This window comes from Phaenicophaeus curvirostris, chromosome 1 (assembly GCF_032191515.1).
Source record: "Phaenicophaeus curvirostris isolate KB17595 chromosome 1, BPBGC_Pcur_1.0, whole genome shotgun sequence".
Lineage (NCBI taxonomy): Eukaryota > Metazoa > Chordata > Aves > Cuculiformes > Cuculidae > Phaenicophaeus > Phaenicophaeus curvirostris.
Window position 1 is genome coordinate 60,427,604 of NC_091392.1, and position 66,329 is coordinate 60,493,932.

Here is a 66,329-nt window from a genome sequence, read left to right on the forward strand (position 1 = left end):
ATACTGACACAGAATCACTAGGCTGGAAAAGACCTCCAGGATCACTTGGGTCCAACCATTCCTAACAACCACTAAACCATGCCCCTCAGCACCTCATCCACCTGTCTTTCAAACACCTCCAGGGATGGTGACTCAACCACCTCCCTGGGTAGCCTGTTCCAGTGCCCAATGACCCCTTCTGGGGAAAATTTGTTCCTGATGTCCGGCCTGAACCTCTCCTGGCGCAGCTTGAGGCCATTCCCTCTCTGTCCTGTCCCCTGACACTTGGGAGAAGAGGCCAGCACCCTCCTCTCTACAACCTCCCTTCAGATAGTTGTAGAGAGCAATAACACACACACACATATAGACACCCTCCCACCCCAGATACAGACAGACACACAGACCGTGCCACAGTCACACAGCCAGCCAGCCACCCACCCAGAGAAGACACAAACACACACACAGGACCCATCCACTCATCCTGACACACACACACACACAGAAAACCACCCCCCCAGATACACACACCCACAGCCCCCCGATACACCTGGACACATAAGAACACACTCCCATCTCCCCCTCGACATCTCCCCCTCCCTCCCCTCCAGACAGACCCACCAAAACACCCCCCCCCCCCCCCCAGGGTCCCAAACAGAGACACCCCTCCCTCGTCCCTCTCCCTCCCCCAGCACCCTCCCACACTTCCCACCCCCATCCCTCCCCCTTCACCCCCCGCCACTCCATTCCTCCCCCACCACTTCCCTTCCGCATCCCCCACCCCTCTCCCCGGCACCCACCACCCTCCCCCACTGCATCCCTTCCCCCCCGCACCCCCATTTTCCCCCCCGCGCTCACCCCCCCCCCCTCCCCGCACACCTCCACGCCGCCTCCACCGCCCGGGACCCGCCCCCCCCGGTACTTCCGGGCCGGCGGGTCCCGCTCCGCCATTGGACGCAGCCGCGGGGCGGGCTCCGTTCAAACCCAGACCGCGCGGCGCTGCTTCCTCACGGCGGCGGCGGCGCCTCTGGGAAAGCAGGTTGGGCTGCGGCTCCGCCTCTGGGAGCCTCCCCCGGCGTGCGGAAGGCGCCCGGGGGTCTCGGAGCGGAGCGGGTGGGAGCAATGCCGGCTTTTACGGGTTGAGGGGCTGGGGGCTCGTTTTGCGCGGTTTTTGGCTTATTTGGGCTTTTGCGCTGGGCATTAACGCCGAGCAGCGAGTCTGGGCCCTTAGAAACCTCGCACGATGGAGTGGGGGAGAGAGGAATCCCTCCGGAGAGATTTCTGCCTGCCTCACAATGACTTACACCAGCCCGCCTGTGTCGTTCTAGGAATGGTTGGAGTCGAGGATCCAAGCCTGTGCCGTTCTAGGAATGGTTAGAGTCGAGGATCCAAGCCTGTGCCGTTCTAGGAATGGTTAGAGTCGAGGATCCAAGCCTGTGCCGTTCTAGGAATGGTTAGAGTCGAGGATCCAAGCCTGTGCCGTTCTAGGAATGGTTAGAGTCGAGGATCCAAGCCTGTGCCGTTCTAGGAAGGGTTGGAGTCGAGGATCCAAGCCTGTGTCGTTCTAGGAAGGGTTGGAGTCGAGGATCCAAGCCTGTGTCGTTCTAGGAATGGTTAGAGTCGAGGATCCAAGCCTGTGTCGTTCTAGGAAGGGTTGGAGTCGAGGATCCAAGCCTGTGTCGTTCTAGGAATGGTTAGAGTCGAGGATCCAAGCCTGTGTCGTTCTAGGAAGGGTTGGAGTCGAGGATCCAAGCCTGTGCCGTTCTAGGAATGGTTAGAGTCGAGGATCCAAGTCTGTGTCCTTCTAGGAATGGTTAGAGTCGAGGATCCAAGCCTGTGCCGTTCTAGGAATGGTTAGAGTCGAGGATCCAAGCCTGTGCCGTTCTAGGAATGGTTAGAGTCGAGGATCCAAGCCTGTGCCGTTCTAGGAATGGTTAGAGTCGAGGATCCAAGCCTGTGCCGTTCTAGGAATGGTTAGAGTCGAGGATCCAAGCCTGTGCCATTCTAGGAATGGTTGGGTGCGAGGATCCAAGCCTGTGCCGTTCTAGGAAGGGTTGGAGTCGATGCCCCGAGCCTTTGTCGTTCTAGGAACGGTTGGCGTTCATGCTCCAAGCCTGTGTCCTTCTACTAATGGTTGGAGTCGAGGATCCAAGCCTGTATCATTCTAGGAATGGTTGGAGTCGATGCCTCGAGCCTGTGTCGTTCTAGGAATGGTTGGAGTCGATGCTTCAAGCCTGTGTTGTTCTAGCAATGGTTGGAGTCAAGGATCCAAGCCTGTGTTATTCTAGGAATGGTTGGAGTTGATGCTTAGAGCTTGTGTCGTTTTAGGAATGGTTGGAGTCGATGCTCTAATAGGTCTTCTCCAATCTGGTGATTCTATGATTTTCTATGGCTTTTTCATTTATGTCTGCATAAATAAAACAGATTGGTCCTTGCGAGCGTTTGGGAGACCAAGTAATTGCAGTTCTTGTTACAGTCGGGCTTGTTACCTAATGTCAACTGTTTTTCCTGTTCCTCTCCCGTGCTCCATCGTTTTTCCTGGTTGTACCTGTCATCAAGAAAATCTGCAGTGGACTGTGACTTCCCTGGATGAAATAAGGGCAAAGGTGCGTACTGTGCACTGAAAGTCAATGGTGTGAGTATTGCTGCTGTTCTGTGTGCAGTGTTAGGGAGCAGCACTTCAGGGGAAAAAAAGCAGATTTTAAAGAAAGTAAGCTTAAAAAAGAAAGCCTTGTGTACCTGTGTCTGGACAAATGTAAGAAAGTGAAAAGGACCCAAGCATGAAGCAGGCAGCTTAAAAACTTATAGTAAAACTCATTGGTGAAGGAAATACGGAAAATGATGACTTACAGAATGAAAAAAAGGAGATCCCCCCCCCTTATTTAGGTTGAAAAGCATTTAGAGCTGTCTTTGTTAGTCAGACTTAGGAATATTAAATTTATTGTTTCAAGGTTTGAAGCATTCTGATAGGATCACAGAATCACACAGAATCACAAGGTTGGAAAAGACCCACCGGATAATGGAGTCCAACCATTCCTATCAATCACTAAACCATGGCCCTCAGCGCCCCGTCCACCCGTGCCTTAAACACCTCCAGGGAAGGTGACTCAACCACCTTCCTGGGCAGCCTGTTCCAGTGCCCAATGACCCTTTCTGTGAAAAATTTTTTCCTAATGTCCAGCCTGGTGGAGCTTGAGGCCATTCCCCCTTGTCCTGTCACTTGGGAGAAGAGGCCAGCTCCTTCCTCTCCACAACCTCCTTTCAGGTAGTTGTAGAGAGCAATAAGGTCTCCCATCAGCCTTCTCTAGACTAAACAACCTCAATTCCCTCAGCCACTCCTCGTAAGACTTGTTCTCCAGCCCCTTCACCAGCTTTGTTGCTCAGTAGACATTGATCCGAATGTACAGTGAATGTAGATGGTACAGAAGGCACTCTCTTGGTCATTCAGACTGTCTGCTTTCAGAGACACAAGTCTGTCATATTTGCGATAATGCTTATTCTTTTATGCTAGCATATTGTATAAGGAAACTATGACATCTTTGTGAAGACATATCATACATACATAGCGAGGTAAGTCACACGACTTTTAGTTCAGAGGGAAGAGTTTATTCTAGAAACTTGATCTGCAAGAAGATACAACAGATTTGTACAGCTTATTGGAAGGTGAAGATGTGTATAAGGAGGGATTTCCTTATGGTGAGAGTGGTAAGGCAGTGGAAGAGGTTGCCCAGGGAAGCTGTGGCTGCCCCATCCCTGGAGGTGTTCAAGGCCAGGTTGGATGGGGCCTTGGGCAGCCTAATCTAGTGCAATGTGTCCCTGTCCATCACAGGGGTGTTGGAACTGGATTGAACTTTAAGGTCAATTCCAACCCAAACTGTTCTATGTATAGGCCTCTTGCTTAGTTATATTAATTTTGTTTTCTCTTAATTATTTCTGTCTTCTATGCAGGACAATGGTGGATTTCCAGGAAAAAATTTTGAACTTAATCAAGTGTTTCAGAAGACAATGGCCTTTGTTTTCAAACTCTGACAGGACTACTGTATGTGGAGCAGACTGCATGCTGCTGGCTTTACAACTGTCAATGGCTGAAGTCAATAAACAGGTTAGCTTCATTTCACTATGGTTTTTTTTTGTTTAGAACACCTCAAACTTCGTTCAATCCCTGGAGTTCATGCATAGGTACCTACTTGAAATGTCCATTTTGGTCCCTAGATAAAGAACCACAAGGATTTTGTCTCAAAACAAAGTGAGAAAACATTTTTTTTTTTCTCCAACCTCACTGGAGTTTTTTTAAATTTTTTCTTTAATTGTTAAATTGGGCCGTTATATGATTGTATATCTAGTTTTTCAAGGGGCTGAAACAGAAAATAAATGCTTTAAGGAAAACATATGCTACTTCAATATTCTGCTAATCTGGAACAGCATGCCAGTTCATAGTGCTGAATTGTAGCTTGTACTCAAGTTGGAAGGCAAAAAAGTGTTGCAAAAAAAAGATGCATGCATACATTTTAATTTTCGATCCTAGGTCCTTGTCTAGGCAATATCAAATTAGTTGATTTTCAGGACTTTGGAATCGTGTATTTAACCAGGCCTTTTGGGAAAGTTTGTCCAAGTTATGAACCCTAAAGAGAGATCATTTTCAATGGAGCTACTTAAGTTACTAGAATTGCTCCTGGCCTGTTTCTGTATTTAGTTTTGTGTTCAGTCATTAATGGTGTTCGTAGGTAATTGTTTTACTCAGTTAAAAGTTGCTTCATGTGAAAATGTCATGAAATGAAAGAAAGCCTTTGCACTAGACAGGAGTTATCTGCTGATATTGATGCAGAATCACAGAATAACCTGAGTTGGAAGGGACCCACAAGGAACAGGGAATCTAACTCCTATCTCTGCAAAGGACAACTTGAAAGTTTACACCATGCGTCTGAGTACATTGTCCAAATGCTTCTTGAATGTGGTCAGGCTTGGCTCTGTAACTGCTTCCCTGGGGAGCCTGTTTCAGTGCTCCACCACCCTCTGAGTGAAGAACCTTTTCCTAATATCCAGCCTAAGCCTCCCCAGCACATCTTCCTGCCATTCCCTTAGGTCCTTTTGTTGGTCACCAGAGAGAAGACATCAGCACCTACTCCTCCTTCCCTTGTGAGGAAGCAGTGAACTGCTATGAGGTCCCCCCTCACTGTCCTCTTCTCCAGGCTGAACAGACCAAAGGACTTCAGCTGCTCCTCATATAACTTCCCCTTTAGACCGTCCACCAACTTTGTGGCCCTCCTCTGGACACTCTCAAGTAGCTTGATATTCTTTTTCTACTGCGGCATCTAAAACTGCACACAATACTCGAGGTGGAGCCACACCAATGTGGAGTAGAGCAGGACAATTGCCTCACTCAACTGGTTAGCAATGCCGTGCTTGATGCACCCCAGGACATAGTTGGCCCTCTTGGCTGCCAGGGCACACCGCTGGCTCATGTTCAACTTGCTGCCAACCAGAAGCCCCAGACCCCTTACCGCAGGGCTGTTCTTCAGCCTCTCCCTCCCCAGTCTGTAGGTATATCCAAGGTTTCTGTGTCCCAGGTGCAAAACCTGGCACTTGCCCTTGTTCAACTTCATGTGGCTGGCAATTGTCCAGCTCTCCAATTTGTGCAGATCCCTCTGCAGGGCCTTTTTGCCCTCAAGAGTGTCAACAGCTGCCCTCAGTTTTGTATCATGAAGGAACTTGGTTAGCAATCCTTCAAGTCCTGCATCCAGGTCATTTATGAAGATATTAAAGAGTACTGGTTCTCAGATGGATCTCTGTGGAATCCTGCTAGTGACTGGTTGCCAGTTTGATGTAACCCCATTACTTATTGATGTATTCTGCGTCCTAACTCAAATAGAAGGACCTCAGCTGAAGAGATTTAGCAGAGTGAAGTTTGGAGTGATATATTGCTCAAAGAGCAGGTTGTGGACAAAAATGAGGAGTCTGGTTGTGAAAGAGGAGAGAAGAGCAAGAATGGAAGACTTTCAGGAGAAAGACAAAGTGGTGATGGGGAAGTTGGCATTGAGAAGGTGTAGAGCATAGTAGTATGGCAAGGTCTACAGTAAACATGGCTATAAGAAAGCAGAGATTGTGAGGGATGTTGAATGAGGCACCAAGATTTGGGAGCAGAATGAAAATGGGCAGAGAATATGATGAGTTATGGGTATGTAAGGAGATAGCAACTCCTAGCTAGGATTTTGGAAAGGCAAAGAACAGGGTCAGTAGTCAGGAGATGAAAAACAGGCTAACAAGTAGTTAGTGAATAAAGGACCAAATTCTGAATTACAGAGGCCAGAATTATAAATGTAATCCTGCATCCCTGTTCCTGTGTTTTGTCTCTGTTACCTGTAGCTCAATAAAATTAGTAGCAGAATTCTCTGCTCCTGTGTATTTTCACTTAACATAAGTAGCCTCTTAATGCTAATCTTTGTGTGCATGTCTCCGTTTACAGGGATTGCAAGTGATTTTCAGTCTTCTCAGTGTTGCCATCTTTAACCATTGACAATATGCTAATTTCCTTTTTGGCAGCCACAAGAGCAAGACTCACATTTCTTTCAGTTCCTTGTACCCCAACACTCAGCTGGAAAACTTAATTAAAATGTCTCATGCTCAGTGAGCTGATTTTTTTCCCTCTCACACTCACAACTGCAAACCACTTGGTTTAAAAAACAGTAAAAGACAAAATGACAGGAATGAAACGAATAGGATTATGTACTAATTATTTCTTTCTCGGAGTGCCGCCATAACTGCTTCCTTCTCTTGCTTTTTACTGATAAAGCTGTGGGTAGTGGGCTTGCATCCTGCTTCCTTCAGTAACACATTACTCAGTTTGTGACTCAGCAGGGCTTTGTCACTTGTTCAGCTTGCTTTAAGTTTGTGAATTCCAGATTCACTATCTGGTCCTATCTATTGTGGCACTTTCAACTTTTTGTTTGCCATTTATGCCCTGCTGCCATACTTGTAATCTCCAGCCACGCCAGGTTTGCCAACAACTTTGGTCCTTTAGTTACTTCTGCTTAATAAATGAGATTACACATAACATTTTGGACTATACACAGTCTCTCATTCTTAGTCGCTTCTGTTCTCCCGTGTGGAGAACTTTTTGAGAAGAGTTTATTCTGTTTTTTCCTCTTGGTTTAGAACTGCACAATTAAACTGCAAGGTTATTGCCTTACAATTAAGTGTTCAATTATCTAAGAAGTGCTTAGGCATGATTACTTAAGGCAACTCTACATATAAATATAGTAATAGCAGATGCCCCCACTCAGTTGCTAATACAAACCTGTTAGTTATTTTGCTATCCACGTATTTGTTGTCTTTTTACCCACCTTATCTGCTCTTTTAAATTAACTCTGTCAATGTCTAATTCTGTTAATTTTCTGACAAGCTGTAATTGTTTTTTCAGTTTTAGAGGTTGGGCAGAAGGCAGAGGGGCACATGGAATGTAATCTGATAATTTTAACAGGGAGAGTGGGCCAGAAGCCAGGTATAAGATTGTAGCCTATATTGTATGACTAATATTAGTCACAGTGCTAGTAATGGATAGGTGTAGGTTGCTTTAATGTATTTGTTAGAACTATGTAGCAACACTGTTGATGTTGTATTAAATTATAACTGTACTAACGCAGGACATGATGTATGTTTTCCCAGATTACTGCTTGAAGCAAAGTAGTAGAGCTATATTTACTGCTTTTGGGATGCAAATGCCTGCAATGCTGAAAATAGTTTCTGCAAATAAATAACTTTAACCAATAGTCTAGTGGAAGTCAATATATTTTTTTTTTTTTATGAGTAGAGTACAATATAAGTACCTGGTATTTTAAGGATCAGGAACAAATGCTGTATGTAACAAAACTCAACTGTAAAACCAAACCACTGGAAGAGCTTCAGCTATAAGTCTTTTGTTTATTATAAACTTAAATATTTAGATTATATTAGTTTTTAAAAATATACCTATGTGCAGCTTCTTTTGAAGTTATTTTTAAAGCTATGCTGAATACAAGCCATAATGTTTTGTTTTTTCTGTTATATTAGCACCATGGAGATTTCACAGTATCACTTAGTGATGTGCTGGAAACTTGGAAATATTTGTTACATGACAAACTGGAATTATCACATGAAAACATGACAGAACCTGAAAATTATGCCGACCTAAAAAAAGCCTATGATGCCTTCTTAGCAAGAAGCAATATGTTAGATCTAATAGATGTACGTCAGAAGTGTTATGGTCTTGGACGTGTAGACGAAGATGATCATGTAGCCCCTGTAAGTATTTTGTTTGTTTTATCTCTGATATTTTTTGACTTTTTTTTTATCCCAGTTATGGATTTATGGCTTGTTATAGTTTGAGTTAAAGTAGGATCAGCTTCTGACTCTTAACTCAGTCACTCGAAGTAACTTAATTTCTCTGAAAACTAACTGCATATTTTTGAGACAGTGTTCTTCTCAATAGTGATAACACAGGAAATAAGCACTGGCATTTTTGCATACCTATACTTAACCAAGACCATCCTCAAGCTGGCAGAAAAGGAGCTGTGCCTGTGGTGAGGGGTGAATAGGGCAGGTGACCCTAAACTGACCAACAGTATTCCATCCCATATATGTCATACTTGCTAAAAACTGAGAGATCACGAGGGTCTCGCTCTCTTCTGTGATGGCTGATGTTCAGTGAGGACTTCATTTGTCTAGTTGCTCCTGATCCTACATCTCTGTGTTCCTGAGTCCAGTTCCTGAGTCCTGGTCCCTCCAAGCTCTGGACCTATCCCCTCATGTCTGCTCTGCAGCATGCGTGGTGGTGTATAGTCATTTAGCGGGAGGGTAGGGGTGCGATCTCATATATTTGTATATAATTTATTACTTTCTAATTATTTTCATTGTTAATATCATTTCATTAGAGCTGTAGTTCTAGTTTCCAACCAGTATGTCTTTTCCTCTCATTGCCCTCTTCTTCCCCTGTGGCATATGGGGGGTAAGGGATTTTAGAGGCTTGACTGCATGGATTTAGCTGCTGACTTTGGGTGGAGCTAAACCATGACATGACCCTTCTAAATTATTCACAAGTTACTTTACTCTTCATTTGGGGAAGCAGATGAGTTTAAATTACTAAATCTTCTAAAGAATTCTTGAGAATCACTCAAAAATGATTTCTTTATCTTGTCCTGCTGGGTAGGTAGGTCATATAGCTCTTCTATGAGTATATCGCTCTTTGCCAGAAATGGAACTGAAAAATGAACTGTAAAGATTTGATAAGACTAGAACAAAATTAAGTGATTAACATGTCATGGAGTTTTGGTATATGTTGATATACAGTCAAAATATTTCAAGGTTATTGTACCGCGCTCTTAAAAACCAAAAAATTCCCTATACTACATGTTGTTAGATTTTGTTTTTTCACTGAAACCAGAATAGTTCCACTTCAGCCATTCAGTCAAGCAGCTCAGGTATTATGACACTGCATGTGAGGCCATGCTCTAGACTTGAAAAAGTTCTAGTGTGTATTCCACTCTTAGACTGTGAAACCTATGAAAAATGTATTTGACTAATATCTATGTCACTGTGTAAGTAGCTGAGACGAATTTGAAACACAAGCATCCTATGTGACTTTATTTGATTTTGTGTTCTGTAGAGTATGTAAAGGACAAAAGGCAACAGGTATTGATAATGAAAAAAATATTGAATGTTGGATTTAGATGCATTTATTTCCAGCTTGTAATTAAAACTTAGAAAGGAGTTGATCAACTGCTTTTACTGCCAACTGTCTCAGCATTGCTGACTTAAACAGATCAGTGTTCATCTCGTCTTCTGAATTTGATCTGTATTTAGCTAGCTGATTGCTTTAATGTGAGGGAAGCTATATTGGTAACGGAACATTAATTAAACTAATGTACGTTATGAACATAGTATGAATTACTAGTTACAGCATGATTAAAACTATTTACTGTAGAATAGAATTATCAGATCATTCAGGTAGAAAAAGACCTTTAAGATCATCAAATCCAACAGTATACCTGACATTGTCATGCATAGTAAACCATATCCAAAATGCCATATCTACATGTTTTTTGAATGCCTTCAGAGAAGGTGACTCCACCACTTTGCTGGGCAGCCGGATCGAATGCTTCACCACTCTTTCAGTAAAGAATTTTTTCCTAGTATCAAGTCTAAACCTTCTGTGTCGCAACTTGAGGCTGTTTCCTCTTGTCCTATCACCTGTCACTTAAGAGAAGAGACCAACACCCATCTCATTACAACCTCTGTTCAGGTAGTTGTAGAGGGTGATAAGGTCTCCCTCCCCTCAATCTCCATTTCTTCGGACTAAACAAGCCCTGTTCTCTAAGCGGCTCCTTGCAAGACTTGTGTTCCAGACTCTTCACCAGTTTCATTGCCCCTCTCTGGACATGCTTCAGCAACTCACTGTCCTCCTTGAACTAAGAGGCCTCAAACCTGCTGCATTAGAGGTGTGGCCTTGCCAATGCCAAGTACAGAGGCATGATCACTTCCCTGCCTTCGTAAGAACAAAAAGCTTTCTCCATGAAAAAGTGATCAAATATTGAAATGGGTTGCCCAGCAAGGATGTGAAATCTCACCTTTAGTGGTATTAAAAACTTGGCTGAGCATGTCAATGAGCAGCCTGGTCAAACTGGTCCAGCTTCAAGCATGGGTTTGTACTAGATGAACTTTATAGGTCTCTTTTAACCTAAATTATTGTATGATTCTATGATGAGTATGCTTATAACCAGCTTGCCTACTTCCTTAATGGGTCAGAGAACCTGCACTAGAACACTTATGTGATTATTAGATGCAAAAGAGATTATAAGTAAAACTGAAGTTCAGGAAAAGCATGGAAACTGCAACTTTGTTAATTTTGTTTTTTCTTCCTGTTTTAATGGGGAAGATGGAGAACTCAGGTGGGTTAATGAGCTCTTCCTAAACATGGTATAACACGTTAAATATTCTCTAAAATGCAATCCCTGCCTCTTAATGTAAATGTATTACATAACTGATTGAGATATCTTTTCTAAGTTAATTTGAGTCTTAAATGTCATTTCTCCACTGAAACAGTTGTACTTGAGGCCTGCTCTAACCTCGAAACACTAGCAAACTAGCAGAGGTGTAGTTTCACCAGGTTTTAATACTGCTTTTGCTTTTTAGTAGTTTTCATATTTAAGTTTAATCTTTTTAATAAAGGTTCAGCTGTTGGAATTTATTTCTGGCATAATGAATGTTGAAAAAACTAGTGGTTCTGTTCTTTCTACTCCTACACGTGTCAACAAACAAGGCCAGGAGACCATGAAGGTAAATGTTTGTCTCACTTATAATATTCTGAGTATATTGAAAACTGAAGATAAAATATAACATAGTTTCTTTTTCCTGTTACTGGTACTAAAACATTGCTGGTTTAAAAAAATGGAATGTGTGTGTTGAGCACTGGATCACTGGAGTATATTGTAGGCATACGTGTGGGAGTAAGTGCAGAAACTTATATTCTGAAAGACAGTCCTTTTACGGCAGGCACGTGATGTAGACTTAATCTGAAGCACTAGGGAATAAATTTTTCTCCCAGTACACCCACACTCAAACACGGTCTTGACTAAGAGTTAAATGATTTGGGCCAGTGCTGCAAAGTGGTAGGTGAAGTAAACTTTGATTTTATTATTAGCTCATACTCCCTTAATATATGGGAGAAATCTGAGCAGTCACTGTAGTGGTGGCTGTAGCAAAGCAAACAAGGTCTTTATCCCAGCAGAGGACTTGATTACTTTATGGGAATACTGGATTCTTTCTTTGTACCCTTTCAACACCCAAACCAAGAATTTGAATACTATGTGTAGCAACACTTGAAATCCTGAAGCTTTAGTAATTTCCAGGCTTGCTTTTCTCATGATAAGTGGCAATTTCAATTCAATATTTGGGTATAACTCAAAATATTTCTGACCAAGAAAATCTTTTCTGAGCTAAGATTTTCCCCTAGGTAGCACTTCTACCATTGACATAATGGCTTTCTTACTGCATTGACTTGTGTGGGATAAATATTCATTGCTTTTTTAACTTCTCTTAAATCTATCTTTTCAGACTGTTGTATGTACGTGTTTGGTTTTTTTCCTGCCTGTTGGACACATCCTATTGAATATGAAGAATTTCCATAGCAAATATAGGTTTTATCATTATATTTCCTTTTGTTAATGACCATTTTTCATTTTGTTTTTCATTCCTTAAGAAAAAAACTGTAGATTCTTGAGTTCATGGACTCTTATTCTTACAGAGTCCAGAACAGTGCTGTGGTATAAGTAATTACAAGACTATGTTTTAATAATGTGTGTGGAGCTGGGTCACAATTTATGTCCAATTTTACTCAATGGAGTTTCAGTGATTGAAATCCCCTGAGAGCTAAGGGACTGCTGAATCTGATGTGGAGCTAGCAAGTTGTTGAAAATCTTAGCCTATTTGAAGTTAATGACAAATCCTTGGATGGTTTAATAGTGCCAGTCTTTTGCCATGGGATAGAAAATAAATGTCTGTGAAGAGGTATCTAAGTAGAAAGAAATCAATAGCAGATTTAAATAGCTAGAGATCTAACCCTCAAATATTTTGTGGCTATTCAAGTACAGTACATGTAATTTTAGCACATTAATCACACTTGCTTTTGTCAATACTTCCAGAATTCCCTTACATAAAGTAGCATTTTGAAATTATGCAAGGTGAAATTCTTGCTCTTCCAAAAATTCTATTAGTACGTATCAGACGAGCTTTAAAAAAAAGAACGTAATTTAGCAGCAGGGTAACCAATTTGTGTGATGCTTTCTTATGCAGGTGACAATCCTAGCAAAGAAGTGTGTGTGTTCATATTTAAGCCTGTTGGTGAATTCTAAGGATGATCTGGCATTGGCTCATATTCTGAATGTTCCTGACAGAGGACTTGGTAGAGAAGCCTTCACAAACCTAAAACATGTCTCACAGAAGAGAAAAATGTCCATTTTCCTGGTATGTGTGTCAAATGAAACTTGCTATAGATCAGTGGCAATTAAATAGATGTATAATCATTAAGTGTTGCTTAGATCTTGTAAGCAAGACTAACATTTGCAAGCCAGGTTGAATACCACCATAAACATGGTTTCTAGGTTAAAAGGACACAACAGAGATTCTCTGTGAAGAAATGGGTACTTGCTTGATCGTGAAATGTAAACTTGTGCAGAAAAATAATTTTGTACACCTCTAGAACTCTGAAATGTTATCACCCATCGTAAAAACAGGCATAGAGACTGTTCATCCTGAACACTGACTGAACTCCTGAAAAATTTTAGTATCTTAAACACAAATTTAAGAATATGCTTTTTATTATTACTTTTAAGATTTTGAAATCTTGGTAAATATTATGAAGTGAGATCATGGGTATTTACATTGAAGAAAAAAGACAAAGGAAGAAAATATTACATTAGACTAGAGGTTTCTGCTTACCAAATACCTCTAAAAGCAATGAAATTGAGTCCAATATCATGAAACAGTATTAACAAAACCAAGCCACTAACAATGCATTACAATACTTACCAGTTTTGAAGTGCACAAAGTATGTATTTTGGTTAGATAGTAAAGCAACATTTTTCTGTGCATTTGTTAAGCCTGAGACATCTGGAACCTAGAGTATTTCTGTGTCCAATTTACTTCTCTTAGAGTGACTTAGTGACAAAACCTTGCCTTTGACGTGTCCATTAGAATAGAAGCTGAAATTGAGAAGGGTAGCATTGTATTTTTTTCAGCTTAACTCAGAATCTGGGGAAAGTAGTGCTTTCCAGTCACTTGCATCTTGATCAGTCTTGAAATAGTCATCAGGTTGTGGTCAATATGGCAAATTCCTGCTCATCATAGCCTCAAAGACACAAAGCTGGGAAAAAGTCTTGACACAGTGTCAATGGCCTTGTAATGGAATATAGAAAAACTACATTATCAGTGTGCAGGGCTCATAGAGGCTTGTTGCTGAAGAATCTAGTTTGGTATGTGAGGTGCATTTATACTTACAGTAGTTATAGCCAGCACAGAGCCATCTTAGAAATAGTTGGAATAAGATGAGTTAGAATTCTTTCTCCAAAGAACCACGGTAGTCCCTCATATTCAAAATAATCAAATTTTGCATGCACAGCAGCCTCAGTGCAGACAACAGCAGACTAAGGAAAAACAGTGTGGGTATGTAACAGTCACTGAAGCAGCTGCATTCTCTGATTTTTATGGTTGAATAAATATGGAAAATTTGTGAAATCTCAGATCCAGGATTAATTATTTTAGCTTCTAATGCTCTGTGTTTTGACTGGATTTATTACCTCTTCCTCACAGTTGCCAGAGGGGAAACTTCTCTACCGTGTAAAGAAGTATTTTTTTTTTTTTTTGGCATCTGTGCTTGTAGAAATTGTGCAAAGCCAGAATATTTTTCCATTGGGAAGGCAAGGTCCTATGAACTGTACTCGATCCACGGGAAATCTTAAGCACAAAGGCAGGAATACTGGCAGGTTTACTTTCTTTGCTAGAGTAATTCCAGTTGTACTCTTTCCAGTCCTACGAGCTTTATGATTTAGCTGTTTAGTCTGAAATTAAAATTTATATGTAGAATTAATTTTACTGCATCTGTGACAAGCGTTACAGATTGTTATCTTTACTTTCACCTTTCTGGAGTCCTGCTAAGCTTTTTGTTCTGATGGTTGCCTTAAAATTTGAGGGGTTGTCCTCTAAGGCATACTGCTTTTGGGATATTTCTTGTTTTTAGTGTCTTTAGAGCAGATGAATATATTTGGCAACTTTCAGAACTAGGTACTTGTGATGATAGACGCCTTAACTGTCATAATTTATCAGAAACTTTGAGTATACCTCTTTTTTATTTGCACCTCTGAAAATGAATGTATTACTGAAGTCAACTTTTATGTGGTTGTGTTAAAATTGTTCTTGGGTCATAGAGAGCCCTCTGAATATAAGAGTAATTTTTGTGAGGTCAGCATAAGTATTTAAACAACAGAAATAACAAAAATAAAAATCTATACCCTATGTAATAAATTTTTTTCCAAGATGTCAAAAGGCCAAGGTAAATACCAAATTAGCTGGATTGTTTTTGCGTTTTTTTTTTTCATACTGCTGCACTATTTAAGTATTGATGTTGCAAATACTTATGGTGAGATGTACAAAGTCTGCTGTCAACAGGTATTCTATTGATTTCAATTTGATTATTTCTGCTATCAACCAGCTGTTATCACTGTTTTCAAATCTGTTGGAGAGAATCACTTCAACATACATACTTTTCATGTTTGTCTACAGTTTCATATTTATGAATATTTCTCCTAATAGATAGCAACATCTTTTATCCGAACCGTAGAACTTGGAGGAAGAGGCTGTGAGTCTTCATTATTTGATCCTTTAAAAGCCCATGTAAAGGGGCTTTCAAACTTTGTTAATTTTATTGACAAGCTGCAAGAAATTGTTGGTGAAACTTTAGATCCAAGGTAATGGAATTTCTGTTATATTTTTTTCTTGTCGAGCACCTGTATCTTTTTTGTTTTTCCTTGTGCACGTGTCTCAGGGTGGGGGGAATGAAAGGAAACCCATTCACTCATTTAGTATTTTGGAGTAAATGTTTACAACTTAAACCTTGGTAGAAAATATAAATATTGTAAAAACAGTTGGGCTAAGCATATAGATTTTTTTGAGGCTATTCTTTGTATTAAATTTTCACCAAATCTATGTCTGTATGGCTATTTGGTTAGTTCCCTTGTTATAAGTAAGCTTCAAAAAATTTCAGTCTTATGGGTCTGGTTGGTACATAAGCCAATACATGCTTTACTCTTTCTTGCTTGTTAATTACTTCCTTTTTGACATTTCATTGTATGTACCTTTACATAAAGGAGTCTTTTTATTGCTGCTGACAAATGACTAGATTGGTCATTTAGCTTTCCTTTTCTCTTCTTTTTAACTACATAAGCAAAGCATAAGAATTATTTCTTAGGAAGGCTCTGTCAAATTCATGATTTTGAATATTTTTGAAGAGCTGAAATTAGTCTTTTTGGCAAGCTTATAAGTGTGAGATTGATTAGAGAAGTGCAAATCTAACTCAGTATTTTGAATTGGTAAGTACTGGCATTAGTCCAAAGAAAAGAGCAATTTTCTTAAGCATTATAGAACTTAGTGTGTTTTGGTTATTTTTTTCATTTATAATCAGTAAATTTCTATACAAAACTTTAGCAAATCAGCTGTAATAATTCTGTTCTTGGTACTAAAGAATCTTTTTATTAGTTTGAATTGAGCCTAATCCACACAGTTGAAAACAAAATGTTAAGCCATAAACTTATTTAAATTACTGGTTAGATTACATTGAAGCTGGAAGTGGAATGTATTTCTGAAGTTGTTTTTCAGTTTTTGTTTTATTTTTGAATTCTGCTTCTTTCTTCTTCCACTTCAACATTCTGGATGCCAGAGACATGCTGTCTCTGCTGGTGATTAAAGAAAACTTTTGACTCAATATCTAATGTATGGTTTGTTTTTTTTCTTTCGTAAAATCATATCTGGCACTGTACGTTGGTAAAAATGAGAAATGGAAGATGTTCTATGTGCATAAACTTACTTTTTAGGGTGAAAAGGCTACTTTTTCAGGTATGTACACTTCAGCAAAACGTGACATAAAATGCTGCACCTTGTTAATTGTCCTTCTGTTTAAGGCATACAAGAAAAATCAGTGTGGGATAGTTGCTGAGAATTACCAGTTTCTAACTGGGACAATTCTCTAGAGTTTGGAAATTCTTTTTAGCATTCAGCTATGTATTCTGTTGCTTTCTCTTTTATTCCTGTTGCTGTACGTGATGTCCTTTTTGTTGGTATTCTGTTCCTATTATTGTCGATCTATATAGATAGTATGACGATCTATTACACTTTGGAATATAAATTCTAATGGCAGATTCTGGTGTATTCATTAGGTTGCGTGTGTACATGTGTATGTTGTTGATTTTATCACTGACCAGGAATGGAAGCTAACTGTACTGTGATGTTTCTAGTATCTCTTGTAGTCTATATGGGTTTTATAACCTCACAAACTAAAATACTACTGTTGTTCTTATAACTAGTGCTTAGTGCTTATAGAAATATATCAGCTGGCTGTTTTTGAAAGAAATTTTGTTAGTATGTTGCTCTCAAATATTATGGGACTAGCTTACAGAATAGAAACCAAGGGTTGCAACATTGGTGAACAAAAAGCTATTCTTAAGTGTTCAGTAAGGCATATGAGTGAGGACTGACTGTATGCTCTGCGTGTGGTGTGAGAGTAGATATGAGTTCCAGAGGATGCAGTTTTACACTAGAAATTTTTCTAGTTCTGTTACTGTTGCAATCTAAAGAGCAGAGGAAAAAAGAAAAGAAACAATGCAGCAAAAATTTCAGTTAATCTTCTTAATCTTCAGAAGCCGACTGAGAACTCAAAGAGCAAGATGGACAATCTATCTGTGGTATTGCATTTTTTGGTTGTTTACTTAATGATTAGAAGTCTTATTTACGTTTCATCTTGTTATGGTGGAATTCTTGTGAAACTTGAACTTGCATAAAATACAAAGTAGCCAAATAAATGATGGGTCTTTGTGGAATGGGTTGAAAAGAAGCTTTCTTCATCAGCCTGAAGTCATGTTCGCTTGCGCTGGAAACCTAGAAACAGAATTGAAGATGTTATGTAGTGCTTGAATATGGTTAAGAATATTTTTGACATGGTAGGGTATATGGAGCAACTAAGTATCTGCTAACCAATGGAGACTGTTTCTCATCTCCAAGTCATTCAGCTAGGAAAGTGAACAGTAGCTGAGATGAAGAAAGGGAAAGCTGTCGAACAGTGGAAATTTAATGAAACTATGATGATTTGATTAAAATATGGCACAAAGCGGACTTGACAGCAGGAGAAATGGAAAAGATATCATGATCTTTGGTAGTTTCAAGGCAAATTCACTGAACAGAACAAACATTCTTACAAATCTCTGGAGTTTTTAGATAGTTCAAGTTTGCCTCCCCTCATTGCCCAGATGTCTAAGACGAGAGGAAATCACTAATGTTTGAAGGATCAGTAGCATGAAAATTCCTTAAAGTTTGGGGATGCTGTAAAACTTGTAACACTAAAGCTATTTACAGATTTTGTAGATTTGAAACTTGGACCATGCTAGTGCAGTAAACATAGAGCTTAGATATTCTACTTTATGAGCCTGTTTCTTGACAAGAAACATCAATGTCGTATTTGCCAGTGAAGTGGGTGATTATTATACACCTGAGGATCTGGAAACTCGTTTTCTGTTGGTATAAATGAAAAAGCATGGTACTAGTCCAACATTCTGAAAATCCTTCTTTTCTAGGCCAGATAATAATTCTTCTTGTATCTGGAAAGAACTTTTTCAGGAATGACTCATTTTCAAGTTTGTCAGAGGTGTGTGTGACTTAAAACTGAATGATGGAAAAACATTTGTGTTATTGGCTACTCCACGTGTTGGTTCATGTAGATGTATGTGTGTGAACGTATGTACATTATATATATGTATTTAAAAGTCCCAATTAATTTTCTATAGTACCAAAGTTAGTAGATGGGCAGTAAAGTTTTTTCTTGAATTGGATCCTGACCACTAGGTGACACTGTTGCACAGCTCACAGGAGAAGCTGTTTAAAGCTGAAGTTGGCTGTGTTGTTTCAAATGAGTGTAATGCTTTGTAGTGGATCTTCATTTCAAATCCTTGAGCAGTCTTCTACAGTCAGTTGTAGAAGTTATACAACTTGACTTGATCATGCACGTTGATTAGTCCATTGGGCTTTCCCATGACAGGGAAAATGCTGTTTCTTAAGTGTTGCTTTTGTGAAGCTATGATTGCATCTGCATGTACAGTAGTATTTTGGGAGAGAAAGCATACGAGCCTTTATCTGGTCTTGTGCTTAATGTTTGAACTAATGGGATAGCATTCATGCAGCTGGAGTTTTGTGTTTTAAAGCTGCTGGAGAGTTGTGCAAGAGCGTGCTAAACGTTGTCTATAGGACAGCTTATACTTCGGTTCATAGAATAATTTGGGTTGAAAGGAAGGTCAGGAAATTCTTAGTTCAGCACCCTGCTTAAAGCAGGGTCAATTATGGGGTCAGCCTAGGTTAATCAGAGTTTTATCCAGTCAAGCTCTGAAAACCTCCAAGGGTGGAGATTGCACAATCTCCCTCTTAGCAACCTGTTCCACTGCTTGAGTGACCTCATGATTTAAAGCTTGCATTTTTTCCTTATATTGAGTTGAGACCTCTCCTGTTTCAATTTATGCCTGCTGTCTCTTTTTCTTCTACTAGCTGCCAACATGAGGAGCCTGGCTCTATCCTCTTTGTTACCTTCTTGGAGATATTGGAAAGCTGTTAGATCTCCCTGAAGCCTTCTCTTCTCCAGTCTGAACAAGCTGTTCCCTTAGCTGCTTTTCACAGGGCATGTTTCCTGACCATCTTGGCAGCCTTCTGCTGAACTTGCTCTACTTTATCAATGTCTTTCCTGGACTGGGGGGCCCAAAACTGGATACAGTGTTCTAAATTTGGTCCAACAAGTGCTGATTAGAGAGGGATAATTGCATTCCTCTAACTACTGGCTACGCTACTGTTGATTCAGCCAAGGATGTCGTTGGCCTTCTTTGCTGCCAAGGCACACTCCTGGCTCGTGGTTAGCTTGCTGAATATGCACCAAGACTCTCAGGTTCTTTTACATAGAGCTGCTCCTTGCCTGTATCATTGGAAAGGGATAACCCCTTACATGACTTTGCACGTCCTATTTCATATGATTCCTGTGAGCCTATTTCTCCCATCTGTTTAGGTATCTCTGCTCAGCAGCTCTACCCTCAAGCATATTAACTGTTCCATCTGATTTGATGTCATCTGCAAACTTGATAAGAATATATTTTTATCACTGAGTCACTGCCAAAGATCTTCAAAAGCAAAAAAACAGGTTCCAGGATAGACCTCTATGGTACTTCATTCGTTACTGGCCTCCAAATACAGTACAACATGTTTGCTACCTTCTGAGCCTGATAATCCAACCAGTTTTTAACTCATTTAGTTGTCCATCCAACCAGACGGTAACATCCAAACTTCTATGTTGAGACTATTTTCTGACAGTGTTGAAAACCTTGCTATTATACAATCAAGGTAAGTGGCTTCTACCGTTCTCCTCTGGTCTGCAAGCCAGTCATTTTATGATATGAGGCAAACAAATTCATCAGCCATAATTTTCACTTGGTAAATCCATGGTTACCAGCCACCACCTAAGCTTTCACATGCCCAGAAATGTTTTTCCAGAGGACTTTTTACATTGTTTTCTCAGGGAACAATGTGAGACCGATGAGCCTGTGGTTCCCCTAAACTGTCCTTTTGGCCTTTTTTGCAAATATTTACTTTTCTCCATTTGTCAGGGCTCTCACCTGATCTCCGTGAACTCTCAGAGATTGTATAGAGAGGCTTTATAAGACGGACACCAGCCAGTTCTCTTAAGTGTTCTTGGATGTATCCCATTTGGTTCTGTGGATTTATGTGGGCTCAGTTCTGTCAAGTAAACCCTGACTCGATTCTTATCCACTGCTGGTACTTCTCAGAAAACTTTCTCTAATCAGAGGCCTGGGAGACGATGTTGATAAGACTGAGACCAAGAAGGCATTGAGTACTGTAGTTTTGCATGTCCAGTGTTGCAAAATCTTCTGTCTTTCAGCAAAGCTTGAACTGTTCTTGTGCTAATTATACACTGTCATTAGTGGCCTGTCAGCTTTCCTGGCCTCTTTGCCTTTTAGAACTTTCTTATGTGGGATTTCATGTACCAGTTCACTGGATGAGCTGAAGTCTGCTCTCATAAAGTTCCAGTCTATACTCTGCTACTTGCTTTCCTCACTCCTCTATGATCTTGAACTCTGCTACTTCATGACTGCTACAGCCAAGGCTACCATCAATTTTATTTGTATTTAAGTTTATTTATTCTTCATTTCCTAGACCAGTTCTCCCTTGTTAGTGAAGAGCATACCCAGCTGTGTGTAACCCATCCATCCAGTATCCCTGGCACCCTCTTGCCTGCTTGCATCCCATTGTGATGCTCTTCCAGGATATGCTGGGGGAGTGGTGGTAAAATGCCCCTTAAGAACCAGGGTCTGTGATACAAAGCCCTCTGAGATTTGCTTTATGAATACTTTGCCTGTTTCCTCAGGTGTGTTGGGTTGTCTATAACAAGCTGACACCGATTCACAAGCTCTTAACCAGCCTCTATTTTGTCCAACAGAAGAGCTCTTCCATACCTCTGAGCTGTTCCTGCATATAGAGGGCACTCCCCAACCTTGTCTTTCCTTGAGAGCTTGTTGTATTCATCCTTTGCAACCCTCCAGCTGTCAGGCTATCCCACCATGTCTGTTATTCCAATGAAGTTGTAATTCTGTAACCACAAGAAGCTTATAGTCCCTCAAACTTGTTTTACTGAGTTTTAATAGATAAATCTATTTACAATGTGCTGCATAAAATACTGAGAACTTGGACACTCCAAACCTATTCTCTCAACTCGCAGCGTTGTTGAAATGAAGAATATTATAGTGTTCAAATATTTACAGTGAAAGTTACTGATTTATATAGAATAACCCAAATTAAGGCTATATTAGCATTCTACTCTGTTAGCAAACATCATGCTTGAGACTTAATTAAAAATGTTCTTGCTTTTTGAAGAAAAGGATAAATGTCAGAAAGGCTTGTGTGAGAAAATAATTATTTTATAAGAACAAAAAAATAGGTTTAAACTAATGCTTTTCACTTCAAAGACTAACGTGCTTTATCATAATTTTGAAGTAAATTTTCTGCTTTACATACAAATTTAACTTATAATGGAAATACTGATATACTTTAATTAGTCTTCATTTAAACTTAGTGTTGAGAATGTTTTAAAATATATTTAGGAGTAAGTAATTAACCTAATCGTGGTTTGAATTGGATTTGCAAGAAAATAGAAAATTTTAATTGCAAAAGCTGATCTTTTGAGGATAAGTCTGACTTACATCACAGTTGAAATGATTCACATTTAGTTAAATTTTGTGGTCTTTGTAATTTGTTGTCCCTTTCCTTAACTTCCTAATTTAGGCTGGTGCTGGAGAATACACTGACCATTATGTCCTAGGTATTGATATCCTAGTATAGTCCCTTAATTTAAAGGAAGACATGGAGGCTGTGGTTCTTTGGCACTTGTGTGTACATGTATATATTTATATGTCCTAGATTGAAAAATCTTACCCTTATGCCATCATACACATTGCAAACTACTAGTTCATCTGTTTCCATGGCCACCTTTTAATCTGGACTTGAGAAGCATTCTGGCAACTCCCTTCTCATAATTGCAATTCTGATAACTTTCAGTAAATTGCTGGAAAGTGATTATATCTAGAGAGAACTATTAAGTTGAATATATTATGGTGGAACTGTAGCATGGAATGTGCATGGCTGCTCATCAAGAATCTTATTCTCAGAAGAATACTTGTTTAGTTTTTTAGTAGTTTCGTCACAGGACTTTAGGAGCATTTGTGTGGTATGGAGAACATCTAAAATTAATCTTGTTGAGAGCAGACAGTGATGGAAACTAACTTTTTTTTTTTTTGTAGTAAATTCTTGGTTAGGTACCAGATCTTTTAGATGGTGGCACTTCCTGAGGAATAGTAACTCTTAGCTTGATGAAGAAATCAAATAAAGAAATTTTGGCAATACTGCAAAAATGGCAGCAGCAACATGGAAAAATACTTAGCAAATGGATTCTTTTTTCTGTGCTTTTATTGTGAATGTAATAAACTGCCGAACACTAAAGGGCCTTCTGTCTTGCTTTTCTACACAGGTAGATGAAGTTGACACTGTTTCATTGCATTTGAGAGTAGAATTGGATTGCTACTCTCTTCGTGTAGTACTGTATTCAAAACCTGGGTAATTGTTTAGTTCTTATCAAGTTCTAAACCAGCTTCCTAGATCCATAACAAAGACTGTGATCCCCTCCCACCCCGTGATCACTAGATGCTTGTAGACTGTTTTAAGACATTTGTTACCACTACGTAAGTTAGATAGATAGATGACATATATAATATGTCATCTGTTTTTAAACTCTGTTGGAGGAGTTGAAATGAATGAATAAAAATGTTAACCTTAGTATCATAGAATTTTGATGTATTTTTTCAGTTCTTGGAATAGGCTTCAGGATTCTGTTCTGCTTTTTATCAAGTTTTGAATATTGTCCATACTCTGTTCTATTTTGTTTTTCTTCTCTATGCTACTTTAGGCTTTTCCACAAAAGATGTATTTCCAGGAAATTTACAAATTTACATTGTCTGTAAAACTTGGAGGCTGCCAGTGAAGTCTTAGTTCAGACATCTGAGATGCATGAATTATAACATAGTCTTCAATTGTGCAATCTCATGTTTTCCCCTCACCCACCTACCTGGCAGTCCTGGTGTTTGTGGGTAGGAAATAAGAGAGTAACTTGAGACTATGTAGTGGAAGATGGTAGTGTTGGTCCCTTTCCATCTGCAACAAATAAAGAATAGTGCAGGCCATTAAAGAAGGGAAAGAGTGCTTGGATCTAGGTCTCTTCTGCTATGAACTTCCAGTGGACTGCTGGGCAGTCATGCTGATGGACACATTTTGACTTCGCTGAGTCCAGTCAGTGAAAGATCACCACTGTACTGTTGGGTCCAGGCGCTTGTGGCTGAGCATTCCCTGCCAGGCAGTGGAAGGTGGTTATTTCTAAAGGCTTGGGTTTTTAACATTTTTAATTACTCTAATGGATTTTCTTTGATTATTTCTATCATAGATAAAATAAGCAGTGAGTTTTCTAGTTGTGGTTTCTTTCAGTTCATACCATTTGAACAAAGAAACAAGCAAACACCCCCATCCCCCCTGAAGCTCAAGTTGCATTTTGGTCAAATTTTCCTTTTACCTTCATACTTTTAGTTAAATTTTTGGAAACATTACTAACAATGAAGACCTACTAGTGGATCTGAAGTTGCTCAGGTAACTTTGATCACTTGAAATAGAACTTTTGTTTTTATTGTTGAAGAAATTTGTGATTTCATGTTAAAGATTGTTATTTACATTGTTTTTTGATACAGTGAATTGTCCTTTCTGGAAAAAGGATGATGCTCTTTTTACTGCAGAAAGAGCTCGATAAACATGGACAGAGCCCTAGCCATCTCTGTTTGTGCTCTAGCCATCTCTGTTTGTGCTCTAGCCATCTCTGTTTGTGCTCTAGACATCTCTGTTTGTGCTCTAGCCATCTCTGTTTGTGCTCTAGATGGCATATATAGAGAGATTAAAAGAATGCCTTTCCTACTGAGGCTGGCTTGACTATGCTTTTTGAGGCTGCCAGACATGGTTATTTAGGGCTCTCTGTAGCGAACCTTGAAATATTCATGAAATAGCACTAAGGAGGTGGATTGAACATTTCATAAATATATTCAAGACTAATAAAACAAACCTCACAACATAACTTATTTCGTTATATCCTATTCTGATGTAATATGGCATGAGCTGTGGCACAGTGTTTCTGTACTAATCCACACACATTAGATCAGCAATTTATGTCTTGGCCTGTTTAGTTGAAGTATGAATAAACTTTTCCTTTTCTTCGCTCCAGTTAGTACGGTGTATATCTGGTGGTGGACTGGAACTTTTTCCTGGAAAAGAAGAAGGAATATGGGGAGAAAAAGATTAAATGAACTTTACTTTTAATAGCAAATATCCTTAGTTGGCATTGGGTAGCAGAGGCATAAAAATAAACATAGAAAATGTTTTGATCACGATTTGGTGGTTTTCTTCAGTCAAAGGTAATCTAGTCATATACAGAGCGTAGCATTTAAATTAAGGACATGATTATCTCAATTAACTGATGCCTAGTGCTGTGTATATATTAATACTTCTTTTCTACATACATATATACATATGTAAAATGGGTGGAATATATAATGATGTAGATAAGATCAAGATATCTGTAGACAGAAAGGAATGAATGTGGCTTGCGAAGACAAATTCAGTCAATCCCTTCACCTGCTTGTTTGTCTTGGATTTCTAGGTTCAGCACAGTATTTATGGAAAGATACTACTCATATAATACAATGCATTTTTCAGTTGAAGGTAATATTTAGGAAAATGTCAGTTTAAGGCTGAGGGAAATAAAGCAGTTAGGCAAGAAGCATCAGGAGACATGTCTACAGTTCCTATATGCATCTCTAAGGTGCACCTCTTAGAACATTTCTTCAGCAGTGCTCTGTTCTTACCTCTTGACAACTTGCACTGGATAATTCTCCCATTACCCCTTGAACGTTTCATTCTCTTGTGGTTAGGCTGAATTGTGGGTTTGTTTTTTTTTCTTTTCTTTTAACTTATCCTTTCTAAGATCTGGATGCTTCTTGACCTGTACAGAGTTGCAGGGTGATTTTGGCTATTAGTGCTACCTTGTGCTAAAATTTCTGCAAAGCGCAAGTTTTTCTGTTTAATCAAGCCTGCAAATCTATTGTGAATGGAATAATCTTTAATCTTTAAATATTAAAAATGAGAATTGTGAGGAAATATTTGGTTTTTATCTGGAAAAAGCCCCACCCCCCCCACCCCCATTAAAAAAAAAAAGTTTCAAGTTAACTTCAGGTTTTTATGTTATTTACAGAGTCTTATTCAACCAGAATAAGCCAAAACAGCAAGGTCTCTGGCCCAGTTCCCTCTGTGTATTTTAACAGGAAACAATACAACAGCTAGTTGTCCTCTGACTCAGCTCCTATTCTTATCTAGCTCTGCCCATTTATGTTATTTGAATGTAGACATGCAGAGTATCATCTGAAGGTTCTCCCAACTAGAATTCTAAAATTAATTTTCTGAGTTCAATGTGTACAAATCTGCACCTTTCTTTTAATCTGCAAGAAACTGATGCCTTGAAAAGCCAGACTCAATAATCAATGCCAATTTGATTAAGTAAGGTATCCTTTAATGAGATGCTGGGCATGCAGGGATCACTCCACCTACTGTGTGTGCAACTTCCAGTACAATTTACAAAGGCTATATACAGTCAAAGCATACATATCCATCACTTTTCCTGGAACAGGTGTGTCTGTTATAATCAATTTGTTTACATGTGCTTCCTCCCCTTGGCGTGTGTGCTTTGCTCTCTGGGCGTTGTCTTCAGAGGTCTTGGGATGAAAGCTGTAGATCTTCCTCACAGTTGAACTTTTCAAGTCTACTTCTTCTGCATGCTCTTAGACTCCTTGGGCACCTCTTCAAGGTTGCGTCCAGTCCTAGCTAGTTTTTCTTTCTCTTATTGTGCTAGTCCTTGTTGTCTGGCATCATTAGATACAGTCACATTCTTTCTCATTCATTCTAACTGCGACCTTGTTAGAATTCCTTATTTAAGCATAAGTATCCAGGCACAGGCTAGCTAAAAGTTATTATAAAAGCTAATTCTATATTTTAGTTCTAAAATCACAACAACTATACGTAACATTCAAGTATATGATAAGTTAGTAACGTATAACAAATAATCTCTTCCTTCAGTATCCTTTTAGGGTAGGTATACAGGAGCATGGAAGAAGTTGAAAAATTAGTCATCATTTCACTCTTGGTTGTGTCACCTAGAATAATAAAGCCATTACGATCGCTTTGGTTTTTTTTTTTTTTTTTTTTGGCAGAGCTGTGATTTGCATCATCATGCATGTTTCTAAAAATGCTTCCATAGGTGCTAATAGCAGCTCAAGAGTTCAGGGTGTCTGAATAAATGTGAAGTTGTTCCGTACAGTCCACGGTATAGTTAAATCAAAACTATTGGTGTCTGAGGTAGATTGAGAGTAACCTATTATCAGTCGAAGTACTACATTTCTGCTTTGATTTGAACTATAAACATTACTCTTAGGGGGGAAAAAATAAAGTAAAACTTGAGTCAGTCTGCTGTTAAAGACAAGATTTAACAGGCTACTCTTTATTAGAGTTAGCTGCCCTATGCAGTTATTAAGTGTTGCAGGAAAGTGCCTAGTGTTTCTTAAAGTCTGAAAAGAGAAACTATAGAATCATGGAATTGGTTGGTTGGAAAAGATCTTTGAGATCTTGGAGTCCAACTGTACCTGTTCACTACAGAATCATATCCCCAAGCACTTAATCTGCCCCTGTTTTAAATCCCTCCACAGATGGTGACTCAAACATCTCTCTGGGCAACCTGTTCCAGTGCCCAGTAACCCTTTTGGTGAAGGAATTTTTCCTAATGTCCAATCTGAACCTTTCCTGGCACAGCTTGAGGCCATTCTGTCTTGTCCTATCTCCTGTCACTTGAGTGAAGAGATCAACAGCCACCTATAGTATACCATAGGGAAAAAAGGGTCTGTCTCAACATCACACCTAACCTGAAGATCTCATAACCCAGACAACTACACCTGGGCTGCAGCACTGAACAGGATGGGTTTGCAGGGTCCACCCTGATAATGAATACAGCTAGCAGACAAAACAACTGCCAAGAGCTGAACATGCATGAACGGCTGCGTGGTTTTGGCTGGAAAACACGGGGAGGAGATAGTCAAAGGAGGCTATTAGCAAGACATGACCCTGGGCATATAAGGGGACAAAGCAAGGGTGAGGATTTTGAGAGTGTTCTCCCACGAGAATGAGCACCAGACTGATGGGATGGCACAGCACCGTGAGCTATCTTTCCTTCTCATTCCTTCCTTCCAGCCGTGTTGTTTCTGATACAGGCCAGGGTGCTGTTGGCCTTCTTGGCCACCTGGGCACACTGCTGACTCATATTCAGCTGGCTGTCAACCAACACTCTCCCGTCCTTTTCTGCCAGGCAATAAGTTAATTGGAAAGGGAAGATGGATTGTTGCAGTAGATCATGAAGCAGATTGACTGCAAAGATAAAATTCTTAGAGCAAGAGCTCACAATGAACAAAATTGGTTTTGCTTCCATTGCCCAACATTATACTTAGGCTTTATAACTGCACATAGCAGCACAAGCATACCTAGCTTCACTGGAAATGTTTTGTCAAAAATATGACAGGAAGACTGTGTTGGTTTTTTTTTTAATTTATTTGATTTTGTTTTCATTTAGTCTTTTGAGATGCTGCTGTCACCACAGAGAATCTAGATTACTTTAAGGATATGAGATATGATTGCATGACTTAAAAAGAATTGTCCACCAGTACAGGATCTTGTCTCCAACACTGGCAATAAATACATGCCCTATAAGAACAGAAAATATTTGAAAGCTCTCCTCAGTGCTGTCTCACACTCTAATTTCAGTTCAGAATAATTTCTGGACACAGAGTTCTACTTATTTTTCCTGGGAATCATTATTTTTTTTAAAGAATGTGTTCTTTGTGCCTTTTTTTTATGATTTTATTTCTTCATTTATTTCATGTGTTATCAACTGATATTCAAAGGTGAATTTAACTCTGAAGATGAAAAAGTAAAAGGGGAGGAAATAAGTGAAGAAAACCCTATAAATTAAAGGTAAAAATAAAATAGACTACCACACTCCGATAAAGTTGATGAAAATAAAATAAGCAGAAGTAAAATGAAATTGAAGACAAAAGGTCATGGGGAAATAATGAAGCCCTTATATATATGTGATGTTAAACAGAGGATAAGAAGTTGCTTGGTGTGGTGAAGAGAGTCTTGATTATAGTCAACATGGGTTCATGTTCTGGGAAGACTGGAGACTTGATGATAAAGTTTACAAACAACATGCAACTTCAAAAAGCTTTTAGGAAGAGATGCATTATGATGTAGGAAAGCTGAGTGGTTCTTGTAATGCTTTTATTATTTGCCCAAACTCAAGCAAAGGTAAACCATGAAGTATTTCACTCGACGTTTTGTGTAGGTACTGGTCAAAATTATTAAGCTTTTCAAGGTTTTTTCTTTCTGTCTTTTACTGTATCTTCAGTAAAGTAGTCAAGACATATTTGCTGTCTTGATATAGATTTTTATCATTTTTGACATAAGGTCTGTGATCCTTGGATTACTTAACCTGATTCGTAGTCATAGTTCACAGTAGTACCAGATAGCTAGCCTTCTCAGCTCCATGTGGCTTTAGCACCTACTCACCACACATTACACTTGCAAAATGAGCAATTCACTCCTAAAACTTGCATTTTGCATTCTTACAATGGGACTATGCTCACTCTTATAAGCTTGAAATTGCTTTCTTAAGTATGAGCAGCATTGTTGGGTGCGGCCCTTTCACGGCCAGTGGAGTTCTTGGATTTTTAACTGGTGGTTCTCATTCACCAGGTCTGGGGTTAGTCAAGGCACACTGTTACAAAAGCCTCAGTCCTGTAACCATTTGTTGGACACAAGACCTTTGGGTTTTCTTGTGATACTTCAGGAAGTGATTTTTTTTTTTTCTTACATACTCAGGATAATGTGGTCTACCGGTGGCCTGTTATTTTTGTAGAATATGTAGATCTTGCAAGTCTGAGGGAGCAAGATATTGTAGTTCTCTCAGTATCACCTTTTGGAGCATCATCTGCACAACTGTAACTGCTAATTACTCAAAAGTCTTGCTGCAGAGATACTAGGGCGTTCTAATCTGAAAGTGACTCCCGAAGTAGTCTATCATCCATGCAATATGGATAGTTAAAGATACAGGACCATGAAATGAGATTAACAGTCTAAACACAGTTTAGATGCACTCACAAATGCCTTTTTATCTTTCTATAAGAAGAGTTGAAGTAAAGCCCCTTTATCAAGTTCAATTGTTTATATTTTTTTATCAAACTGCATGGATGTTTCATAATTAAACTACTAACATTGGGTTTGTAGGTATGTTTTTTTCTAGTTGATGAAAAAGATCAATAGTGTGTGTCTCTATAGCAAACAGTGATTCTCATCTAGTCTAATTACTGTCTATTTAAATAAAATTGAAAGTAGGTTGATGTTTGGAAGCACTTTCATGAAGCACAAAAGACTCAAAATCTAATAGGCTGTTAAATTGAGGTGCATGTTCCAGTGAAACATTTTGTATACACTTAATGCGTTATGAACAAAACAGTAACTGTAGGTTTTAAAAAAGTACTTTTCTTTGAACTTTTATGGAGAAGTTATTTTGTGTTGTGGCTCAGAGTATTACTAAATGCTGAATTCATTACCTTTCCTTATATTTTTTTTTAGCAGGCTATTATGTTGGACAATACTTCTACACTGCTGTTTGATTTAAAAGATCAAAGCTGTTCTCTGAAGAGTTTTGATTAACTGTGAAGACTGGCTATGTTCAACACTAATAGGTATACTAAAGCGTTGCCAAGATTAATGTGGAGATGACCCTGTGCCTATTTTCAGAATCGCAGGGGGGCGAATTCTGTCAACAGTGAAGATGCATTTGATAAAAGGCCGAAGCAATGGGGATCCTTTCTGTCAGGCAGTGGAGGAAGTTGTACAAGATTTGGATTTGAAGATTAAAAATATTATCGATTCACAGCAGGAAGCCTTGACTGCCAGCACTACTGGAGTCAGTCCAGCACGGGTAATGGGACTTCTTTTGTTCTTTATACTGTTCAGCTTTACAAGAAAGCAAATGTCTTTTGTCTGTTTTGTTTCTTTTTTATTTTTTAAAAGACTTTATTATATAGAGTATTATCTGTTTCTAACAGTACAAAGCAGTGTAATTTCCTCTATACTGTGGTTTTTAGCTCATTGAAAGACATATACTTGAGCATTACAGAGTGGATTTCAAAAAGCTAATTTACTTAAGTTAAACCTCTTGCCTTAAAATTGTAAATGAAATACTCTTCCAGACTTAATTTGTTCATGTAGTTGTTATTGATATAGATACTTGTAACTGTTAAGTTTGCCACTAATTTCAAGGCAGTAGAATGATAACAAATTTCTGAACAAAAAAACTCATGAAAGTGGAATTAAGACGTGAGAACAAGTATCAATAATTTTGATTAAAATACACATTTTAATTGTTCAGCATCAAGTATTTCTAAGGGTAAGGAAATAAAATTAATTATGAAAGAAGTCTAAAACATTGTTAAAATAGGAACAGATATCCACCCTGCGGTCTGTGGATGATCCTATGCCAGAGCAGGTGCATGTGTCCTGAATGAAGCTGTGACACTGTGGAGAGCCCACAGAGAAGAAGCAGCTTCCTGGCAGAAACTGGAGCCCATGCAGAAGCAGGTTTTCTGGTAGGACCAGTGACCTCATGGAGGACCCACGCTAGAGCAGTCTGTTCCTGAAGGACTGCACCCTGTGGAAAGGACCCATGTTGGAACAGCAGTTGAAGAACTACAGCCTGTGGGCAGGACCCACACTGGAGAGGCTTGTGAAGGACTGTATCGTATGGGAGGCACCCAACACAGAAACAGAAAGAGTGTGAGGAAGAATGAGCAGCAGAAACTGAATGTTAGGAACTGACTGCAACCTTCTTTTCCCATCCCCCTGTGCCACTTAGGGGGACAAGGCAGAGGAGTAGGGAGCGAAGCTGAGTCTAGGAGGAAGGAAGGCCCCCATTTTGATTAATGGGCAGTAAATTACATTAATTTCTTTAGGTCGAATCTGATTTGCTCATGATGGTAATTGATAAGTGAACTCCCTGTCCGCCCCATAAGCTTTTCATCATATTTTCTTTCCTTGTCCTGTTGAGGAGGGGAAGTGACAAGAGCAGCATGGTGGGCACCTAGTGGCTAGCCAAGGTCAACCAACCACAGCCCTCTCTGGTGCCCGGTGTGGGGCCTGAGGAATTAGAAGAAAGAACAATAACTGGGAGACCTAACAGGCAAAATGTGCACTGAACATAGCTAGAGAGTGGAACAAGCATGGGGAAATTTTGGCTTGGTAATTGTGGTGAAGGGAAGAGGGTAAGCTGTGTGTAAATTGTCTTTGTCAGTGTTGTGATGATTCTGTTTTGACTTCAGGTGTGGGACATACTTTTTTTTGATGTAAATGAAGTTTGTGAAGATTGATGAGTGTGTGTTTTAATGATAGTTCTTAAATATGTGATTTACAGAACTGATGGATGGAAAAGGAAACTTAGACAAACATTAAGAGGCTGATACCAAATTGCATATTTTAGTGGAGCTTGGTGTGGAAGAATATTTCACTAAGAATATAGAGGGATAGGCTATCGTTACTAATTAAAAAACCCAAAATAAATGAAAAAAAGTATCTCATAAGTTTTCCAAATGAATTTGAGCTGTATGGAAAAAAAATTGAAGCATCTACATTGTTCCAATAACATATCAGGACAGCAAAGATTAATGCTGTGTGATGAGTCTCACATATAGCTTGCTTTTTTACTGCGTTTTGTTTTTTACTTTATAAAGAAACCCCCAAACTCTGATGCTATAATTTTTCAGGAAAATTGTTCTGTATTCAGAATAAATTCTAGGATTGATAGGATGTTAGGTTTTTTCCATACATTTGATGGAATTATTTCTTTGAGTGCAAATATAAAATAAGATCTTAACTAGAGCTGAAAGTGATGCCTCTGCTAGATCCTGGGAAAGCTGCTTCTTTATAAAATGTACCTGAAAAGATTTACTTTGTTAGAAAAATATTTGCTTTTCTCCTGGCATTTGCAGTTTTCTTCCATCATTGCTCAGTTTTCCTGCAAATACCTGTTTTATAAGCCCCTAGAGCTCCAGGAAAAGTTATTACTTTATGCAGCAGGAACCACTACTTTGTTGAAGCCTGCACGAGTGACTAGTAAGAATTATGATTAATCTATTCCTGAGAAAATTACTGCTGTAAATGGAATCTGGCTGGTGTTTCAGGAACTGATCAGAATAGTCTGGAGCAGCTAATGGTCACTACGCTTGAAAAACTGACTATTTTCTTGAAGAGATAATTTGAATCATGGTTTTGAGTTTTCTAGTAAACAAGCTTTTTAAGGCAGGGATTGTTGCCTTGCCTGAAGTTCTTATTGTGCTTTGGAGAACAGGATTTTAGTCTATGGTTAGTATGCCCAGTCACTGTTGTTGAAGTAGATGAGATTTCTGAAGGTCATCTTTTGGTTAGGAGATTATGTTATATTCTGAAGGTTTTTTTTCTTTTGTGTATAACCGGTCAAGTTAGCGCCGATTTTTTACTTTTCTCATTAAGACAGTTTTACTGTGATGCATATGACATTTTATAAGAATATATGATGTGGTAATATAATGACTGAAGAGGCTCAGAATAAATTTTGAGGAAATTAAATAGTACTGAAATAGGCCAATTCTATAAAGCCAAGTAACAACCATTTCTGTAATTGCTATTTCTAGCTATTGATTATAACTTATAGTAACTGACTGACATATGTTGCTATGGTTTCTTGAAAGCTACATACACTAATTGATGTAATCAAATAGAGAGAAAAATAGAATTTGATCTTTTCAAGACTGTGTTTAAAAGCAGTTAACTGATTAGATAAATGCAGTTCATGGCTTATCCTATCCTTCTGAACAGTCAGGCTATTCAGTGTTTCTATGTATCGGTAAATAAGAAAGCTTATAGTTTTTAAAATCTTCTTCTGTGTACTAAGCATTAAATTTCTATGGAACTCCTAGTACTTTTAAAGAAAAAGATGGCAAACTTGCAATTCTTGCAGTCCCATAGTGGCTACAGAGTTCTTATGTCTGTACTGCTGAATGTAGCACTGAGCGCTTCCAGATGTGGATTATTATTTTCTTTAAGGAATTATTTATTCTTGTGGAAAATCGTGAGGAATTCATCCTGTTCCAAACAATAGGAGATTGTGCCATGTACCCCTGTTGTCGTATCTTGTTGGAAATCTCACTTTTAACCAACTGCTTTAGCAGATTTAGTTAGTCTGAGGAGCTGGGCCAGAATGTGCTTGTATATCCCATAGCACTCAAATTGGTTGTGACAAAATAATATGTTAACTTTTATATTCATCTGTGTGACTTGCTCATCAGTGTATACCTCCAGCAGGCAGTGATCTAAACTCTACTAATTGCCTGGGATGAGGAAGAAACTTTCCCATGGGCTGGTTCCCTGTAAATGCTTACTGGGAAAGGGAATGAAGTGATCCTCACACCTTGTGCTGATATGGGTTGTTTTTGCAGGTGAGATATTAGTCTGACTTGCTGACATTTCTTATTTTATGATCCTTTTAATTTTATTTACTTTCAGCCAAAATTGCATTCCATAAATCATGGCACTACATATTGTGGTAGAGATACTGTAAAGGTCCTTCTAGTTCTTCTGGATGAAGAAGCTGTCAGTCCTCCTACCCAAAACAAAGCAGAAATATTATATAATGATGAAAGCTTAAATTTATTTGGAATTACCTCTGTTTTGACGCTCTTCAAGTAAGTACTATAAGGTTTTCTCTTTTTGGTTTCGGTTTTTTTTTTAACATCTTCTACTGAGTGGCTAACGGAGCATCGATATTACTAATGCACGGTAAATGACCGAAGTGCAATCTTTTGTGAGGTTAAGTGTAAAGGAGAAGCTTTCTTAGAACAATCGCAAGTTCTCAGAAGTATTCTACCTCCTCATTTGCATTTTCTGTATCTTCCAGATACTTCTTTTTGAACTAGTAAATTTCTGGGCTTCACAAAGCCCAAGAAGGAATATCCTTTGCACCAAACTTTCCAAATACTCGTCTTCTGCACTCGAACTCTTAAGTTCACATAGTGTCTATGCAATAGCTAATCAGATCGCTATTCCATTTGAAGATACCTCCTTTGTCTAGCTATGACACAAGAGATTTTTCAATTATATCCTGTTTCCTTTCTACACAGTAATTATTTTAAATAGTTAGTTTTTCGTATCATGATCTACCAGTCAGGATAGTATTGCACAAAGGATATTGAAACAAATTCACATGCATGAAGATTTATTGGTAGGGTATGTAACTGATGGGACACATTGACTTTAACAATGAAGGTTGCTTATCAAAAAAGGAGGGGAAGAAAGAGGGAGAGGAAAGGAAAACACGAACTCTCCCAGAGAGCAGCCAAGGATCCCAGACAAGTATTCTCTGCAGTACAGTGATTGGTTCTCCAACAGTATTTCTACCAGTGTAACTATACTCTCTTCATAAGAACATCCTTAAATCCTTTATTGGTTGTATCTGCTTTTGGTGCCTTTAGTGGTGATCGAAACATCTGTTCAGTAGGGCAGGGACCGCATGGCCAGTTGTTTATTAAGCTCTATGCATGCATATTTTTGTGTTCTCTAAAATAAAAAAAAAGCTACAGTGAAAATGGAAGGGAAAGTGGGGAAGAAGGTGCTTTTAAATACATTATTAACAAAAGTCAGGCCATAAATAACATTCGCCCATTACTTGAAAAGCATGGACACCTCATAAGCAGGGATATAGGTAAAGCAGAGACATTTAATGCTAAAGGTTGAAGAAGTTTAGAGTTCCATTAGATTTATCATTAAACCTCTTTTACGAAACCAAAGGAACAAGCACATTCTAATGCAACTTTAAATAAAGTTTCACTAATAAGTATTCTAAGTAAACCTATAATATTTTTTAATACAAAAGGCAGCTTGTAAAAAATATTGTGGAATATTTCTTTCACTTCTCAAATATCTGTGGATAGCTGCAGCTATACACTTCTGGTTCATTATGTAACAAGCTTAAAATAACCCTCATTTCAGTCTCTTATTTTTCCGTTACTTCAGAGTCAGGAAAATTCATCCAAATTAATTTTTAAATTGTTTCATTAACATGGCTGTATTTTTATCAAAATGAAAAGCAGCTTAATCAGATTTAGGTTAATGCTGTAGTTGAATGGAATCGAGGCCCACTTGAATTCACATTCTGAATTAAACACTGCTTTTATTCATTGCTAGACATCTTGCTATTTTTTTAAATAACTCTTTAATTTAAAATGGATTTAAAACCATTTATTTCTGCATAAGAGTGCCCACTGAGCACTTCAGTTTTGCTTACCTGATTTGATTTCAGCTGAATTAAATTGCTTGAATTTTTCCTAAAAGGACAAGACATTTGTTTGACTTAAAATCTTCTCAGTGTAGGTGTAAGCAGGTACTGCTGTCTGGGAACTTATACTGTCATCTAGGCAATTATTGTTTTGTCCTCAGTAATTCTTACTGATCAATTTATTATACATTTTATTTTCTAGTATATGATTTTTTAAATATTGCATTATAATACTTAAAAATTTGACTTAGAATTAATTTATTCAAAGCAATGAATTTATGATCAAAAATTGTTTTAGGAATTGAAACTTCGGAAAAACTGAAATGAAACTGCAAGCAGCACCTGTTCTTAATTTTTATCATCTTTGTGATCCATTTCTCTAGCAGTTTTAACATAAGGCTGAGCACCTTAATACTAATCAGGATAGTAGCTCAAGTGTCATTAATTTGTGTCAATGTAGAGGTGTCTCTACGATACAGCATATTTTTGTTAGTGCTTATGTCTCAAATATTTGATCTAGTATGTTTGCAGGTTTTTTTCTGATCTATTGTTAATAGTAAAACTGTAACAGTTTATGAGATAAATGGCAGTACCTTTGGCATTAAGCGTCACTGCAGTTTTCAGATTCCGTTTGCTAAGATGATTCTGTGTATCAAAGTGGTCAGCTCATATGGTAGTTATTGTTTTAGGGGTTTTGATCCCATGGTAGGTTTTTGGTTTTGAGGTTCTTCTCAATGCTTTTCATAATTTCAGGACATTTCATTACGGTAGAATCCCAAAACATATTTAAAGTTTGTGAGTAGTTTTGTCTGGGTTCTGATCAGTTTGACTGTTAGTTTTCAGGTGAAGACTAAGGTCAAGTGAGAGTGCCTTTTTTTCAAAACTTCAACATGTCAGGAATTTTTTTTGCTTTCTTTTACTCTTCTTTTAATAGACTCTAGATCAATTGAGTAGATTTATTGAAAAAAACTTTGTTTTCTGTGCCTTTTTATGTAATTCCTGTCATCTTCCCATCTTATTAAAGTTAAAGCCAATCATTACTACTTGCTCGTTTCTTTTCTTGCTTTTTAAAATTTCTTTCCATTGAAGTAATACTCATGTTGATCTGGTGAACAAAACAAAGAATCTCTTGAAAACCCATTTCTGTGGGCACGGAAAAGGAAACTAACCTGTCCATGCACTGGAGAAGCAGTGATGATTTAACCTAAGGAATCATCAATAGTTGGAAAAGTGGGATTTTGACTGAGAAGCTCAGAATTTTGTCGTTATTTGTGACAAAGAGTAGCAAAATGCAAAAGACTCATGAAACAGAACAACTTAGATGGAAACATGCTGAAGCTAACTATTTTGGCAATTTAAATACCAAAAACATTGTAAGGTCCTGCAGAAGTTTAGTACCACAGACAAATATCCCATTATTTTATTTATTTTGAAATTATATCAATTTTATTTGTAGAATAATTTAACAGAATTAGTTATAAAGATAAAATACAAATTTAGTTGCTTTAGAAAAAAACTGTCCTTACATGCATACTGGCCTGCCATAAGTAGTAGTTATTTACAGATGCACAAATTAGTTCTTTTTTATTTGAAGACAAAAAAATACTGTCTTATACACATCAATAATCTTTCATTATTGTGCGTGACTATTCACATACTGAAATACAGGAGGGTGGAATCATTTTGTTTGTGTGAGTACTTCTATAGAAAAGTCTGCAAGTATGAGGAAACATATTCTGGATATCAACCAGATAATATTCAGGGGGGGTGTAAGTAGAATAGTGTCTTGATAACTCAGCATTACAAGTTATAATGCTGTGGCTGCAGAACTACAGTATTGTAAATATACTGCAAAAAGATACCAGGAACTGGAACTGTAGATTTGGTTTTTTATATGCTCTTCAGTTGTCACGATACAAGTGATTACCTAGGAAGGCTTGAAGAGCCAAGCTACTTGCCTTCCTATTTCTGAGGAATTTAGTACGGTATCTATTTTTCTTAACTAATTTCTTTTACATGTTCTAAATACTTCTTATGTCTCTTTAATACAGATCTCCAGCACAATATAATCGATCTTCTCCACAACCTCTTAGACAACGTATTCAGAAATCTGTGGATGAAAAAACATTTAAGGTACTGTGTAGGAATTGATATATGCCTACATATGCACTGAAATAATAATGCTCAAATGGAAATAACAGTGTTAAAATTCTGCAATACTTGTCTGAAATGCAGAAGAGAAGGGCTTTAAGCTTAAAAGTACTTCCTAATGAAGAACTCTTAATGGAAATAGACTGAGTTAATCTATATCTCTTTTTTTAAACATCTGTGCATTTCAGGGCTGTAGAAGTAAAACTGAAGCTATGTGGAAACAGTGATAAATCTGAACACAGGCAGCTGATTTCAATTCTGATAATACAGGCATTCTATAAGTCCAGTAATGACTTTTTCATTGGGATTTTTGGAATGCTCTTTATTTGTAACATTCTGAGGACATTTCCATAACATTGCATTGCCAACAGTAAAATAAAAATATTTAATGTTTGTGATCTTGTAGATTAAATGGGACATTACAAGAATATGTTGGTATTGTGAGTGACACTATTCAAAAGAACAATGTCAATGTTTCTGAAAATTGCAGTCTTCTGCTGCAGTGCATTCTATATAGTCTTTTCTCCTCAAAATTGTCCAGCTTGAATGTTGGGACTACGGAAAAAGACAAAGCATGTGTCTTCCACACCATTTCAACAGAAAGCTAAATAAAATAGTGACTTAATAGATTTTACAAACTTAGTCCTGACAACAGGTAAAACTGCAAATGTAACTAGTATATAAGGAAGAAAACAGAGTTGGTTTAAGCCACAGAATTAGTCCTAGAGCAGCACAATGGAAAATATCTTTCTGCCATGGGACATGAGGGAAATTTTGACATATTACATGTTTGAGAAGTAGAAAGTCATTAAAAGAAAGTAAGATGAAAAGCACTGTCAATATTTCCAGCATGTGTGTGAAATACACTTCAACTTACTCTGAGTGCTTTTTTTGGAATAGGAGTGGTGACAATGATGGTCATTTTGGATACATGCACTAATGGTGAAATCTAGCTTAAAACTCATAGGCAAATTATGAAAGCTTGAAGCTGATAAAGGATCTCCATTATATTTATTTTACAATAAACAGCATATTCACATCGCCAGTTTACTCATCAAATAGCAAAAATGTCATATACTGTTGGCACAATACATTAAAACAGATAATTTTTTTATCTAAATGGAGGTTTTGTAATTGGATTCCTGGACGGTGTTCAATATCAAAATACAAAAAGTATTATCCAGAAGTAATTGCCTGTCATGTTTGAGACCTTTACTGGAAACTTGAAAGGTTTTTGACACAAACTATCCAAAATACGAGTCTTGAGGCTGATTCATATTATGAAACTATTCTTACTTTTTTAGAAATATTTTTTTGCTGATTGAAAATACCAGATTAACTACCATAATTTCTCTGTAGATAATAGGTCTTTCAGAGGTCTCTGCATAATTGAATGAGTTCTACTTCAGGACCAGGAATTGCATGCAAAGCTTCAACATGATTCTCTCCTATGTTGCTTTTGTAATGCCTGACTCTAATAAAGGTTCTGTGACTCAATGATCCTTGTTAATACAATACAAGAATCTGACATTTTTGTGGGATGCTTGTCCTAATCTTGCTTCACCATGATGAAATTGAATGTACTTGTAGAAGAATGAAATGAAATATGTAATGTTTTTAGCCCATAATTTTTGAGATTTTTCTAATCAACTTCTAGAACTGAATTTGATGCTTACCAGGTACCTGATATAATTGAAGATCACCTTTTGTTTCATGAAAACCAAAATTCAAAGGGAACTAGCAACAGGTCAAAAGTCTGTGGCTCACACATGTGTCTCACATGGTAAAATGAATGGCTGCTGGAGCTATACAACTCATATCTTACTGCAAGATTGAGGCTGCTAAATGGCCTCTAGTAATCACAATCAGTCTTTATGGCTTTCTTCCAGTATATCCCTTTGTACTAGAGAGACAAAGTACAGCATGGAACTGAGGCCAAATATCTCAAGATGTTTTTCCACTTAAAAAATAAAAAAAAATATTAAAAAATCATGCAGTTCAGAGTGTAAATGTTCCTCAATTATGCATCAGCATAGACCCCTCTTACTCAAGATAAAATGTCTGAGTGTTTCACATTATGTTTGCAGTTCTCTTTACTATGCATCAGCCAAATATTACTGTCTAAACTACACTATATTCCTGTGAAGTCTGGAATTATTCCTCTAGTATCCCTGTGTTCACTTTAGTCTTGCTTCTTCTAGTTAACTAAAATTGCTGTTGCCAAACAACTAATGACACTTCTAACTAAAACTCAGATAGTTCTCTGCCATCCATCATTGATTTCCATTGTCTCACAAAAAATCCTGCTTTCTTTCTTGAAACATTCATCTTTCATGTTATTTTTTTCTGGTTTTCTTTCTACCTTTCTAACAATGTCTACAGTTTATTTTGAATGTTGCTACTCCTTCCTTTTCTTTCATTTTCTATGAAGGCTTTATAGGGCCCTGACTCTCTTCTTGTGGTTTAACAAGATTAAGTGTTGGGTCATGCACTTGGGCTTCAACAACCCTATGCAGTGCTACAGGCTTGGGGATGGATGACTGGAAAGCTACCTGGTGGAAAAGTACCCAGGGGTTGGTTGGCAGCCAGCTCAGTATGAGCCAAGAGTCTGCCTATGTGGCCAAGAAGGCCAACAGCATCCTGGCTTGTATCAGAAATGGTGTGGCCAGCAGGACTAGGAAAGTGACCATCCCCCTGCACTGGGCACTGGTGAGGTCACATCTTGAATACTGTGTTCAGTTTTGGACCCCCAAACATTGAGGTGCTGGAGCATGTATAGAGAATAGCAATGAAGCTGGTGAAGGGTCTAGAGAACAAGTCCTATGGGAGGTGGCTGAGGGAACTGGACTGTTCTGTATGGAGAAGAGGAGGCTGAGGGGAGACCTTATTGCCCTCCACAACTACCTGAAAGGAGGTTGTAAAGAGGTGGGCGTTGGTCTCTTCTCCCAAGTAACAAGTGATAGGATGTGAGGTAGCAGCCTCAAATTGCACCAGGGGAGGTTTAAACTAGATATTAGGAAATATTACATCACTGAAAGTTGTCAAACGCTGGAACAGGCCGCCCAAGGAAGTGGCTGAGTTGCCATCTCTGGAGGTTTTTAAAAGATGTGGAGATTGTGGCACTTAAAAGTAATGTTAGGCTTACAGTTGGGCTTGTTGATCTTACAGGTCTTTTCCAACCTAAATGATTCTGTGATTCTATTCCCTTTCTATTCCTTCTTTGTAGATAAATACATCTATGAACAGAAGTTCAGGTGCTACCTTTATATGAACGGTTCACAGATCTATTAGTTTTTCACTCCATAGCACCTCAGTAATATCTTCTATCAATATGTCCATCCAACCATAATTTATTAAAGGTTATTTTTGCTTTTTGCTGTGCTGCTGTGTATTTTTCTTGGACTTGATAGTTATATCATTGGCATACACTGGTACTGCTGTACAAAAGGTTGTTATCAAAGAGATCAGATGCTAGATGCCATTCTGTTTCCATCTCGATGTGTTCCTTTAAATTGTAGTAGATATAAACTGTTTTAATTCTGTCCCAAAGCATTGATTGTTTCTGATTTGCTGCTTTGAGATATCTGCCCTTGCTTACATTCAGCCTGTATTACCAATCTTTCTTGTTAATTTCTTAAATTTCAGACTAGCTCTTTCAGCTGTCTGTTTTATACTGTTTCTTATGGCTGAAGAGTTTCCTTATAGGTATCTGCAGAACTCATTATCCTCCTTTAAAATCTTTTTCAGTACCTTTAAATCAACCTCTCCCCAAAACTTAACAGCGCTTTGTGTTGATATGGATGTCCATTACAGTGACTAATTTCAGTTCTTGTTCTCTATGAATCCATGTATTTCTTCTCTTGGATTGTAATTTCTCTTGGTAGAAATAAACTTTGTTCTGTCTTTACTGTGCAGCATATAGCACAATGAATTCCTTGTCCATGACTATAGATCTCGACTGCTTTAGTACTGTTTATCACCTTCTCATGTTGAATGTCAGTTTTCATTATTATTTCACACAAACATCTTGAAATGTGTACCGGTTACTTGTAAAATTCACAGTTGTAAATTTTGTTATGTGTGATGCACTCATTTTAACAATCAACTCAGGTGAGGTACCATACATATGTCTTTTGAATAAGATAATAGTAACATGTTGTTCCTTCTTAATGTTAACGATTCTTGCAAGAAGTTTCTTCTGCAGTCTTTGTGATGGTTCTATAAGGACTTTTTACCATGCTGCCTATGAGAGATGGTTAGATGGTTAATCTATAGTATAAATTAATCATTCCTCTTTTGAGCTTGTACCATAAAATCTCCTTTCCCATTATTTTTGAAAGGGGAAATTAAAGACTGTAGTGATGGTTGGTTTGGTTGTATGCTGAATCTCATCAAGATCTGTGTGTTGAATAAAGAAATCTAGGAAAATCTGGGAAGTGAAAGGAGAAAATATTATCATAGAATCACTAGGTTGGAAAAGACCTCTGAGATCATCAAGCCCAACTGTATCTGTCCACTATTAAATCATATTCCTAAGCACTTCATCTACCTGTCTTTTGAACACATCGAGGGATGGTGACTCAAACACCTCCCTGAGCAGCCTGTTCCAGTGCTTGATAACGCTTTTGGTGAAGAAATATTTCCTAATGTCCAATATGAACCTTCCCTGGCGCTGCTTGAGGCCATTCTCTCTTGTCCTATCACCTGTCACTTGGACAAAGAGACCAACACCCACCTCTCTACAACTTCCTTTCAGGTAGTTGTAGGCAGTGATAAGGTCTCCCCTCAGCCTTCTCTTCTCAAGGCTAAACAACCCCCAGTTCTCTCAGCCGCTTCTCATAAAACTTGTTCTCCAACCCTTTCACCAGCTTCATTGCTCTTCTCTGGACGTGCTCCAGCACCTCAATGTCTTTCTTGTTGTGAGGGGCCCAAAATTGAACACAGTATTCAAGGTGCAGCCTCAATAATGCTGAGTACAGGGGCACAATCATTTCCCTGGTCCTACTGGCCAGGCTGTTTCTGATACAAGCCAGGGTGTTATTGGTCTTCTTGGCCACCTGGGCACACTGCTGTCTTACATTCAGTCAGCTGTCAACCAACACCCCCAGGTCCTTCTCTGCCAGGCAGCTTTCCAGCCACTCTTCCCCAAGCCTATAGTGCTGCACCGGGTTGTAGTGTCCCAAGTGCAAGACTCTGCACCTGGCCTTGTTGAATCTCTTAGTGTTGGCCTCAGTCCATTGATCCAGCCTGTTCAGATCCCTGAACTTCTTTGAATTAAAACAAAAAAAGAGAGCAAGAGTGGGGTAAAAAAAAAAAAATCGTTATGCCCTCCTCTCCTTCCTTAAGAGGAACTGATCTCTCAACTTTTGCAGAATTCTATGGAGGAGTACAGATTGTTAGTATTTAGGTCTAGGGCACAACACCATGCAGATGTGTTTAGTATCTAAAATTATGGAGAGTGGATAAAGTAGATGGGTAGCTGCGAACTGGAAATGGTGTTTAAAAATAAAATAATTCTGTGGGTCTTTCCATTGTGCCAAGACAAATTCCTGGCAACAGGGAAAGACAAAGAAATATTTTTGACTTTCAATCCTCATTAAATACTGGAAGACGTGTAGAAAGATCACCTAGCTCCAACAGCATTTGTTAGGAGGCAAAGCTGTTGCTGTTATCCCTTGAGAAGAAGTCTGGGGAACTAGCATATTGCATTTTTTTATTCTCTCCAGGAGAAGCAGGTAAGACTGATAATAAGGAACTTTCTTCTTCCTTTGAGAGACAATTTATAGTTTCAGGTTTGTTATCTATTGTTTAAGTGCAGTGTCTGCTGGTGAACGGTACTTTGTGGAAGGAGTCTTTAATTCAGAAAGGTCTACAGAACTCCTTTTGAGTGATGTCTCTTGTTCTCGGTTGTCCTTATTGCTCCTTTCCACTTTATTGAAATATTGAGAAAGTTTAATTGGACAGGAGAGAACTGTTCTATCTACAGAAGATTCATGTAGCCTTGTGTTTGCTTCTTTGAATCATACTTCCATTTAGCTGAAATGGGTAGGTATCCTGTTGTTTCACTTACTTGTTTTGTTGATTTTAGTGGGATTATGCAAGTGCTGCTTACTGGTGTGAGAGGAATGGAAGGGCCATTACATTCACCTGCTTTGTTTAAGTTAAAGAGTAACTTAAGATAAAACAAATGTTGCTTCAAAAGATTTTTTCGTTTTCTGTGCCAGAAAAAGATTAATTAGACTTTCAAACAGTAGGTAAAATACTATTCCTGAACTAATAGCACTGAGTGAAACCGAGACTTTAGGAGTTAAGGAAGGAACAAAAGCTGTAAGCATGTAATATATGAGAGAGTAACAGATCTTTTTTTTTAAACTTAGGACTGTTTTGGCCTTTTGATACATTATTTTAGAAATCCTGCTGCATTGTTAACACATTTACCTTGAAACAACCACAAGGACTTTCAGTAGTTTGGCATGTTTTTTTCTTAATGTAACTGGAGACAACCTTTCCTATATGAGGCACTATTTCCCTCCACTTGGGAACATAACTGTAGTTTTAGTTTTAAAAAGAATTTGTGGTTTAAGAACAAGTCTTGGCATGCTTGAAGTTCATTGTAATTTTACTGTGTATAGAAATCCTTCCAACAAAAAAGCTCCACAAAGCAAAAATCCCAGTCTGCCTTTCTCATGTGACATGTTCATGCCTATATAAAATGACTTAATATCTAGCTTCATGCACTGCTTTTATTTTTCGTTGCTTAGTTCTCTAAATGCTGTTACTTGAGAGAATTGTTTTGACTATTTGTGATTCCAGTACAAATAAGCTGTGACTTGGAAAACTATCAACAGGAAGTTATCCAGAGTTTTCTGTTTGCCCACTATAATTGTAAGCAGAAAATTCATAATAATAAAAAACCAATCTTTCTCAGGTAGTAGTCTCATCTATTGTAGCAACAAATATTTATTCTGAAGTGGAATATAATTACGGAGAACATTAAACTGACTAGGGGTTTCAATTTGTATGGAGTAGGCTAAAAGTCAGTATCTGGAGAACAAAGAGGGAGAAGAGAAAAATGTTATGTTCAGCACAAAATCCGAAGAAAGACATTATTATTAGTTGATAAGTCATACTTGTGTAGAAAATACTGGTTTTGTTTCTACAAGACCCTAAACTACTTTCCTAGGAACTATAGCTGTGAGTTTTGACTACTTTTGAAACCAGATAATGAGGTGACTTGAGGCTAAATGTTCTCAAAACAGTAGTAGGTTAATTTAGGATAGCAAAAGGCTGGTACAATGTAATGCAAAAAAGAAATAATTAAAATCAATAGTTTCAGCAAAATAAAAGCTTGCTATTACCTGAGGCATTCAGGATATTTTTTTATGTTTGAATAACATGATGCCTTGGTTTGGCAACGATACTTACTGTTTATTTTGTGTTACTTTTTCAACTTTGTCTTTCAATTTACCTTTGAATTTTTTTTTCTAAAAGGGTAAGGGCAAGGCTGGAGAAAAGACATTTCTCTTTTTGTCTCTTTTCCTCCTCCAAATAGCCCTAATTGTTTGGCTAGAAAAGGAAAACATGTGTTTGTTGTTACTGATGTAGGTTTTCAAATTCTATTATGCCATTCCAGTGTATAAAACTCAAATCTCAACATTCTTACTGACTAAATATTGGCAGTACTGTCTGTTTGCAGATGCTGGAAGGAGATCTGGAATAGATTATCAACTAACTTTTAGAAAGAAATAGAGCATGCACCATTAATATCTCATTTAAATGTGAATGTTTTATATTGGTATCTTGAACAACTGAAAAACTCCTCTAGATATAGAAGTAAAGGTGGGAGAACATCCTGCTTTATCTACTCATTAGGACTACTAATTGACACATATGTGCTGAAACACTGTTTTAAATTCTATCGTACTTTCTTCCAGATAAACAGTGGTCATGGGTAACCCCTTTTTCTGACATGCGGCAGAATTTCTTTCATCCCATTTGCTTGTGAAGAGGAGATGGGATAGTAAGACCACGTGCATGCCAGTTGTCTGCTACTGGTTAATTAGCAAATTTAGCTCCCAGCATCTTTTTGCTCTCCCAGAGCTTCAGGTCATTGAGATGGTGCCCTCAAAGCAGTGGATTTCAGGAATTTAATGTAAAAGAATTCTAAGAGCTCTCCGTATCCAAGAGGTATTTCAAGGTGTTGACGGGCTTCAATGAAGTTTTAACTTGCTCTTTTTTTCTTTACAAACATTCTAGTGAGGTTGTACTTCTTAATTCTGCACTAGACTTGCACTTGTTCTGCCTTCAGGCTATTGAAATATGCTTATTGCTACTTCCCTTAGTGTAATACAGTTGCTTATACTAGTGAATATACCCTCCTAGAGCAGTTGGGAAGTTTGACTGTTTCAACAAATTTTGTCTTGCACTTATGCCATATATACTCATATCCTCTGCTGAAGCAGTTGCATTTACTAGAGCTTTGTATGCAAATGACTAAGTGGTATGTGATGCAATACAGAGTGAAGTTTTGAGGCGTATTTCAAGCTTAAGTGAATTTGAAACAGACAGATGGGTTTATGCTGCAAGTTTTTTGGTATTTGATCTTGACTTTTGACTCCACACACTCTAATCCCTGCAAACAGAGCAAGTGAAGTGTTGGATGGAGGTGGTAAAAAGAAATTCTCATGTCCCAAAAAATAACTGGATTTATTGTTGTTTATAGAATGGTAACTATCAGGCTTTCCTGCTCAAGTTTGATGTTCTTCATACTGAATTATATCTTCATCAGCTCAGCACAAATTGTAGCTTATTTGCCACTTGCAATATGAATATGTGATAGAGCTCTCTGCAAGTTATTGTTCCGTGATTTCTGATGTGTCATTTGCTGAACAATAATTAAGAATTGAGAGAATTTTAAAGGATTAAAATTAAGTATTTGAGAAACAGCAAATACATGAAAATACTTTTCACTAATATTACAGTAATCTCTTAGGTCGAAAAAAGAAATAAGCCCCTTATATTCTAAATACTGTAATCGTACAATAGGTTATTGATTAAGTTTAAACTAGATTAGTGTTGCATTTTAAATTATTTCAAACTCCTAAGCTCATTCTGGGTATAGCTTCTATATCCTTCATAACATTTTCTGAAAAGTGTATAAAATTAATCACATGAACTTAATGACTTGGTGAGCTAAGGCATAAACCTGAAGCAGGCAAAACCTTGTAAATGTCAGTGCATCCAGACTTGTCTTGGGGCAAATGTATTAAGTACAGAGTAGATCAACACTTAAAGATTAGAATTATTTGACTGTCAGACTGGCTAATTCTCCCTGCTAGATCTGCCTTCCTTTTTCAGGCTGTTATCTGGCACAGAGAAATTGCATTTTGGGAGTGATGGACAAGTGGGAAAATTGGGTCTTTGTAACTCTTGAATGGAATACTGAGTTTAGAGTAAAACAGCATATATACAGACATATTAAGTCAGGAAGAACCACAGTACCACATTTCTGTATATAAATGGGATATTTTTTTTCCATAAAGACTGTGTTGTTCACCTGGCCAACTGTCGTATCACGAAGAGATACTTAGATTGCACCTTAAAGATAAAAGCTAGGGTCTGTTAGCTTATGTGGATGAAAACAGTGCCTGGTGAAAGTGGCATAAATTGTGACTGAATTTTGTGGATGAAGGCCCCTCTGAAAGGAGGTTTCTGGGAAAGTGTTCTTTCTGTCAAAATCTGAGATTTTGAGTTGGAAGAAAAATATATCCATGTAGGTCAAACTTGAACTGTAAGATTTAAACATGCTTGTGTTAAGAAGAAAACTAGTATACACTTTAATCGGAGATGTGGCTGTAAAACTTTTACTTGATAAATCATTCCTGTTACCTCTATATATAAAGAGAGCAACAATTCTTTTGTAAGAATGTTTCTTGCTTTTTCTTTTTCCTGGTATTTGTACCTGCTCAGCTCAAATTTATTTGAATTTACCTGTGCTGCTGTAATAGAATTATTAGCTAAATATCCTAATACCTAATATATTGTAATTATCTTTTCTGTGCAATAACTTTCAACATCTTTTGTGTAATTCATTAGACTTTCAAATGGAAGTAAGGGCATTATTTGTCTTGCAGAGTTGTAACATTTGTGATAAATTGTCTAGAAAGTACAAAGCTTGACCCTGAAGTTTTAAGCTGATGTGAAACTATAACTTAAGTGTAAACTGAGGAATTTTTACTTGTAACCATTGATTCCATTAAATATGGATATATTGAATATATTAAAAAAATTATTTAATTTTTTGGAGTGGATACAAGTATTTATTTACCTGTGCTATGAGACTAGGTTCCCTGCTTCTGAGACTAGGAGGTGGAGATAAGTATGCAGAAGCAGATACAATAGTGTTCATCAATACTATAGATTTCTGGCAACTCACACTATGTTTTGACAAATGTGGAGTTAGACATTGACATTCAATGAGGAAATGGCTTTATTTTGTGAGCAAAAGGAAACTTGAAATTTGCCAAAGAAAGATCTGAAATAATACTTTGTAAACCAGTTTTAGGTATAAGTATATGGAAGCTTAGCTTATATAATATTATCTATCATTCATTTTCAGTGTTGCTATTATGCTTTCCTCCGTGCATAATTTGGTTAAGTGGTGATAATTATCCTATATTTGCCATTTATGAACTGACATCTCAAAAATGTCAGTAGTAGCCTATTGTAGCTCTATCTAGTAGTAGATGCCTGTAGTAGCTATGTTAGCTACTTGATATGGTAGAGTCTGCAGTCTTACCAAAGAGGGAGAATTTGGCAGAAAGTCTTAGGATGAATCTTTAAAGTGTGACTTTCTGAAAGAGATGAGAAAATATTTTAAAATTACTTTAGGACTTAATTAGATTAATTTATTAGCTTTCTTGAAAGCTTTTATCCTTTGTAAATGAATACATCATCAGTATTTTTTTTATGTTAGCATACTATTTTTCTGGTATTTTACATGGTCTAAAAGTTTTCAGGACAGAAGAATGGGGAAACTTATTATTTTACTAGTCTTGCAGGTATTGTCTTTTGAAAATAATGAAAGCTAATATCAGATTGCTATTTGCAGATGAAGCAATCTTCAATCAAATCTCAGTTTGCATGTACATATAAAAATAAATTGAGTGAAATAAAGGGTCGACTTTTCCTTGGCAGTGACCAAATGCCAGCCTGCACGCATCCTACAGAAAAGCAACATTTAAATGCTGGGTGTCTCACAGGTAAGCTGTAATAGGATTGAATAAGTAAATGTGATAGCTAATATTTCAAATGTTATCAAACAAAGCTTTAGTAAAACTCAATAGAAATATGTTTTCAAGAAAAAAATAAACGTCTCATTGCTCTGTGTACTATGAACAGTTAAATATCTTTACATTAAATTTTTAATACTAATGCTTTGAAAATACAAATCTGTTTGAAAAGTATGTATTGATGCTACCTTGAGGTAAAAAATTAATACATTTTACACGCATGTAATGTTTCTTGTTATTTTACAAAAGTAAGCTAAGTGAAATTCATATTTCTATCATTAAAAAAAGAGAAAAATTTGTTTTGTTCCATCATAAAACTGTAATATAGATAAATTTTCTAGACCCTTTAAGCGTCTTTTCCAGTATCTTGAAGATATAAATCTGCTTCCCTAAGTTAGTTGCTATTACATTTTTTAAGCAATGTCATTTTAAATGGGCAGTACACTTACAAAAAACCAGCAAATGTAACTGCAATGTCCAACATAGTTTTGTTTTACTGATAAAGCACTGGTTTTGATTAAAAAAAACCATAAAATCATGTCAGTCTTCTGCTAGAAGAAGGATGAATAATCCCAGGTAACTTTTTATTTCTTCACATATGTTTTTGATATTCTTACATGACAGAAGGCATGAATTCATGTCTTGATGTACCAGTGCTTGGAACTATTTCTGAAAATGTTCACCAGACTAGAAGTTACACAGAGTTGGGAAAGCTGAGTTGTCAGCCAAGAAACAAGAACTCCAAGAACGAACAGATGGATTTGAATAATGACAAAGTAATCTGTGATAAGGAAAGTGAACCATCTTTGCAAAAAAATGCTAAAAGACCTAAGACTTCAAACAACCCTCAGAAGGAACTGGACAGCAAAGTCAATGGAAAAAGAAAACAGAACAAAACTACAAGCAAGAATAAGTTGATTGCTGGTCAGGCAAAATTAACTCAGTTTTTTCGACTCTAAGTTTTGGTTTGAAATATATAGTGTGTGGACTGCTTCGGAAGTTGTAAAATTTTGCGAGAAAAGAGTGAAGGTCATTAATTGCTTCTTTTCATACTCAAGTGGAAGTAACTTGTGTGTAGTATTAGACAAATGCTTACAAAGTCTGGATTATGCAGAAGTCTTTTACTTTTAGATAACAATACATCATTGGTAATTACAGCTATGTTCTTTTTTGGTAATGAATTATGTTTCCCTCTACAATGCAATGAGAAAGTATTTTTGGATGCATATGCATAGCCACACTAAAACACACTATCTTCTAATTACATTCAATTAATAATAAAATGCTTAATCTTCCAAGAAGATGGTGTAGATCTGTAGTTTTCAGACTTGCCAACAAGGTCGATAGACCCTTCCCAGCATACACCTGAGCACTACAGAAAAAAAAAAAATAATGAAAGTTTAAATCATCAGTGAACTAGAATTCTTTATTGCCTTTGGAATTATCAGTTTAACAAATGCTTCCTCCCCTGTGTACCGAATCACAATAGATGTAAACTAGAAATGCAAGATTTCATCAGCTCTAGGAAATCCCAAACACGACATGGAGTTTTTAATTAAACCTTTATCAAATTGCTATATAGACATTGCATTATACTTTACCAGAATGAAATAACTTTTGTGTAAAAATGAAAAAATACTTACTGTCAAAATCTCTTCTTCCTATAGGGAATTTAGCTGAGTTTTCTTCATCTGTAGTCTCTCTTTCCTGTATTGATTCAATATTTTGAATTTCAGTGTCAGCTGGAAAAAACGTGGCTCCCTTCAGTGCAAGATAAGGTAGTTGATTTCTGCCGAAGTTGATTGGCATAACATGATTTAAGAAATCATGTCTGGAACCTGTGTCCTGTATTAAGGGAAAAAAGTTCCAGTTTACCTTTATTTCAAGTCGGTTGTGTTCACTTTTTATACTTAGCAGTGCAAATATTTTTTCTTTCAAGATGATATTTTTGAAGTAATGGCTTGCATTATATCTTTGGCTGCAATGGTTTTATGATAAAGAATGTGGTAAAATAATGAGTCTTATACTTGGTGAAATTAAAAAACAGTTGCTGTATGTAGGGTTGTGCTGAATCAAACACAAATATAGGCTTTTCCCCCAACAAGCTTCGGCTACATGTATTTCAGTAATTATCAGATTATTTTTATTCAACTCTCCAAGTTACACACTTAATAAAATCTTGGAATTAGATACTTACAGTTGAAAATTTATATTTGACTATAGTATGCTGAATGGATGCTTTTGTACATTCACCAGGTTATTGCTTTAATTATTGTACTTGTTTTCTAAAGGGCTATAAAGAGAATTTCCATTTTACAATTAAACCAAAACACAAACCTGAAAACTCACCAAAAACTTCATGTTTCTGTCATTCTCTTCATCCAAAACTCTGCTGTCTTCAGTCTTAAAATGTTTCAGCAAAGGTATAGCTCCTCTGTTTGCAAATCTATCTCCATTTTGAAGAGTTTTGCCTAGATTTAATGTGGTTAGCAGCATATCTGCATCTTCTGCCTTTTGCAGAGATTTTGAAACTGAGAGTAGAAAACCTTGAGAAAAGAGTGAGAGAGAGAGAATTAACATGTATGATGAGATACACATTCTTAGTTAATTAATGCTTGCATAGAAGTTAAGCAGTTTTTAATTCTCAAGAAAGCTTTTCCAGTTGTAATTAATATGTTCTCCGTCTGTGTCCACTTTATATATTTTATGGATTGAATGGAAACTAATTCAGTGGCTGATGAGTTCACTCTTTTAAAATGACTCATGTTAAGGAGTAACCTTGTCTATAATCCTTCTAATCCCAACTGTTCTTTAGAATTACTTAAACATTTCTTTAGCATGGATAAGTTGTTTCTTTGTATGCTTTTAGAACAGCGCAGATTAGTTCTTTTGATGGATCAGTGTAACAAAGTTCACAGAAGAAGTGATGTCCCTCTGTGGTGTTTATAAAGCCTTGCCTCCAGTTAAGGCAATTTAAGAAAAAGAACTAATCTAAATAAGTAAGCAGGACTGTTGCAAAGGTGTGATGTATCATGTTTTGGAACTGATTCACTAATAAGTTGAAAAGCTTGAAATTTAACAATAGTTTAGAGTGCTACTATGTTAGAGATTAAATCATTAATTTGTATGTCAATGCCTGTTATCAGGTTACATCATTCAGAGCTTACGTCTAGAAATTTTTATTAATGCCTAAGTAGTTATTTTTGTGTGTGTTTGCTTTCTGAAAATTTTCCTTCCAAGCGACAAATATAATATAGTCAGATATGCTTGCTTAGAGTGTAAAAAGAAAAGTAAACTTCTGTTTTTCAGTTACAAAAATCTTTGTAATCTACTAATTACTAGATGGAAATAAATGCAGGGGTTTCTGCATAACTTATATTTTCAACCCTACTGGAAAGCAAATGGGACCAGCTCAAATTTGCCTGATCTCTTAATGTCAGTGATAATAACCACCTATTCAGTGGCTGTGTGCCTCTTATTTGGTTCCCATTTCTCAATCATGTTTGTTTTAACCTTTAAGTACATCCTGCTAGTCAAGGCAAAACTCTAGGAAATTGAGCAAGAAATGACAGAAAGTGTACTGGTTCCCCCTTTTTTCCTCTGTTACTCTCCATTTTGCTTTTCCTGCTTTTTCTCTGTACTATCATACACTAGGAACAAAATGCAAATGTTATCAGGGAAAGCAATTTTTTTTTTTTACAATGATTCTCCGTATTTTTTTTGTACAGATTTTCTGATGGGCTTCGCTAGTACCTGCCACTGATGTGGTGTGAAGGGGAAGGCCAGGTGGCTTTTTAATAGTCCAGACAAGTCTACAACACATCAGTGGTAGTCACAGGTAGCAACTATACATTTTGTCATCTCTGTATCTGTTACAAGGAGTCCAGGGAGGAAATATAAGTACTTCTGAGAGGTGTCCTGTAGTCCTAGGGAAGTACAGAAAGAATAATAATGACTGGTGTTGAAAATAGGCAGTGATACAACACTAATCCATGGATCGAGGATGTTATGTAGAACTGACCAGTGTTGCTGGAACTGTGGTATTTTTAGTCACAGTTCACTGCTAAACTTCCTGGAAAAGCAGATTGCTTTGCCAAAGTAACTCTTGGTTAGAAGTTTCATGGGAAAATACATCTTGCTGGACCAAGCAGATTTTGTTTAAGAGACATTTTGGGTGTACCCACTTTTCCCCAAATGGGGAAAGTGGATTTAATCCTTTCAGGGCAGAGCATCTCTAACAAATAGAATTACGACTTCTAATTCTTTTCTTTTCCTTGCTGCAGAGCCTGTACTTGCCTCTGGGCAATTGAAGTGGTTTCTTTGAATTTAATTACCTGGCTACAGAGGAGACAAATTTAAAAGTCAATTGTATATGGTTTTATACTTCTCATTGCACCTCTGTTGCTAATTTGTATTCTTCCTTCACATTCAATGTTTTTACAGTTTAGTTCAATTAATAAAGTCAACACTATGTATGCTCTGTAATGGTACTTTTCATTTATCTCAGCCTAGGCAGAACAGAAGGAGTGCTTTGGAGCTGCCAAAGGCAACAGAGCTTTCCCTTTACGTGTTGGTGTATGATTTAAGAGATGAGGAACAAGCTATCCACTCAGTAATTGTGCATGCGACAAGAGTTTCTCCTTATGTGAAGCTATAGTACCCACAGTATGCAGGGCTTGCCTTCAAATGCTTCTCTTTAATTTTGTACAATACACAGTTGAAACAAGAGCAACTGACTCGAATCAGTTGGCAAGTATTTAGTTGTCTTCTGTGTCTATAAGCTGTTGTCTATGGTAGAATGTAAGATCAGGACAAACTTACAGTACTCCCCTCCAGTATCCTCTAGTGCCTCTTGAACTGACTTAATTTTTAAGAATTGTTGAAGATCAGAAGTGGTTCTAGCAATAATTAGTAGTACTTCCTATGTAGACAGCTAAGAAATTAATAAGTTATGTCTATAAATTCAATGTTTTTCTGCCTGTTTGGAGCAGGAAAATAACATTTGTACACCTGCAGATTTGCAGTGCGCTGTGTACATCTCGTCATAATGCCTTTGGGAATCCTAACAATCTGCTGTCTGCATTTTTTCCTGTTTATCTTGTAACTTTCAATTTTAGTAAAAATGTAAAATGTTTTAATATAAAAGCTTCTATGTTTTATCATTGTTTGTCAAATTGGTTTTTTTATATGTATCGTTAATAATAATCTAGTGGTGCTTGCATAAAAATAACAATTATTTTGACCACTTTGTGCTTCTACATTGTATCTTGTTACAATTAAATATGAACTCTTAACATCTGAAATCTGATGTGGTATATATGAGTAAATAAAATCTGGGTGATAATGTGCCTGGAATTTGGCTCGTGCTTATTTTGAATTCTCCTGGGAATGAGTTACAAAACAATTGTAATAGTTTTATTTGGTCTTGTAGCTACTGTAAGTACCATGTGCAGGTGTTTGAGTCTAATGCCTACTATTCACTGAACAGTAAATAAAGCAGGTGTATCTTCTATAAAGCTAAATATTTCTTTTTACTATTATCAGAATTGAAGATTTTGCAAGAGAGGGTATTTAAGCAACCTTAACAAATAATTTTACTGAATCTTAAAATAGTACAAAAATACCTGGTCAATGCTAATTTGCTCAGTAGCATACCATTCATACTTCTGATTTTAAAAGCTGGTGGTTTTTTGTTGGATTGTTTTTCTGTTGTTGTTTTTGGGTGAGTTTTCTTCTGGTTGGGTGAGTTTTAGTTTGGCTCTTGAAAATTTTGTTCATGCATCTGTATTTCAGTCCTTCTTGAGTAGATTTAGAAGATATTTGTCATTGGAACAAAGAGCCACACATACTGACACTTTGGAAGACTGGTTTAAAACCAAAGTTACACACCTCATAATGTGCTTGTTTGTTTGTGTGATCATCTAGTAGCAGAGAAGGAAAGTCTGCATTTGTTATCCCTACAGAGTGTAAAAGCATGAAGTTATATACATGAGACATGTTTTCTAAGCATTTAAAATATTTGTGTAGTTGTGAGTAACAACAGCATTTTCTTACCTTGATAAATAGCTGAATATATTAGATTTTTTTGTATTGGATAAAAGAAATTTGTGGCATTTATGTTATTAAGTGATCCATTTTGTCAATAGAGTTAACAGTATTCTTTGTGCGTTTTGTCAGAGACTTAGGTGAATCTATTTTAATTCCTTAGGCATAGATTTTTTTTTATCCTGGTGCCTTTTCTTGTGATCTTGGATAGAGTGAAAAGAATAGACTAATGGCTTTAGTTGCTTTGTGCATCTTGTTTAGCATTGATATAAATGGAGGTAAAAAAATTCCAGAAAGGATTTATTTGCTTAAGAACAGCAATTCCTTCTTAAACCTCGAAGAGGGAGGAGTCCTAGGTTTTTGGATATTAGTTTGGGGCTAGCCAGTTGCTTTGCTTCGGATTAGAATGTAAGTGGAATCTAGGAAGCACATTTGACAAGAAGCTGGCTACAGCCCATCAGCAGGAAGTAATGAGATTATGAGTTGTATCTGAAATTCCAGACTCTTCTTGGGTATTAGCTATATCATTAATATTTACCCATACGTTTGCTCATTTTAGATTTAGACCCGGAGCCTGAAATTTTGTTTTGAAGGTGGACACCCTTTTCTTCAGTGACATTAGCACCTCATTATGCAGACTGTCAATCTTAAATACCTAAATGTTTTAGATCCCAACCCGTCCCACCCCTAATCCAGCAAGCAGGTGTTAAAGTGGAGATTCCTTGGGCTATTAATGGAAAGAACTTCTGATCAGCAGTTCATGGGACAGAACTAAGGTAATTAACACACTTCATTATTGAGTTTGGGAAAAAACTTGCTTAGCCCTGATTTGTTGTTCCTCCGTGCTGAACTGGTAGTACCCTAGAATAAACAAGTTGATTTAGCATGAAGTAGGCACTGTGCTTATAACAGGACGACTATGGGCCTGTGCAGGAGTACAGCTCTAAATATTTAGAGAACTTCAAGTCATCTTCTGTTTATTTGGTAGGAGAATGTACAAGGAGAAAGTGGGGATGAATCTCTGCAAACTAAGTGGCTTACTGAATTTCTGCCCAAGATCCAGAATAGGCATTTCAGTCCTCTGCTGATAGAAAGAAATGTTGCCTTTGTTTGTGTTACAAATGTCAAAGTTGGGTAAACAAAATATTTTCTACTGATTGTTATTTTGAAAGGAGTTTCAGAATTTCATTTGGAGGAACTGCATAGAAATGTACAAAATTCTAAAGGAATTGTAGAGTGGAAGAACTGAGTGATGCATGCATAGTTCTTCTAGCAAAAGATAATGCTAGGCATATTGGTCAATGTGTCTGTCCTTTCTTAGGATTATTCCTGCTGAATAAAACAGTCTGTTCTCGTGGGTATTATTTGCCAATACACTACGCTAAAAATTTCACAGTTTAAAACCAGACAAAGAACCCTGAAATCAATCCTCCCTCTTGACAACTAAATTTCTTATTCTGATTGATCTTTTGCAAAACAATCCATATGTAAGTCTACAAAGTGATTCTGACTCAATGAGTAAAGTGGAAAAAGGAAGGGAGATTCCTCAAGCAGTATTAGCTTCTTAATGAAGAAAAAAGCAGTGGTGATGGTGAACACACTGCATAAAAGCTAGACTACTAGTCAAAAACTGAATAGCAGAATTATAAATATTGACCTATGGATTACAGCAGATCAAAATAAAATTTTATCTAGTGTTAGATTCAAGATAAATCTTTAGGCAGAGAACCTTATTAGTATCATAACCTGAGCGATTGTTTTGGACTTCAGAATACAGATGAATTTTTGTTAAGCTATATTAACCTCAATCTGCCTTTAGAAGCATTTGCTTTGTGCCTGAATGCTCGGCCTTTGTGTATGTCTTTTTAGACTATTTGGTTTCTCTTCAGTCATCTGTACCTCATCAAATAAACTGTATTTTTATATATCCACCTTTGCACTTACATTTGTATTCTGTAAAAAGAGTTTGAATTAGTCTGTTCTGACGTAAGAAAGTTTTTCTGAGAGAAGACCCTAGTGCATGAAATCGTTCTGAATGAGCCACAGTCAGTCTTTCTGAAACTAACTGACAGCAGGAACTTCCTTATAAGCATAATAAAGAGGCTAGGAAAGATATTGCCACTTTCTTTCATTGCAGATGAGAGGATTTCAACCAAGGAAAAAATACAGGAAAAATTAGGAGGTTCAATGGCAATTTTGAACTTCATTTGAGTACTCAATATATAGGAAAAGCCATGAACCTGGCTATCCAGTGCAAGTCTGCTAGAATTCCTGTGATTTCTACTCGTCACTGTTGCTGTTCATACAGTTTTGTTAGTGCTGAGAAGAGCAGTATAGTTTGTGTAACTAATGCTGAGGCAGGAAAAATTTTTAGAATTATTACCTTGAAAGTGCTGAACCAATGCTACTGGAGCCATTAGTGGGTCAAGCTGTGAGTACTATTGCTGATAGATAATGATCATTAGACTGACCATGCCTTGCCTTTGAAAGGAGCAGCAGTTCTTCTGTTTGCAACTTTAAATGAAAGAAGTCTGGATAAGGTAAAGGAATGTTATTACGAGTATTGTTGTGGGCAGAGACTACTAAAGATGTATTTGTATTCCACACATGTAGAGATTCTTTTAGTGAGCTCAGTCCTCTGGGTCTGTTTGCGTGATGAGAGTTGACATACTGCTTATGTGGGGCTATAAAGTGAATGAATCCAACTCTACCACAATTCCTTTTCACAGACCATGGACACAGTAAATCAACACTTCATAAAAAATCCAAGCACTTAGTTGGTTGCTACCTTATTTTTTTCTAATGAGTAATGTAAATTTGTTTTTAGTTAGTTTTTACATTTCATTCCCTTTGAAAAAGAATTGTGTTTTCATCTGAGTTGTTTCTACTGATGGTTTGCTCTTGTGGTAGCGTATAAGCCTCAGGTATTAAGAAATTTGTTTCTTGTGAAGCAATAACATAGTACTATGAGTCCATAAAGGACTTTTACTCTGCTTTGGATATGAGGTATGTTCTTGAAACGTGCTATTTTGTGAGTAATTCTTGAAATGAACACAAAGGTCAGAGGTGTTTACGAGAAGCTGTGATGCTTAAAGAACACAGAAATGCTCTAGTATACTTTTAATGTGATAAGCTGAGTAACATACCTAAGGCGTGGGTCTGGTTTTCTCCTCTTGGGTTCCTAACATGAAGAATCAGATCTCCATTCTGTTATTGTGAAGGGAAATTCAAAACCTACATACTCCTGGTATTCTCTTTTGTTTGCTATACTACTCCTTGATATTGACCATTCTGCCTTTTACTACCGTTCATATGTACACTGTGGTGGGCAGAGCCTCACAATATTTGTAATCTTTTAATTATAGCAGTAGAATTGTAGAATCATAGAATAATCAGGTTGGAAAAGACCCATCGGATCATCGAGTCCAACCATTCCTATCAATTACTAAACCATGCCCCTTAGCACCTCGTCCACCCGTGCCTTAAACACCTCCAGGGAAGGTGACTCAACCACCTCCCTGGGCAGCCTGTTCTAGCGCCCAATGACCCTTTCTGTGAAAAATTGTTTCCTAATGTCCAGCCTAAACCTCCCCTGGTGGAGCTTGAGGCCATTTCCTCTTGTCCTGTCCCCTGTCACTTGGGAGAAGAGGCCAGCACCCTCCTCTCTACAACCTCCTTTCAGGTAGTTGTAGAGAGCAATGAGGTCTCCCCTCAGCCTCCTCTTCTCCAGGCTAAACAACCCCAGCTCTCTCAGCTGCTCCTCATAAGGCCTGTTCTCCAGCCCCTTCACCAGCTTCATCACTCTTCTCTGGACTCGTTCTAGAGCCTCAACATCCTTCTTGTGGTGAGGGGCCCAGAACTGAACACAGTATTCAAGGTGAAGTCTCCCCAGTGCTGAGTACAGAGGGAGAATAACCTCCCTAGACCTACTGGTCGCACCATTTCTGATACAAGCCAAGATGCCATTGGCCTTCTTGGCCACCTGGGCACACTGCTGGCTCATGTTCAGTCGCTGTCAACCAACACCCCCAGGTCCCTCTCCTCTAGGCAGCGTTCTAGACAGACTTCTCCTAGTCTGTAGCACTGCACAGGGTTGTTGTGCCCCAAGTGCAGGACCCGGCATTTGGTCTTGTTAAACCTCATGCCATTGGTCTCAGCCCAGTGGTCCAGCCTGTTCAGATACCTATGCAGAGCCTCCCTACCCTCCAGCAGATCCACACTTCCACTCAGCTGTCATCCGCAAACTTGCTAAGGGTGCACTCAGTGACTCAGTAGGTCATTATTGCAATGCTTGTGATTGTTATCCAAGATCTAGGAGTACCATTACGATTTAGTGATTAATGCATCCTGGCGACATTTTTCTTGACTATATCTATGCCAGAAATCTAAACAAACTGTACCTGCTTCTGTTCCATCAGTTACAGACAGGTCTTTTTCATCCCAAGCATGTGAATTTTGTATGTGATTGAAACATCTGTCTGTCACAGACTCTGAGGAAGAGGAATTGCAGGCTGTTAATCACATGGCTTCTATACTCTATATTACCTTTGTCTGCAGAAGAGACTGCTGCCAGTGAAAATCAAAAGTACACCCAGATGCTTACAGAATGGCAGTAACTCTGGAGATTTCAATGGAAGCTGTCCATGAGAAATCGCGTACATTTCTGGACATGTTATGTCCCTCCATGCCAGCATGCCTTGTAATTCCCATAAATGAGGGCCTGTTGGAGTCAGCCAAATTACTCTAGCAGATGTCTGCTTCTTTAGTGTTGACAATCCAGATGGGTGGATTGTTGTTATCCGGTGCTTTCAGCAAGCTGTGAACGACTCTATGAGCACTGGAACTGGGATTATTAACTACGGCAGCAGTTCACTGGACAGATGAGCATCAAGGTCTACAAAGATCAAGACCACAAGATAAAGAATTAAACACAACTTTAGACAATTAGAAGCAAAACCAACCTGCTTTTAAATTATCTTATTCTAGTTAGGAATTAATGCCATTTTAATCAGGGATGTCTTTCATGGAAGATAGCATTGTTGTCAGTGAAATAGCAATAATTATTTTCATTGGTATAGATTCATGAAAGGTTTGCCTTTGCCAGAATTATATTTGATAAGATTCGATTCATTTCTCAGCAAAAATTTGATGTGATTACCTTAGTATATCCTATGTTTAGCACTTGTTTGGCATACCTCATAATTTGAATATTGAGGGTCATTTTACCCAACGGCAAGCAACATCAGCTCTTCTTTGGGAAATGTGCTGCTGCAGTGACTTTTGCCAAACATTATGGCTTTAACTTGGTCGTTCATTTAGATGCCACAGTTTGGATAAAAGTACTATTTGCAGCTGAAATTACTCTGTCTCACCATTGTGGCTGTCTGGCATTTGTAGTTGTGTCCTCTTTGATTCACATTTGAACAATAATTACTTGCTGACAGTTTATCTGATTCTCTGAGATATTATCACCATACATCCCATTTTTGCCAGGCCTGCCTGCTATGGACATTGATTTGTAAATGACCTTTAAGGGAGCAAAAGTTCCCTGCCCTTCATGCTATCCAGTAGGTGTTAGACAGCTGAGTACACATAATAGTTACAGAAAATTTTCATTTTCTTTAAATGGAACTGGTACGTATACACAAACAATAGAACCAATACAGACTATGACTTCAGCTGGATGACTCATTGGTACTTTGCATGGATAATGATTCTTTTTGGATATACAGTGATCTGCCAGTATTTTACTTGGGATTTGAACTTGGTGATTTATTTTCCTCACTGTCCTTATATACTGTATCACACGTCAAACCAGGCCCATTGAGAAAACAAGAAATCCCCAGTACTGCCTTAATTAGTGTTATGTAGGGATGGTATAATCTTGAAATATCATCTATGTATTTGACAAATGTTTTTCTTGGCTAAAAAGGAAGCTAGAGATTATATTTACCCATTGCTTATCCAAGCGTCATTAAAAATTTTTGGAAACTTGAGCTACTAATAATTTCATGCTTAAAAATGGCTGTTTAATGAAATCTTAGAAATTAAATATTTTTCTGAATTGCTAAGATTTGACTCAGCTGAACTCATTTACAATTTAACAGATCTTACTAATATGCAATCATGATCAAGAATTGGTTGCCACTACCTGTTGATTTAGAGATGCCATCTATTACAATCATTAAATTTAAATGAACATACTATGCAATTCCTGGCAAGGAACAATCAGGTCTTAAGATCAGATTTTATTATAAGAGCTGTAAATTGCTGCCTTCTGTATGGGCAACACAGCAGGCCACAAACAGTCCATGAGACATCTAGAGTACATTGATGATCATAGAATCATAGAATCACCAGGTTGGAAGAGACCCACCGGATCATCGAGTCCAACCATTCCTATCAAACACTATGCAGTTTGACTGAAGAGCTGATGGAGGGAAGCACTCTGGTGGAGCTGGTACTAATAATTAGGAAGTGGATATCAAGGTTGGTGTGGCCTTGGCTACATTGACAATGAAGTGGCAGGGTTCAGGATCCTGAGAGATGAGAACAAGACAAATAGAATCAGAACTCTGAATTTCAGAAAAACAAACTCCTCTGTTTAGGGTTCTGCTTGGAACAAACTAATGGGATGAAGTCCTGGAGATAAGAGATATCCAGAACTGCTGTGTCACCTCCTCTAAACTCAATATTTGTCCATCAGAAAGTCAAAGGAAGGTGCCTGGAGATCTGCAGGAATCAACAAGATACTTCTGACAAAACTCAAACATAATCATAAGGGATGTGGAAGCAGGGAGAGGTAACCTGGGATACTACAGACAGACACTCTCTGAGTGTGTGAGGAATGGCTTAGTGAAACCAAAAGCAGATGGAGTTGAATCTGGTGAGGAGTGTAAAGAGCAAAAGTGAGTTCTACAGCTTTATCAGCCGAAAAAGAAGAATTTGGTAAATGTGAGTCTGCTGCTGAATGGGACAGAGGACTGGGCACTGAATGACAAGAAAAGGCTGGGGTACTCAGTGTTGGATTTACCTCTGCTGATAGGATTTGCTTTCAAGAATCCCATGTCCCTCAATCCAGAAAGAGCATCTGGAGTAATAAGGACTTTCCTTCTGTGGAGGAGGATCAGATTAGGGGACATTTAAAGAAACTAGACATACTAAGGGGAATGTTCTTGCTTTGGGCATCATATTGGACTAGAAGATCATGAGAGATCCATTCCCACCTCAACAATTCTGTGATTTATAATTCTGAATTCATTTTTACATCTCAGTGGAATCTCATGTTTGCTAATTTTTCAATTTCCTAGGCACTATTATACTATTAGCTTAACTTCTAATTCCTATCTCCTGCTTTAGCAGATGTATATTTAACCTGCATTGTCTGCCTGATTTATTAGTTCATCTACAAAAGAATCTGGAGCTGGAATATTGAATAAAAATTCTTTCTTCAGTGTGTAAAAGTGAGTGGAAACAGGTTTAGTAAAGCACAATTTTTAAGTGGTCAGAGTGAACTGGTTTTCTTTCTGATCTTTTCTAATGAAAATGATTCTTGTTTGTTTACTTAGCGAATAAATGTCTCAGTTTAACCTTCAGCATGAAGTGATGAACTTGTTCTTTCTGGTTTGCAAGTCAATATTTGTCTTGCATTATCAGTGTTTTTACAAGAACAATTTTAGTCATTAACAACCTTTCTAAGCATTCATATTCATGAATTATACTCCATACATATTTATGATGACTTCTAATTTTATAATGTTATAACATTAAATTACTGTATTTTAATCTGTTTAATAAAGGCATGGGATGTTCCAGAAAATATAATACAAGACTTTTGAATATGCAGATATTTACTTATTGGTGGTAAATGATGAAGAGCCGTTTATATGGCCATATATTCATTGGTGGAAAGTGGTGGAGAACCATTTTTTTTCATATTTAATGAATGGGTAGCAAGTGCATATTTATTATATTCCATAGTTTTGTTAAGCATGAGTAGAAATAGAAATCATAGAAAATACAAAGAAGTCAATTTGTGTTGTATAGTTCCACACTTCTTGACAGTTTTGTAGAAAGAATATGACCTACTTGACATCTGAATCTGACTCAACTGCTAATCTATGCCTAATATGTAATCTTGGCTCTAAGCTGAATATATATGTTGTTGAAATAATGGAGTAATATGTGAAGAACTGTGTGGTAAGATATGAAGATGTCTAGGGCAGATGCCAAGCTGGTTCATTTGTCTCATCCTCATAGATAAAATAGGAAAAAAATGTTGCTTAATGTTATTATGATATTTTTATAGTGAACTAGTGCTTAACAGCATTTACGTATTGGTCCTTATTTGGCACTCTCCTTGTACCATCATTTCTGATTACATAATCTCTTGAATATTTTTGTAGATGAAGTATAGATAATCTTAAGTACTAAGTGTTTTGATGTTAGATAAATGTATCAATTACAATCATCTGGATTTTTTCCTGTTATTAAATTTTATTACATAAACAGGCAAACATTTCTAGAATGGTAAGGAAATTGTTTATCATCAGCATACTAAAATGGGTAGAAAAGCTTAACAGTTACATATGACATTGATTATATTGAACAAGATTGTCCCTGCAGTATTTTCCACATGATGATTATGCAAAATCATGCTTCCGATGACACACTTAATTGCAGTCCTTTAAATATTTTTTCATTGGAAATAGGCAAGCTCTACTATTTCTAGGTATTGTCATTAATCTTACGTATTTTTTCCAGCACTGTAGTGCTTAATGAAAAATTGGTTCTAATTATTGAGAGGAGCTTATCTAACATTTTCTTCCCATTTTAAACACTAACTTTTTGCTTCTTGTAATCATTTAGAGATGAACCTTGTTAAATCAGTAAGCATTTAACCAACTAAAAGAGATCACTGAAGTTAAACTTATGAGACTTGGGTATATACCATATGCAGCAGAATTTGGCCATCAGATAATGAACTAGAATAGTGAAAATGTGGTGAAATCAAAAGCAGGTTGGTTTCATATCAAAAGTAATTATTAATTATAGTTTTATATGTAAATATAAGACATTTATGTGGATGATATATTCCATTGTTTATTTTGAAATGTACACTATATGTTGAACTGAGCCTGCAAATGAAAATGCAGTGCTTAATTGCCTCTGTGTATGTGCCTAGATTATGTGCTTAGATTTGCACTAGTTTGAAAACATAGTGGATCTTTATTAAAAATGTCATGTGTGGGAGTTTAAGAACTTATGCTCTCACAAATGTCAGTTTAATGACCAGCAATAGCTTTTAATTAAAATAAAATTATCTGTGTCTATGTATACCTAGTCAAAAGCATAGTAAAATTCTTTCTGTATTCTGTGACTGGGAAATGGGTATCACTGAGATTTTTTTTTTGCATTGATTTGATATTTCTGGCTCAGCCAGACAATGAAATAGCTGATCTTACAAGTTAAAATGTCACAAGCTTAAAAAAAAATGTTGTTGCCATATGACTGAATAGAACTCAGTCTAGAATTGGAGAATTTGTTGGGCAAATTCACTTAGAGAAGTGTAAATGTTTCTCTGTCCAGTTATTTATAATAATAACAATGGCAGTTGCTAGTATTAAGTTATTAGCTTGTTGAAATCCCCAAATGCCAGGCATATTAGTCTTAGCAAAAGGTGACAAAATGTAGGTAGTGCCATCAAAGTTCAGTAATAAAATTTGTAAGATTACATCAACTTTAACTGTCTAACAATACTGGATCTTGTAGACAGCTGGCTACTTTTACAGCTTTTATACTGAAAGTGAGAGACTACTATTAACAGAAACAGAATGGGGTGTCAAAAGAAGAGTAAGAATGTCAGGTATGTATGTAAATATTAATTCTAACTGTGAGCACTCTAGTCTGCAAAAGAGAAAAGAGATACATTCGCTGCTCTGGGAAGAACATATGTCCTCGGAGGCCTCCAAAGGGAAAGCCTGGGAAAAGTCACTACTGCCAGCTGGTGTAGATGGAAGGCATCAAGTCAATGGACTGTAAGACTAGTTTGTTTTTCAGAAGTGTTTGTATGTCTTGCTGATGAGGGAAGGTTATGCTGTGAACTGAATGTAGCTTTTCCCCTTCAAGCCGATCACATGCTGTGTCCCATTTGGAGAAGAACACTTATATGGTTTGGTCCCTTGGGTAAGAGCAGTTCATTTCATTACTGCTAAATTTTTGTGTTCATTTGTGGCTAGAATTCCTTTCTTGATGTTGAACAAACAGAAGCTCTCTCTACTTATTGCTAGTACCTTTTACCTGTATGCCTAACATAATTTTTGCTGTTGAAAACAGCAGCCATGGTTCCTCTTCTCTTCACCTTCACAAAAATTGTCATCCTCTATCTTTTTCCTATTATATTTTCTCATAAACACAGCTTGTTTTTAAATTGTGTATTCTTTCCTAAGATCCTTGGTTAGTATGTCAAGTAAAGGCAGGCATGTTTCTTGGCTCCAGTATCAATGCAACTGTATCTTGTTTAACGATATTCTATTTGCAGAATCTATGAAAGGAATGCGCTTTTAAAATCAGCACTGGGGTTTTTTTTGTGTGATAAAGCTTGTAGAATTCTCTAAATGATCTCTGCATATGCTCTAGTAACTTACCATTTAGCTAGCATATTTCAATTTCACTTTCAAAAGTCACATTGTATAGTTTAGGTTGTTATGGCTATAGGCTAGTGAAGAAACACCGAGGGGTTTATAGTTGCCTATGTATACTGTATCTGTTTATAAGTTCAACATTAGGATAAATTAAGACAAAAACTAATTTGGCAGGATAACTTTGACATAAAGAAAGTTAGGAAATTATAAAACACGTTTTATTCTTTGTTAATTCATCTGTTTACCACATAAAATATATGCAGTCCTTGAAAATATTCTGGGTTTGCGACACTGGAGAATCTGGCCTTCTAAATTAATAAGGCAATGAATAGT

The 66,329-nt window shown here is 37.4% G+C and overlaps 2 protein-coding genes across 2 annotated transcripts; one reads left to right on the forward strand and one right to left on the reverse strand.

Annotated features, from left to right (window-relative positions):
- Nucleotides 1-3,928: 3,928 nt before the first annotated feature.
- On the forward strand, nucleotides 3,929-50,434 carry PARPBP (PARP1 binding protein). Its single transcript, XM_069859366.1, has 10 exons — nucleotides 3,929-4,078; nucleotides 8,023-8,253; nucleotides 11,176-11,283; nucleotides 12,799-12,969; nucleotides 15,313-15,467; nucleotides 30,301-30,484; nucleotides 34,099-34,277; nucleotides 37,918-37,999; nucleotides 49,128-49,278; nucleotides 49,933-50,434. The coding sequence occupies exons 1-10, from the start codon at nucleotides 3,929-3,931 to the stop codon at nucleotides 50,265-50,267; spliced, it is 1,746 nt and encodes a 581-aa protein (XP_069715467.1). The 3' UTR covers nucleotides 50,268-50,434.
- On the reverse strand, nucleotides 50,434-53,975 carry PMCH (pro-melanin concentrating hormone). The gene is made up of 3 exons (XM_069859433.1): nucleotides 51,658-53,975; nucleotides 50,952-51,153; nucleotides 50,434-50,680 (listed from the first exon to the last, which is right to left on the reverse strand). The coding sequence occupies exons 1-3, from the start codon at nucleotides 51,904-51,906 to the stop codon at nucleotides 50,631-50,633; spliced, it is 501 nt and encodes a 166-aa protein (XP_069715534.1). The 5' UTR covers nucleotides 51,907-53,975; the 3' UTR covers nucleotides 50,434-50,630.
- Between the last annotated feature and the right edge of the window lie 12,354 nt (nucleotides 53,976-66,329).

Excerpts from the sequence above, each read along its gene's own strand:
- PMCH (XM_069859433.1), bottom strand. The coding sequence starts at position 51,906 with ATGTGTATCTCATCATACATGTTAATTCTCTCTCTCTCACTCTTTTCT. Across the intron at positions 51,154-51,657 it reads ACAGAAACATGAAGTTTTTG|GACACAGGTTCCAGACATGA; the intron begins GTGAGTTTTCAG and ends CCCTTAATACAG. Across the intron at positions 50,681-50,951 it reads AGGAAGAAGAGATTTTGACA|TGCTCAGGTGTATGCTGGGA; the intron begins GTAAGTATTTTT and ends TTTTTTCTGTAG.
- PARPBP (XM_069859366.1), top strand. The coding sequence starts at position 3,929 with ATGGTGGATTTCCAGGAAAAAATTTTGAACTTAATCAAGTGTTTCAGA. Across the intron at positions 11,284-12,798 it reads AAGGCCAGGAGACCATGAAG|GTGACAATCCTAGCAAAGAA; the intron begins GTAAATGTTTGT and ends TTTCTTATGCAG. Across the intron at positions 38,000-49,127 it reads TGGATGAAAAAACATTTAAG|ATGAAGCAATCTTCAATCAA; the intron begins GTACTGTGTAGG and ends TGCTATTTGCAG.